This window comes from Atractosteus spatula, chromosome 7 (assembly GCF_055471065.1).
Source record: "Atractosteus spatula isolate fAtrSpa1 chromosome 7, fAtrSpa1.hap1, whole genome shotgun sequence".
In the NCBI taxonomy this organism is placed as follows: Eukaryota; Metazoa; Chordata; class Actinopteri; order Semionotiformes; family Lepisosteidae; genus Atractosteus; species Atractosteus spatula.
The window spans coordinates 58,313,679-58,377,339 of NC_142712.1; the positions used below are offsets into that span (position 1 = coordinate 58,313,679).

At 43.7% G+C, this 63,661-nt stretch overlaps 1 protein-coding gene, 1 long non-coding RNA gene and 2 other non-coding genes across 5 annotated transcripts; 3 read left to right on the forward strand and 1 right to left on the reverse strand.

Annotated features, from left to right (window-relative positions):
- The first annotated feature begins 2,525 nt into the window (after nt 1–2,525).
- On the forward strand, nt 2,526–24,142 carry LOC148831497 (uncharacterized). Its single transcript, XR_016091314.1, has 4 exons — nt 2,526–2,907; nt 11,960–12,029; nt 12,378–12,480; nt 24,054–24,142. It is a non-coding gene; the product is annotated as an uncharacterized LOC148831497 (long non-coding RNA).
- Nucleotides 24,143–30,848: 6,706 nt separating this feature from the next.
- Nucleotides 30,849–57,525, forward strand: kif7 (kinesin family member 7). Of its 2 annotated transcripts, none has more exons than XM_088921875.1 (19): nt 30,849–31,003; nt 33,255–33,662; nt 34,421–34,621; nt 35,234–35,621; nt 35,960–36,506; nt 36,774–36,917; nt 37,590–37,811; nt 39,528–39,691; nt 39,902–39,999; nt 41,002–41,184; nt 42,400–42,602; nt 44,770–44,967; nt 46,487–46,612; nt 48,029–48,205; nt 50,765–50,980; nt 51,777–51,983; nt 53,138–53,336; nt 54,511–54,672; nt 56,662–57,525. In XM_088921875.1, exons 2-19 carry the CDS (start codon nt 33,335–33,337, stop codon nt 56,976–56,978), a joined length of 4,080 nt encoding a protein of 1,359 aa, XP_088778001.1. In that variant the 5' UTR covers nt 30,849–31,003; nt 33,255–33,334; the 3' UTR covers nt 56,979–57,525. The 2 variants fall into 2 exon arrangements, with proteins under 2 accessions (XP_088778001.1, XP_088778002.1); XM_088921876.1 differs by lacking the exon at nt 56,662–57,525 and adding an exon at nt 56,129–56,280.
- A 1,035-nt stretch (nt 57,526–58,560) lies between these two features.
- Nucleotides 58,561–58,633, reverse strand: trnar-acg (transfer RNA arginine (anticodon ACG)). Its single transcript has one exon. It is a non-coding gene; the product is annotated as a tRNA-Arg (tRNA).
- Nucleotides 58,634–59,874: 1,241 nt separating this feature from the next.
- trnai-aau (transfer RNA isoleucine (anticodon AAU)) lies at nt 59,875–59,948 on the forward strand. Its single transcript has one exon. It is a non-coding gene; the product is annotated as a tRNA-Ile (tRNA).
- The last annotated feature ends 3,713 nt before the right edge of the window (nt 59,949–63,661 follow it).

Here is a 63,661-nt window from a genome sequence, read left to right on the forward strand (position 1 = left end):
AATAACCTGATAGTGTCAAAAACAGTATAATGAGTATGCATACATTAATCACAGTAATTGAAACTTTTTATTTAAATGCTATATTTACACACATTTACATGAAAATACAACCAAGTCTTTCTTATATAGACCTTAACCATTAGTTGAATGTTGACTTTGCAACATACATTCTTTACAATGAACATGTATACTTATTTTATTTTGATTTGCTTACTATGGTGTTTTGAATTATGTACTAACTGGTTTGGTTTTGTTTGTGTTGCTCTAAATTGTATATTTGAACTGCATATTTTGTCTAGTACACTTCATATTCTCAGTGTAATTCACGGGATAAGTGCTTCAGCTAAATTATAATATAGTTTTACACATTCTCACAATTATCCAGGAAATTTGATTTAAAAAATATACTGTACATCTACTACAGAAATCCTACTGTAAGTTCTCCTTACATTAACCTCATTCAGTAATAAAAGCACAATACAATACTTTCTGAAAGAACGATTGAGACTGATATCTTCACAGAATCTGAGTCCTTCCTTCCCCTCTTCTGGAGGGCAGTATGGTAGCCTGATATACTGAACTGCATTCCTTACAAATATCACATCCGTCGGCAGATACCACGAGCCAATGCCAGACACCCACAAGGTCAAAGACCTGTTTTCACCCTTTCCTCTTTAAGAAACTAAATTAGACATAAAATGAGACTATGCCATCTCCTGGAACATTTTAACAGTGTTCCAGGAATCTCACTTTCAATGGCACTTTACCAGTGCAGGGTGAATCCAGCTGCAGGGGTGAGGTGGGAAGGCGTGTCTCATCCATCTGAACATGACTGGCAGAGCTGTGGATTAAGGGCTGCATGTGCAGCTTCCAGCCCCCAGCTAAATTAATACACTGAAACAAATAAATCCTGGTTTGACCAGACCCCCACCCCCCACCACATGGGGGGACTGCTGGCTGTTCCTGACCTATTCAAGAAGATCACAAGGGTCGCTTAGAAAAGGTGTCAGCAGTTTCAGTAGCCCTAACGTATTAAATTAGCAACATTGTGTGTTTTCTTTTCTTTAAACCTAAGTCAAATTCAAACCAGCTGCAAAATGTGCACAGATTGGCCATTGAAAGAAAGCATTCTTTTCCTGTGTGCCTGTGCAGAGTATTTTAAGTATGGTCTGGCTAGACCCTTCCTGCCGTCTAACATAAATTTGCCATCATGGACAAAATCCAAGCAACAGTGCGCCGAAGGTTTGCTGCGGAGTGGGAACTCGAGAGAGTATGAGGCAGGAGGCAATGGTGCTCTGTGGATCCTTACAGCTGAGCTCACCTGCCTGCTTGCTAGAGCTTTATTTGTTGATGAAATCAGTCACTTCAAAAGGAGATTGTCTGGAAGCTTATTTTAAATGACACAACCCTGTTGGATGTTTTGATGTAAGTCATCCTCTGCTAAAAAAAATATGCTCTCCAAAGTCAGAAGAGTTTGATTACCAAATTAATACAATATTATTGCATTGCAAACAACAGCATGAATGTTTGTCATGTGTGGTGAGTAACCTTTTGTCTTCATCTGGCAATGCTAATGCGGAGCAGGGGATCCAATGTGTATGTTCTCACTCCTTGTGGTTGCTTTCCTGGGAAAATATCAATGGAAATCCATCCCCAGAAGCCAGTGGTCATGAATGGCAAGTTAAGGTTCTCAGCAATGACTTTCCCCAGGGTTTGGGTAATATTCAAACACAATAACCTCTTCCGCAGAGCACATCTGATATCCATACAGCTCTCACCAGACTGAAAACGAAAAACCCTCACCAAATCAGGTTATCTGGGGTCTACTTTTCCCCATAAAGCTACAAACAACAGGTGTGGCATCAGCCTTGAGCAAACCATTAACCTTTCATCTCGAGCCAGGTCACAGAACTCTATAATATTCCAGCTGCTGGGGGAGAATTTGGACCCACTGCAAGTATTACAGCACCGTGGGCGCAGAACCACAGCGACTTGCGCTTCTCTCCTTGTTTTATACGGGACTGGTAACAGAATACAATTGGGCGTAAAATTAATGTGACGAGACAGACTCGCCCATATTTTTCACTACTTTTGAATGTATATCGTAGTAGAACTGTAATTGCAAAAACAACAAATGCACTTGAAATCCACGCTTGTAGATAATGTATACATTACCAGCTGAGTAAATTGAGCTGTTTATAAGAAAACAGAGAGAAAAAAATAACACGCAGTGCTATCTTTTAACCCCTGAAGCTAATTGTAGTGTTGCTCTCCCAGGTTATGCGGATGGTTTGCCTTCTTTGCAGGAGCATCTGAGCTCTGTCTTGCTTAGCGCGCGTTGACATTTACAATCTGTTTCCATAATCCTCCTCCCCCTCCTCCGGGGACTTTTGTTATGAAAGTGAGATTTCGTCTTTTTCCTCCTCGTGGTGACGTCACGGGTGCCTGTGAAACTGACAGGCCACCTGTGGGACGATCTGGGCTTTAAAGAGGCAGGCTCTGGCTAAAATTGGAACCTTGGCTTTTGTTTCAGCGCAAGACATAAAGACGGGCTGTCATCTCCAGCACAGGTTTCTGGCTGGGAACGGCCGACAGGGATCACAGGAGCAAACAGCGGCGAGGTCTTCGGAAAGAGACGGAACCCTCCTGCATTTTTTTATACACAGGGAGTGAGAGTGAGGGGGGACACCGGGAAAGAGACAGGGAATGGGAGTGTGTGTGTGTGGGGGGGGAACAGACTGATGTGTCAACTTAACATCAGCTTCTTGCAAACCAGGCAGGACAAACCCGACATCATCGCATTTCATAAACAGCGCCGAAGAGAACAGCAGTTGCGGCGTTTGTAGGCTTTAGAACAAATACCATTTCGAACAGCAAACAAAAATGTAGAGCTTATCGTGCTGGAAGGTAAGTTAATATTTTCTATTCTTATCGTCACCAGCCTGTATGAATGTACCGACTGCATACTGGAATTTCACAGAACAGCACGGACAACGATGGTGTTAAATGATATTCTATGGTGTCTAATACAAATCCTTAAAAACACTATCGATGTTCTCTTTATAACAAAAGAAACAGCAGTTCCGAAAGAGCTGTTGGGCGTCCCGCAAGTTAAGCATAGCTAGGGTGCTGGTCAGAGCAACAGGTTGAAATCTGGTGTGGATTCAGCTTCCAAGAAGTCAAGCCATTTACTGAAAATTAGTGCAATTATAGACTACTATCGTCCGTTTCACTGTTCGTGTTGATTCAGTGGTATTATTAACGATATAACTGTATTTCGGATACTTACATTGAGATCTGTCTGTGTAGCAATGGTCAATGAGGGGTGAATTCAAGGTGATGTCCTGCATTCTGAAGTTTATTTTTAATTAGCTTCGCTATTGAGAGAGATTTCTCCGACTTCTGACCTTGTAAACTAACCCCCCACCCCCTCGAAACTCCCCATCTGCTTGCGCGCCTCCCATTAGACATACAGTAATCTCATTCATTCCGTGACAATGTGATCAATGTGATCAACTATTGATTATAAGAAAGGCGCCCCTCGACGAAACATCATTTTACTGGGGTTATGCTTGCAGAATGACAGTAATTTGATTTGAAAAGCATTTTATTATAGTTACCCCTGACAAATGCAATACTGCGCCAATCGGACGTATTCTAGTATGTCTTGAGACGTTAAGCACCCGTATGCAGTGTGCCTAGTGTTCTGTGTATTCACGCTGATACAGCCGGAACGCTTATCGAGACTGAATCGTGAGATGTGTGGCATATAGTATTTGTCGACACTATTGACTCTTACTCTATAATATGAATAGTATATTGTAACCAAAGGGCTCACACCTGTTTATATATGACGAAGATGGGCACCACGCACTTTTCCTGCCACCTTCAAAGGTTCTATATAGGGTCGGGTGTCTGCACGGATGAGGGAATTTTCATTTTCTGGGTCAGTTAGCGCTTGCATTGTTAAAGTTGTGAATAATTTAGAAGGTGGTTAGGTTTATCTTGTTCGTTTTCTTGACTATTTTAGGGCAGATTGAATAGTTACCACACGGTGTCAAGGCACAGCTTCTAAACCCAGCGCTCCGAGCAATGTCCAGCTGCCCGCCTCGCTCTGTTGGCTACCAATTTCATCCCGACACAGCGGTTCTTGGAATAAAATTCAAATAAGCATCTCGGCGCCCGGCCCTGGGCTATCAAATCAGGAAATTAATTTCTCCCGAATTGATAACCAACTGGGGGGGTGAGCGCAACTTGCCCTATTATCGTTTTTCAACTTTCCGCTATTTCTGCAATTAGACGAACTCCTCTGTACCCCCCACCGCTGTCCTTCAGCCGCTGCTGTGTAGAAAAGACCGATGTGTCGCGCCGCCCCAGTCCGACAGGTAATGAGTTAATTAGACGCCCTGTTGGAAGGACACCTCCCAGGGCCGTATTCTTTTTCTTTAGAGACTTCACGGTCATTTATGATTTATTCATTATCACATCTACATCTACATAATGAATTGGAATGGCGTTGTTATACAAAGTATCGATTTTTTTTCCTTCAGAACACTTTTGACATTGAATTAGATTTGTGTATGTTCCACTGGAGTTGGGATACTACTCTCATGTGGTACTCTGAACGGTTATTCTTAATAAGGACGGGAGCTGATCCTTCATTGAATTTCATACTTTGCGAATATTTTCTTGTTCGTTACAACATCTACAGTAACGACAACAAATCATTAAAAGTTACTAGCTAAAAGGCAACGTCTTCCGCGTACAATATTTTAATTTAACAAGGTTCATCTGCGGGAGGTGCGGTTTAACATCCATCTACGATACAACGCAGAACACACGAATTTAATCATTTTATCACTCTTCTTACAGTAACCAGGTCCAGAGAATCGCCTTTGTCGAATTGCCTGTCTCTGAGATCTCGGGCAGGTCTTGTCCAATTATCTTCCAGAGATTTCTTAAGAAGCAGCTTTCGAATCAGTGATCAGCACCGCCGCTGTGGACAGCTCCCGTGACGGCCGCAGGACGCGACCTCCAGCTTGCTGGTAACCACTTGCACCGCTAAATGGTTAATTTGCACCTGGATACCCCACCTACGCTGTTTTAAAATGGCACCGGCCCCCGCACACCACACGCACCCCTCCCACAGCCCTGAAATCGGACAGCCAGAATCAGGGGCTCCGTCGGTGTTTTATTTTTTTTAAGTCACTCACGTGCAGTACTTCTTGCGTTTTCGTCTCGTGGTCGAAGTGGCCGCTTGAAAATAAAATGTCGGGGTTTTTTTTTTACTTGTGGTTTTTAGCAAAACAATCTCGAAAAGTACTCGTGGAAAGTTTGGCAGGGATGGAAGTCCACTAGATTCGACATGAAACTGAAACGCAGCGCCAGCGCGGCGGCTGTAACACCTGCCTGTTCTGGCGATGAGCCTCACGGCCGTCTGGTTGCTGGGTTTGCCTCCGCAATGGAGCACTTTCTGCGTGAGGTTTGCACGCTCTCGCGTGGGTTTTGATTTTTTTTTTCCTTCCACCTTCCAGAGGTGCAGACTGAGTTAATTGTTCGCCTCCAAATTGTGTGCGTGTCCTGCGTCCAGTCTAGGGCGTAGCTCTGCCTTGAACACTGTGGCTTCGGCTTCGGGTTACTGTGATAATGTGTGGATGACTACGGCAAACGATTGTTTTTTTTCCAGAATTCCTAAGATTGAAATGCTAAAGCCGTTTCATACAGTACCTCTTGGCCCAGCTGCTGTATAGGAGGCAAGGGAACAAGTAATAGGTTTATTCTATGTTGAAAAGAGAAGACAAGAAACACAACGTTTCGGCTGTGGAGCCTTATTACTCGATCATATGCCGCCGCGTGTCCTGCAAGTGAGGGTGAAACAGTCACCAGATTCTTGCTTTGCACAATACACCTTGCCCCGAGTTGTGAAGCGACAAGTAATCAACTAATTCAGAGATCTTTATTACACGAAAACGTTCATTCTGTCATGAAGATCGCTGCTGAGAAAAATGTGCTGTGAGACATTTCTACGGGATCCGAACTATTTCCAGTGTTATATCATGTGCACTGTCAAGCTAAAATATACAATGTGACATTTTACAGTAAGGATCCATTGTCTGTCGGGTTCCCCATACGAAACGGGACACAAATCAATTATTTTGGTACATACTGATTAAAAAGGGGGCGTGTATCACCTGCAGGATGTCATTTGCAATTTCCTTTCACTGGGATCTCTAAAGGCCAACGTTTTGAAGAGCACCGCAGACCCCATGTGAGCCCCAGACAGAAACTAGGCTGCGCTCGACTGTATTAACGAGAGAGATGATCGCGAATATCGCTCTGGCAATACACGGTCTCCCAGCTTTACAGTTCTTACAATGTCGACCAGCTTATATAGCTTTATGTATCAATATGTTCCTTCACCTTCCGAAACACCTTTTCTACATTCATATGTACTTGTGTATGTATAATTTCGTTCAAACAGAAACAAAAAGGGATTTGAATTAAAATCTACTACAAGCTCTCTAATTATAACATACATTTCTGTTAATTTAATACACTGTAGCCCACTGTTCGTAGATTGTACCACATTTGTTCTGTCTAAGCACTAGTTGTGTTGTTTTATTTTTTTCTTTTTAAAATGACGTAATCTCATTTTTAATTTGTGGTTCATTTATGCGTTCTTAGGTTTATCTTTTCAAGCCTCGAAACGCCTAAACTATATTTTTGTGAATTTCGTGCTCAGCGGGCACGATTCTATGCTTTACCTAGTGTTTTCTGAGTGAGCAATAATCTTGGGCTATATAACGTTATTTCATGTGAACGAGTGCAGGAACACTGTACACAAACCTTCGTCAGTGAAACCAGCCCTAAATTTCGCGTGGAAAACCGGGAATGTGGGTTTTCTAAAAGTTGAAGATTAAGATTTTTAAGTGCTGACATAGACCCGACAAGCTAGGACTGTGCAGAAAAGGGAATGGAAATAACAGGTTTTTCTGCTGTGGCGATTTTACTGTTCCTGTTCCGTTACTGTTCGGAGGGAGTTGAAGGTGATCTGTTTTGCTAATGCTGGTTTCGAACCTGTTCCATGTGCACGAATTTCAAGACGATTTTAAGAAAAGCTGTGTATAGAAATCCTAAACACCTTCAAACAGTAATAAACTCTGTGCACCTTACATAAATTGAATTTATACTGTTCGTTTTTGTCAGCATGTTACATATTGATCCAAACTTCAAACTGATTACTGGAAGGCAGGAAATGAAGGGACTGGCGGAAGAAGAGAAGAGTTTAAGATTCGAATTTAGGGAAAACGTTGCCATATTTTGTAAAATCCTACAAAAAACACATCCCTTAACACCCTCTGCCACCGTCAGCAATATCCATACAGGTATGACCTAATAATTCGTCCCATTTCATCTAAATGAAAGTACCACAGCGGCCGATCTGAGATGCAAATACAACTCTCACTTCTCCAGAGGATCAGATCGCGAACTCCCTAATCGACAGACTGTGGTGTTCTCTGTTCTGTAATTTGCGTTAGTGGCGTTAGGAGGGAAAACCCACAATGCTTTTTTTAATATAACTACTGTATGTCCCTAATTTATTGAAATGACTTAATATGATTGTTTTGTTGTGCACGCACGTACAGTACGTACTGTATGCTTCCGCGCACTTCAGAGAACAAACTACGATGATATTATAGAAAACAGTATATCTTCACAGGAGAATACCTAGAATGAAAATTAGGGATATTTTAGAAAACCGACCTGTTCGGATTTGTAATCAAAACAGGAATGCACTTGCTTAACTAAAGTCCTCCGGCGTGTCAGTGAAATGCTTTTTTGAAAGATGATCGTGTTTCACAGGATGTCTCTGCTTTAGCGCCAGATTGTGAGAAACATTACACAGATTGTGAGCACCATATTACTTGGCATGAGAGAATCCTTATTTCAGCTCTTTCTGAGCTGGTTTCATGTATATGGCAGTGTCTATTAATAGGTAGAAGATAAGTGACGAAGTTTGATTAAAGCAGTGTCAGGGGAGATAGCGTAAGCAGGCACAAAACGCTCTCAATTATTATCCAGAAACAGCATTTGCTGATGGGAAATATTAAGATCAAGACCATGACTCTTGACTGGCTTGACATTTTCTGTTTTCATTTATTCGATACGGCAATGTATGAAAATTCAGTTTTTCTTCATAATTAAGTTTATTGGAGGACAGTAAGAGTGTGGATGTAGATAGAATCCTGGAAATGTATTCCATGTTTTAACTCATAGAAACATAGCAAAATGCAGCCAACATGAAGCACACATGGTCTGAAATTAGTTTTCAATAATAGACTTTAAAATAATTTAATACAATTGAAATGATTCTTACCAATAAGATGATGTGTCATGGTGATGTGTGTTCCCAGTGTGCAAAGAGACATGGTTCCCTTCTCCAGTCACACACACAAGCACTCTTGAACACTGTCAAGCCACTAAAGAGACAAAGCAGGTTGATTTCAAATTAAAGATGACAGGCTGTCCCTTTATGATAACATTTCTAGCAGAAAATGTTCCCTGAAATTTGCTTTTGCAGATTAGGAAGTACATGTGTTTTCCGGATCCTGCAGTAAGTCATTTGGAGCAGGTGTTCAAACAAGGAAATGTGTGCATGCATTAAACTGATGCATTAAATATAGTTTGGCTTGAGTTTGGGACCTACCTTGGCTGATGTCATAGAGGCTTGTGCTGCAAATAAGAAATGTTGACTTTCCTTTAGTTTCTGTCTAAAAAAAAGTCTGGTTTTGGCACACAAGTGTGCCAAGTTCAGTGTTATTAAATGCTGGGTCATTAACAAGGCAGTCTAGCCATTATTCAGATTAACTAATCATTTGGAACACTAAGATTTATTTTAATAACAAACATTGTCTGTTTATTCTCAAACACAGCAGCATTGTTTTACAATCCCAATTGCTCCCTGTATATTAGAGATATCAGAAGGTGGCTACACCTATCCCCTCATGTAATATTTGACCAGTAGCAGTTCTTTAACATCAGTGAATCCATTTCAGATGGGCATGCTAACCTGGGCATGACAGAAAGGAAACAGTCTGCCATCTTTCTTCCAGTCCTGCAATTTGATTTCAGCAGACTATATACAAAGAGAGGGGAAAAAAATAAGATTTTGTTGCATAACAACAAGCCCTGTTCAAGGTTTTCTGAGCTGCAGACTCTTATGTAAGCCAGTGCCAGGTGCTTGGTACTTTAAGATTGTCACCAAATTTTGAGTAAACTGGTGATAGATGGACATAGTAATTAAAACAACATTAAACACATAGCCTTCCTCTTTCTCTCGTACAACTTTAAGAGTTTTTAGCTCGCAAACCTGAAATGGATTTGCCTTCTGCACAAAGAAAGGTCTGAGCTGTTGCTCTCAGTATGAGTATGTGTGCGCACTGCTGAGGCTAGGAGCGTGCCAGGCAGCTTTCTCTCCCAGCCTGACCTTGAAAAGGGATGTCTGCTTTTGAACAAGAAGCAGGTCTTTTGAAAGCAGTGTATCACTGCAGGGCATTTAAAGGAACATCAAACATGTGACAGCGCTTGTGTGAAAAGGAGGCATTTGGAAGGAATGTTTGAAGGGCAGAGGCGGCCCACACCAGGGCCAGGGCCCGAGTTGCTAGGGCCCTTTCCCTGTAGAGCAATAGGGATTCAGCTGCTGCGTTTGATCTCTGCTTCTCTCCGGGCGCTGGGGGGAGGCTCTCGGCACCAGCGGCCCACGGACCCCTGCTGCGCCCCGGTCAAGCAAAGGCCACCAGCCAACGGACGTTTCCACAGCGAGGTCTGGAGAAAACAAAGAAAGCGGCAGCTTTACATTCATCTCCAAAGCAGTTTGTACCGCAATGAAAAATATCCGCCTTCGACCGCATCCCCGGCACCTCCCTCCCGAGCAGGGCTTTGCCCACCCAGGGCACTAGGCCCTAGCAGCAGCCTGACAGCCTCTCAAGTGGTCTGCATGTTGCAGTGCTAAAGAACAGGTCGATTCTGCCTTTTCTTATATCCTTGTATTTCTATCACTTGTTAGGGGCCTGAAACGCCTTTCAAGTTTTGCTAAATGCACTCCTAGAAGAGATATGAGCTCCCATCTCTCACAGTGGGAGACCAAGCAAGGTGATGAGTAGCCAGAGAGGCTGGCGTTGTACCCTCTATACATTGCAAAGAGAATGGAAGAGCATGTATCACAAACAAAGTATAGTAAGTGAAGCTGAATTGTTAATTAGGTTGTTTTATCTTAGGTTGAGAACTCCAGCGTCAGGTGACATGTTTAGGGTATGTGAGCCCAGTGTATTTGCAGTTGCACTATGTTATTCAGTTCTGTGTGATCAGTACTCATGCCACTCACTTGTTTTAAGTCAAACTGTGAACCAACGAGGATAGGTCTGGATTTAGGGAATATGAAAAGGCTGAGCTCCATCAGGTCAGAGCAATTACTGTACGATGTTGTAGCTAATGTGGGATCTTCTGAACATGATTATGTAAGCATGCAAAATTACAGGGTACAATTTAAAGAAATCTGTAGGGTATCTGTAGATTTCGGGAAACTCGATTTGTGAGTATGGAAAACTGCTAAAACCAACACATAATATTCCAAGATGCCTGGTATCACGGGCTTAGAATATGTTTTTGTCAAAACATATGAAGCTGGCAGTAATTTCATTGTTGTGCCTCTAGCACTAAAAGTTTAAGACAGCATATGAAGGAGTCAGGTATCCACACAGAGGAGTAAGACCTTGAGTAAAAAAATACAATATAAGTCAGTAAAGTAACCCTATCCCTTCATGCAAGGCAGTTAGTCCCAGAAGGAAATGGCAAGTTTTATGTCGTAATAGTAGCTCAGTTTTGTACCAGTGATTTTTTTTTGTGTTTTCCTTCTAAGCTGCAGTTACAGATGGCACAGCCAGTGTGTGTGGGTGTGTGTTTCTGAGAGCTTTGCACATGCGTGTTCAAGCTTGTGGTTTCTTGAGAGTGTTTGTGTGTCTGAGTGTGTGCGCATGATGGGGAGTACTTAGAGGAAAAGATGGTTTAGAGGGATAGATCTTCTTGCTAGCTAAAATATGCAGGTACCAGCCCAGTTTTACTCTGAAACAAAGACTGAGACAGTTAAAGGGGGCTAGAATTCTGACACGTGATGTTACAAACGATTATATTTTTCCAGGCTGTTGTTTTTTGTCATTCCTTTCCCTTTTACTGTGACTCCAATCTTGTTATTTGTACATTGAACTTCATGGTATTGGACTGGAAAGCAGCTCTTGCACCTGTCAGGTTACTCTGATTTTTACTCCGTATGAGGAGGGTTTATGGAGGCTCAAACCCTGCCAAGCTCTGGCTTTAAAGTGAATGAGACTTGAAGGAATTTTGCTGAAGTCCTAATATGTTTTTGAATCAAAGTCTATACAAGCCAGCAGCAAGAGAGGCTCCTTTCAACCACCAGCTCATCAGGCTGGTTTACACAGCAGATGAACAGCAGATTGCAGACTGTAGATAAAACTTTGCTTTCCTTTCCTTTCTTTCTTGATGTCACTGTGAATATCGTGGTGCAATTGCCTGAATCCCTTTCTGCAGGGTTTGAAAGCTAGAAGGTTAGAAAGCGGAACGAAACTAGGAGGGAAACGGTGACTTTTTATTTCACTTTTTAGGTAGAAACGTCAGTGCTCTCCTACAGTATGGGTTAATATTGCCTCTGCCTCTCTTGGAGAGCGACTGAGCATCTGTCCCAGGGGTGCCGCCATCCCTGTCTGTTTCCCTGCACATGCGTGAGGATCTGAGAGATTGTAAAATTGAATTAAATTGAATAAAATTGAATTCAGTTTTGGTGTTTGCAGATGGGGGGGGGGCAGAATGGGGGAGGAGGAGCGGGAGACTGAAAGGTCAGGGAAAGTGGTGCCTCGTCATCTGTTTTTTATTTTCTTTTTTTTAGCAGCACTTGTTGCTAAGGAGCTGAGCTGCAACTGCCAGAAGCTTTTTAGGCCTAATGGATTCAGCTGAAGGTAGATGCTCTTGTAGCAAACACACCTTTCAATTGACACAGCTTAACCAGCAGCCTAGAACAGCAGGAAAAGAGCCAGCTGCCTGTAAACACTTAAAGCTTCATTCGCTTCAGTTTTAATAGATTTTTAAGAAATACACAGTCAAGGAATAAATAGCTACAGGTGCACATTTTTCTGTACACATAATGCTAATGGATGTTTAATAGAATTAGCACTGACTCCCTTATGTTATTTGTGCTTCTTGCATGCTGTTACATAAGCAACATGTACATGATTCTTTCCTTCAACAGGCTGTTTGGGACTTTGTGTGTTATTTGTCATGTAATAGTGTCCACTTGTACACTTCAGGCTCTGTTCGGACTGTGATGTAGCATCTCCAAAGATTTCTCTGACGCCAGAGGTCCTCCTCCTGGGAGCAGCAGGAGTCCTGACTGAGATGCTGAATGCTGTCGTAAGTATATTTAACTCCAGTGTTGGAAATATAGCGCTTTTCAATGGGGAGGCTCATCACAACAAGCGTTGTGTACATTTTGAGTGACTCCAGCTGTCTCTGTAGTCTTGAGCAGAGGAGATTGTGTAACATATATACCCCTGCGTATAACAGGGATCTCAGCCACCCGGGCTGAGGGAGGTCTCCTTTAGCTCAGCTGGCAGGTTCCCTGTTGCGTGACGCCAGAGACCCGGGTTCGCGCCCAGGCAGTGAGAGATGAACTGGTAGGGCAGGAGTAGCAAGGGTGGAAACCCCCAGAACCATTACAATTGCAAATCAAACCAAGAGTCCAGCTAAAGAACAAGGAATCAACTGGAAATAGGAGGCACTTCTTTCGCAGTCATGGGTGTCTAGATCAACTAACTGCCTCTGCAGGATGCTTCAGGAAACCATTGACTGAAATAGTAGCAGGCAAATGAACAAGACTGACTCCATCATTTCCAGGCCTTTGTGTATTCTTCTGGCATTCACAGTGATGACACAGTCTGTGAGTATCATGCAAAAAAAGCTTCAAACCATGTACAAGAATCTACCTCACCATTAAACCACCTTCCTTGTTGTTACCCTGGTAACTTCAGACAGGGACGAGGCTCAAAGGGAAGAGTACAGTAACAGTAGCAGTACCCAGGGACTGTCCCCCACCACACTGCTCCTCTAGTCCACTGCTGCACGCAGCAGCTTCACAGGAAAGGAAAGTGTCAGACGGGCTGCACGTACTGTAGTGTCACCAATCCAGCCTGTCGATGAACACGGGGGGGCAGGCAGACAGATGACTTCACTGGGACCAGCAGAGGTCTGCCCAGTGAGGGGCCCGAGTCATTAGATCTTCCAGCTCTGTGGACATCAAGTCCAAGATCCCCCACCGTCTTCCTCCCACTGTGCAGCCTCCAGCGGCTATACACCGGGGCACTGTACCCCTCCAGCCGCTGAACCCCCACAGAGAGCCTTGCACAGGGAGTCTCAACACATTTTCACAGGAGCTCTCCGCAGCTGGTTGGTTCCTGTATATGGGAATTATGAAGAAATTAGAAAAGTATCCATGAGTATAAAGAATTGCTTTCACCAAATCCCATGAGCCCCTTCTCTGGCGAGGAGATTTATTTGTTATAACACCACTAGTCCAACCCACGCTGTTCTTCCTTATGTGAAAATGTTGTGAGTTTTTCCGCGTAGAGGTAACACCAGATGAAGATCCATGACTATGGATGTTAGGAAACACTGCAGCCCGTTAATCTGTTTTCTATTGATTCAGATGTGTTTGGTTCGATCCTGCTCAGTAATGGACAGAAAACGTGTACAGTCTAAATATTCTGCTGTTGTGATGTATTGAATTTACTGAAATGCCTGTCGGAGTGAATTAGATTATACTAAATGTGATAGGAGAGGGGAAGCATGCATTCCTGAAATATAAAATTATTTGCAGTATAACATCAAAATCATTCTAAAAGGGTAACAGCAAGAGTATATGTAAACCATGCACACACATTTGTGTGCATTTGCGTTTAGATACAAGCATTTTAGTCCTTTTCTTGATATTCAAGATGAGAGTTTTTTGTGCTGGGACAATGGAGAAAACTGGGGGAATTCCCTCTACCAGACGGAGAGCTCCCCCAGGCTCACGTTCACTAGGGTGCTTCTGAAAGTTTACCTTTCAGCGCTATGCCTGAGCCAGAGCCAGCTCTCAAAAGCACATGGCGCGTGGTGTAGTGTACCAGGCTGAGATGGAGAGGAACACTTACCGTGCTTCAGAAAGGATTTTTGTCACTTTGACAGGCGTGAAGAGAGACACAGGGAGGGGCGCAGGACAATTTTCCACCCCCACATCCCTCCAATTTCTGCTGTGATAAAATGAAAGTCAATTCCCCACAGGGCTCCCAGGAGAGAGCACGCTTAGGTAATTAAGTGTAGCTACACTGCAGCCCCAGTCAAGGCAATTAGTGCAAATCACACATTTTCACCAGCTCTAATTATTGAAAATATGACTGCTTTGTTGACTGACAGACAAATGCTTTGTATGTGTTGTGTGTGTGCCACTGTGTTTGTGTGTGACATTTTATTACAACACCCAGTTGCTTCTGTAGTTTTGATTGGCATTATGAAATCAAACCATTGTTAGTGTAGATCAAATGAATAATCAGCTCAGTTTATTGAACACTTTAATATGTTAGACCCTGCGATGAATTTAAAACAGCAAAGGGGTAGAAACACAAAGGCCCGGATGAGAATACGCCAGGATCATTCTGGAAGCTTGACTTTTGGACACTTTCTCACAAAATAAATTAAATTATAAATCAGCTTTAAGAATAGAGCGTTTCAGTTCATCCTCTGCTGTTTGGGCTGATGCTGATTAGGAATAATTTCACACTCAAAGAAGATAATGATCCTAAACCCTCTTTGACAGAGTTATTCTTTCTGGGTCTCAGACATCTTGAATGTGCAATAATTCATAAGTAGATTCTATAGTAAATGCATCCATTTTTATGAGCAATCTTAAGGTAGAAATTAGATCACTGCTCAATATATATATAAGAATGAATGTGTGCTACTTGTGGAGATGTCATCTCAGCATCTGACCTTCAGACACAAGAGGTCAAGCTGGAAAGATATTTTAATTTACTGTCAGATGTAACTTAGTAACCAGTTTGAGTGTTATTAAACAGCTGTACCGCTGTGAAGTGCACATCTGTGTGTGTCGTTAACGCTGCACTAGCCATTTCCAACTGTCTGGTAATATTTTTTTATTTAAGCATTCTTCTCGAACTAATTGAAGTCAATCACAATGCCCGAGTAATTCAGTATATGCCCCACACCGTGTGCTCCTCATGCAGAGCCAGTAGACTGTGATCTAACAAATGAACCAGGAGGACAGGGCATTAGCTGTGAGTGCCTGAGTTCACTCCACCCAGCCTGAACTCCCCTGTTGGTTCCTCTCAGCCTCCTGTCAGGGCTTTAATGCAAAATCAATGAAGGGCCAGGCCTAACTAGCAACCCCTTGTCTTGTTCAAGGAGAGAGAGGATGTGAGCAGTTACTTCTGTTTCTATAAGTCACAGTCTTAATCAGCTCTGGTTGGAGCCAGAGGAGAGACAAAAATAATGAATTGAAGGGTGAATGAACAGGCGTTTAAGGTATACGGGCCACCTTCCCCAAAGAACAGGCTCATTCAATGAGAAAAAATCTAGTTAGGAGGATAAAGCAGTTAGTTGCCTTTAACTGCCTTTAATGCCAGGACTAATCTCAGTACAAGCTATTGAATTAAAGCTACACGTATCCTCATCTGATTCACGTTGTGTAAACAGGCATATGAGTTTAAGAACTGATTGCTTTCATGACTTGTGTTACATTGACTTTTTTCTGCTTGGTAACTCAGTACTTGCAAACATTTACCAGCTGAAAAAGAACTGTAGGATTTTGTGTTGTTAATTGGTGAAATTGGTAGGGACGGTGTTCAGAAGCAAGCTTTGAAATCTGAGGATCAAGAATCATTTCCGTAAGTGCAATCAATGTAAGACTGGAGGAGTTTTAGGCTCATGGGGGTGGTAAGGCACACAGTGACGGTGGTGATGGCTGATAGAGTCTGGATTCTGCGTACTGGGTTTCTTTCCAAAACTGAGGCTTCTGACTTTTTCTGTAAAATTGCCAGCTGACACCTGGCACTTGTTCATTTAATATTTACTTCCAAAAGCTGCTAAAACACTATTGACTGCCTACATTTATCTTTCAAATCTATACGTGTCAATGTGATAGAAACTCAAGAAAAAAATAATAGGTGCTCTATTGTTCCCACTTTGCCCACAGCGATTCAGCTCAGCAAAGAGATGAAAACTCTGAATCAGAGTTACAGTTTTTAGACGTATTTCCCAAGACTCTCCAGCTCTCTAGGCAATATTACAAGCAATCCTGCTCACTGCGTTACAAAGGATTTGCCTAGTAGCGCTTTTTGCCATGGAAAATTGTTGGCAATAAATATCAGTTATAAACTGATCCCTATGGTGCAAGAAAATATTAATGGAGTGACCTGTGTCTGTAAATGGTCATTTTTATACAGGCAACATTGTTTAGCTAATCCATGCCTTTTCTACAGATAGAAAGGGATTTTATTTCATTTTTTTTTTCAGTGCTGGCTGTCCAATACCCTTACCAAGCAATGAAGAAAACAAAAGAGGTTTTGGGATTTAAATCCAATTGACGTTCTCAAACAGTAAAGTTCTAAGTTACAGAAATGTCCGCACAAACCTTTATTAAAGAAACAGGGACATATACACTGCTTGGTTCCACAGATTATATGGTTTAAAATTTATTTAAAATTCTATTAAATCATATTAAAAAATGTTTTAAAATAAAAATGAAAGTGACTGGTATTATGTAGTTAAGGTTGAATGGGGAACAGGAAAATAGAGGAGCTCATATTTTTCTCCAGCTGCATCTCTCTGTACCTTTGTCCAGTGTCACAGTGAAAACTAGGGACTGGGGTTTAGCAGTGGAGACAGATACAGCTGCATCTCCTCCCTCTCTGTAGTCCTGGGGAGGGTCTATAAAGGGGAATAATGATTATGCAAATGTTCACATGTATTTTTGACAGAACTGGGATTTGGTCTCATTAAAGCATGAGGTGGGGCCGTCACTTCAATTCTTCTAAATATTTGTGAATGCTAAAGTCCTTTTAGGTGTAGGGCTCTGTAAAGAGGCAGCACAGGAGGAAGAGGGAAAGACCCACTCTTTTTGGAGGCAAAGCGTGCCCTAATATTCCACTTCTCCCAGGTGAGGTGCTGTTCTATTATTCACACCATCACAGAACTCATACAAATCACCAGAGGTCAACTGGAAAAAGTGTTACCAGTTCATAATAGAATTCCTGCAGCATTGTGGAGGATAAATTTACATGTGAATAGAGACACACAAGACATAAACATGTAAGATCACTGCAAAAGTCCAGAGCTTGAGGCTGGGTAGCTTGTTCTAGACATCCATGACTTCTTGTGTTGTTTGGCAGTTACTAATTCCTCGTGTTTACTGATGTGACAAAGTGACCAAGATTTTCATTCCCTCTTCCACAGTCACACTAGTTTCTGGGCATCTCTCTGCAGTTTAACTTGTATTTTTTTGTCCATATATATGTAGAATTGAATTGTGAAGTGTATTTTTATGTTTTGTGCTATTAATCTAGTGGGCTAACAGGGGGCCCCTTCAAGTGAGCATTTTTCTTTATCAGCTTATTTACACTTTCGGAGTGTTGCAGAAACTGTGCTTCACACACCAGTGGGGTTGTGAGAATTATTTGCACTTTCTAATACTGACTTACTCAAAGGTTAATGTTAAAAGGGATAGTGTTGCACTTTCCTACTTGGGCTGTGCTGAAGATTAACCACAGTATAAAAGATCTAACAACTTATTTCACTTGGGATTAAATCTCAAGCTTATTTCCAGCTTTAGGATTTTCAACTAGTTCCACCAGCACAGCTCATTTGGAGCAGGGGTTGGGTCCTACAGTCCAGATGTTGCTCTCAGCACAGGCAGTGTCATTAATTGACTTGGATAGGTTTAATGGTCCAACTGATGCCATTCAGGTGGGGTGAGCCGCAGTCCTTGTATCATACAGTATTGATTGCAGCATGTCAAACTGCGACTGGCTTGACAAGTGGGCATGCTGATGGAGGGTGGGAACAGTCCTCACCCCCTGTGCTGGGGCAGGAGTCCTAAAAGCAAACTGAGTGGATTAGCAATTGGTGATGTCAAATTTCAAGGGCATAAAGGGAAATAAACTGTCAATTTCCAATTAAAGAGTAATAAAACTCTTGTTTCTAAAAATGAAAAGCAATTTACACCTATTCTTTGGTTCATCCAGACTGATATATACTTGGCAGGCATCGCTACAGTAGCAAGTACAGTATGTCAAGCCGTTATTGCTAACACACCCAGATTGCCTTGTGTAATAGTGTGACTTAGTGAGCAGGATTACCTGCAATACCACTGAGAAAGAGGGAGAGATTATTGATAATTATAGAAATGTGTGGTTAGAAAACTCTTAAACATCTCAGCATGGGATATCCACAAACTCATTTATTTTTATGTCATAAAACATAAATACCCTTGAAGCGTCCAGCAACAGCAAAAATAATATTTATGAATTTTATACAACACTTTTTAAAAGCAAAAGGCAATAATCTCAAATCACTTTATGGTTCAAGAAAAGCACATTACAAAATTATACACTTTGTAATACAAAAATATTTTATTTAATTTTGTATTAGAAAGCCAACAAAATAAAGCAGATACAGAAGATAAAAAAGCCCTTTTGAAAAAGTAGGTTTAAAGCCTAAACTTAAAAACACCCAACATAACCGAGTCACTGAATGGAGGAACAAGTAAAGATTAGAATAACTGCTCATAAGTAACGTGGAACAGAATAAACTGTCAGTCCAGAATTAAGTCAAAACCACCTTAACTGTTGTGCTTCAATGACGGACAAGAGTTTAGTCATATCAAACCTTCAAGTTTGCACTTGAACAAACGTAACCCTGACCAGTCCCTTGTATCATCACAGTCTGGAACTGTGGTTCTCAGTATGCCTGACTAATATAATTTCACCATCATTTATAAAAAGAGCTTCAATGTGGATCATTTCATAAGATGTCTACCTTTGCAGCTGGAGCCTCTTAAGTTAAAAGTCATTTTTTGAAAAAGAAAAGAGAATTCGGATGGTGGAATGACCCCCCTCATCACTGTTCATATTCAGATTTAAGTGTTTTGTTTTTTGTAGACATTAAGGGGTCTTTTTTATCAATTTATGTTAAATCATAAAAATGCATCCTTCTATTAGCTTCTTCGCTTTCTGTTGAAAGCTAAGATACTTTTTCCATCCATAATGATCCTTAGGTGAATGGTTCTGACACTAATTGAGTTCCCTTGTTAATCCAAACTGAACAAGGACAGAATTGAATTCTGCTCTTCTCTGCTATATAACACTCCTCTGCATGCTGGGTTTCGTCTCTCTAATTGTATAGAATGAAAGGCATTCACCCTAGCTGGAGAGCATAATTTAACTTGGTTTAATAATGTATTACTATTCAATGCTGTGCCTAATATTTTTACCAGGAGTCCGGTAGGAGGTAAAAGGACCTGTCTCATTCAAGCCCTTTTTTCTTTTTCTGGAATCTTAAGTAAATATATAAATGCATGCAGCGACAGGCTCTGCCATTTTAAAATTGTCCATGGTATTCATCTGAGCAGAGTACCCCATTATAGGTAATATATTTTTAATAGGAAAAAACATATTTGATCCAGGCTAATTTATCCTTCACAGCCTGACTTCTAAAGTAATACATTACCCTTGTATGAGTCAGTGGCAGTGAAGAGCAAGTTACTAATGACCCTTTCCTTCATAGCAAAGAATTGTGCTGTCACTCCCTTCACAATGCTGTCTATAGCACAATGCCACCCAATTGTTGCTTCCCTTTTGTGTGCGCTAACCCAAGCAGGGCCTTATACAAAATAAATGGGCCCTGTAACTTGAACTAGGGAAAGACACACCACCTGAGAGCACTTGTCAATTGTGCCATGGCATGGGGTAGGGGTGAGGCTGATTGGATATTTAAAGGTATTTCTGTGTACATGTATGAGATCCAGGCTGCTAGAAGCAGATTCATCCTGAATGTTTCTTTTCTCTCTAAAAGAATACCTGAAAGGACACACTGCCATATTAACTTTTTACTTTGGCAGATACTGCATAATACAATTAGGATGTTTGCAAGATATTTTTTTAGATCCAAAAATTATGGATTATGGAAATGGATTTGATGAATTGAAGAAATTGTTGTTTTTTTATAACAGGGTAATAGAAATGAAATACAAAAGACATCTTGTCTTTTTCAAAATCTTTTTCTGCAGGTGCAGATGCGCTTTACTTTTGTACACTCTACACAGACTCCAGCTGGTTATCCACAGTATTTAAAAGATCATTATTTCTGTAACCATTATATTTATTTCTATATTTGAACATTCAAACCTTTACATTCAGTTTTAGTAAATCAGACATCAAAATGAGTATAAGGTATTTTAACAAGCTCAAGGACAATAATGTTCTCTGAGAGCAGAATGTATGTCTGTGGTGTGGAAGTAGAGAGAAGCATTGAAGAGCAGAGATGTCTTTGTTATTCTGAAATCACAGAAAAAGAAAATTAAAATGGAAATACAACTGTGGAAACACAGTACAGCTATACTGTGGCCTCCAGAATTTTTCAAGAATTATAGAAAGAAATGATGAGGTTACATAATAATCATTCACCATAAGCCTGTCTGTTTTTAAATATATAAACTTTGTTTTCAAATAGTTTGAATTTTACTGATGAATACAAGCTAATCGATGACAAATTTGGAGCCCAAACTTAACAACCTCTCTAAATGTTACTAACTGGTGGGAAGAGAAAACAAACAAGATCTCACATGAGTATATAACTTTGGGCTCATCTGTCACGTAGTCTCACGTAGTCTTGTGCTTCGAAGCATGACTGTGTACAATGAAGTGGGCAGTTTACCCACAATTTCCCAATACATAAAGAAGAACAGCAGACTAGGTAAAGTATCCCAGCTAAAGTGTCTTTCCCATAAACAAGAGGTCACAATAATGAAAACAGGTACTGGAAATAATCTATGATTATTTAAAGGGAGAAGAATGTACTGTACCAGTGTACTGTATGTGTCACAGGTGCATGCTTAGCTGTTACTGCTAGACATAGATGGAGAACAAAGTGTCTTGTGCAATGTCTTGTGGCTATTACAACTTTACACATTATTGAGACAGTCAAAGAAACTTGAGATTTAATATGCATAGCGTGCTCTGGATCCATCATTTAAGCTTCTCATCTGTTTTCAGTTGAATCAGTAGGCTAAGTGGAAAAAAAACTTCAAACCCACTTCTTTTCCCAGTTCAGAAATCTCAAACTGCCATGAAATTGCTACAGCAATACTGCCAGCAATGAATTTATAACTGGGATTGGAGAGGGGAAAATGCTGGTAATTAATTGCTAGCAATTAGCGCAGGCAAGTACTGCCAGGAAGAACTGCCAAGTGTGAACCCGCCCTAAGTATTGAGCACAGGGAGATTTCTCAAGAGCTCTCACTTTGAAGGTGACAGCCCTGGAAAGCCAAGAAAGCTTCAGTACTTTTTTTAAAATAAAAAAAGTCCATGAGGAACAGGAAAGAGATCGTGTGTACAGAGTGTTGTGTTTTAAATGGCTTGCTGGAGTTGTGCTCTTAGATTTTAGCAGAGATTCAGAATTGATTCAGCTACAAGCCCCAGCAGGAACACAGGTAGCCGTTAGAACCGGCAGCAGAGAGTCTTGCTCTTTGTACGTTTTGTACAGAATAGTGTTGACCTCCATCACACAAAGTGCTTGTGAGGCTCTGACTGCTTTCCTCACATCGAAAAGGGAACTATTTGGAACACTTAAGAAGTCAGAAAATGAAACAAAACCAAAAATAAAAGATAGGATAAGATCACTTTATTAGCCAAATACAATTTCTTGCATTAGGAATTTGTCTTTTCTCATACCCCAGCTTGCTCTCCATGAGACACACAGGCACACAGACAGGGAGAGAGAACCCTGGGGTCAGAGTGCAGGGTCAGCCATTTATACGGTGCCCCTGGAGCAGCTGGGGTTAAGGGCCTTGCTCAGGGGCCCCTAGGAGTAGGATTCAGCGGAATGGCAACCTTCAAACTGGCAACCTTCCATCCACAGGCGCAGATCCTTAGCCACAGAGCCACCGCTCTGCCCCACACGAGCCTTTGTTTAACCTTTCAAACAGGCAATCAGCTGTTGCAGGCTGTGGGTTCAAGCTCTCGTTCTTGCCTGAGGAGTCTGTTGAGGGACAGGGCCTCGTGTAACTGTCCCTCTAACCGTGCCTTTTAGAGCTTTCCTCCACAAGTCTTCCCTGGCTGTGCTGCACCAGCCTACAGAGGGAAGGCGGGAGAGTCGGGCACGACTGATCCTTCACGCCAGGGGAGCTTCCCCGAGAGCAGGCATGGGAAGGTTAAAACATGGCCTCCCGTCCTGGCTGTGAGGCGATTCCCGGTCTCACACATTCTTGGAATCAGGATTACTCTTCTAAGTGGAGGCGTGGTTGTTTGTTTGCGTCCTTGTGAGGAACGCCTGGTGTGGATTGAAGTCCCCGTGTGAATGTGCGCATTCCCTGACTAGGCACTAGACCTCTGACTTTACAGCTGTCAGCGCTGAGGGAAGTGCTGGAAAGATGCATTTAATTGCGATTAACAATCCGCATTCCTTTCAATTCATCTTGCAGCTTCTGCTCAATTCCAAGACCTTGGAAGGTGGGAAGATTGTGATGAACTATTATGCTGTAATTTTCTTGTCTTTGGAGTGAATCCATAAAAAATGAATCAATCTATTGATCCCTTTTAACCCAACACTATTTTGTAGCTTTGAGCACCATCTTGGACCTCTATAAGGAATGTGCATGTGTTTTTTATTATGTTGAGTGGGCTTCTTTAGAAGTACTTGTTTTTTTTTAACCAGAAGGTGGAACCCTTCAAACATTGTTCAAACATTGTTGTCTTGAAACCAGTCCTGACAGAAGTTCTGCTTGAGCACTTGAAACTGATCAGCTAATTACAAAGAGTCAACATGGCCTTCTGTAGATACCCTGCTAGCAGCCATGAAAGCAGGGCACAATAACTAAAGTGTCTACGATGCATTACTGCTAGATGAGATGTCAGACGTGTAAGGGTTAAAACAAAGGAAAAGTGCAAATGTTAACATTCGTACAGAATGTGGTTTGGGTAAAAAAAGTGTATAGGAAAAGAAGTGTTGTCTTTCGGCAGCAGACCTGTTACGTGTCTGTTGGTGTGTCTTCAAGAGACCTGTGGTGCCGCTGTATATGAAAGAGAAATCACAAGATACCTTACTCAAACTATGGATAATCCAAAGAACTCCAGTACAGCTGGCAACTTTCATCATTTGCTTGGCTCACATCTGCTGAATACAGGAAAACAATGATGAAGGACAGGAAGGGGGAGACCTGTTGCCCCAGTCTCAACGTGTGGTTTACACATTGCAGGGTCTGAACTAGTCATGCAGAAGGCTGCTGAAATCTACATTTCCTCTGCCAGCCGGCCTCTTTGTCTTCTTCTTCTGGAAAGCAAGAGACATATCTGTTTTATAAGCACATCTCTCTGTTAAGCTGTTTTATTAAAGTGAAATCCCAGCTATTAAATCAACTGTATCTTCCAATTTTATAGGCCTGAGAGCGGTCAGACAAGCAGGGACACAGGTGATAGCCTTCAAAATTGAAAGCGGATGGGTTTTGGAAAAAGAAATATGTTTGCAGATCAGCTAGTGGAAAGGGCACTTGGGCTCCAGGTATTACTACATTAACTCCTCCAGAAACAGGATTTTTACAGGCAGACTTTTAAGATTCTTTTTAATATTGAAGAGCAGACATTGATTGCTTTCATGGCTGACTCCCTCCAGCTCATCAAACCCTGTATGCTTCCACCTACTTTTTGTGTCAATTGATACAGACAATGGATGTGTCCTTGTAAAATCCCTGCTAAATGAAGACACCTGCATATGAAAATGAAGACAATGGCTGAATCTGCAGTGGAGTCTGATTTGGTGAGCAACCAAGCAAACAATGTTTATTGATTGTATTTGTTTCTGCATTCTGAACAAACTAGGAATGTCTCATAAAATTAGATGCATCTGATCTCTGGTAAAGAGCACTTTCAACAAATATTATACATTTACTGAGGTACTCAAATTAACTCATTTAATGTTTTATTTAGTATTTCCATTATACTGTTTTTCTTTATTACTGACTAGGATAGAGGGAAGTAGCCTGCATGTTATAATGCAATATGCTTCTAAATACACTATGACTTTTATACTCACAACTGAGCTAAGTGTGATAATGTATTATTTTATAGGTACTTTACTCTTTCTGTAATTAACTGTTTCATGTCAAGACTATGGCCTGGAAAGAGAAAAACATTTTTTATAGTCCTGTTGATTTATGGGCCTTTGTTATCGTATCCTACCCACATCCCAGCCTAAGACAGCTTTTGAAATTTACAAGTGCAACATGACACTTGATACTGTAGTAGAGCATCAAACCTAAAAACTCTTTTGATCATAAAAATGTGTCTCTGAGTTAAACTCCATCATAAATCCTTTGGGATGCCATTCAGAATGCCTAAAGACTTTCCAGCAAACTGACTTATATTAATCTTTTCAATATAAAGAAAAAAAAAGAAGAAGAATTCCAGGTGAGCTCTTGGAAGATGATGTGGAATCCAGAGGCTTTGAACAAACATATATTACATTATTTTTTGCAGACGTGTATCCAATGGGGAAGAGACCTTGAAGAAGATTCAGCTTGTAAATACGTGTTTAAAAGACAATTGAATTGACCACAGGGTTCAGGACACCGTTATTACAGACTGCTCCAATTATGTGTCCTTTTTGTTGAAGTACAAAACTTTAGTAATATTGCACTATTGCTACATTGTAATATTGACATGAAGCCTCACAATTCCTAAAATTACTAATGTGTGTTAAAATCAGGTCTAATCATTTTTAATTTCCAGCCTTCATACGGTTTGGTACTGTGTTCTTTCTGCATCCCGACCTTAAAATAATCAAAACAGCTCCTGGTGACTAAGCAGCCCTTCCTCTTAATATCAGGGCCTTCGAATTTGCTGCACAAATTTGAAACGTTGTTCATAGATTCATTATATTAAACAGATGTGCTTTGGACAGCTTCACTTTGATGAGCTGAGTCGGTTCTGGGCTGGACTGAACCCCGGCCTTGTCCTGCTGGGGCTGTCCTGCCTCAGACTCCAGGCCCAGCCAGGAGCTCAAGGAGCAGACAGGCTCCACTCGGACAGTCTCTCAGCCCCAGCACACTGCACCCGCGGCTCCGAGACCGGCCCAGAGCCCACCACAACGGCCCTGTGCATTCAAACCCTTGAGTGTGAAGAGTTGTAGATGTTTGCAACCAAGTATGCAACAGAGCTGTGGAAGCTTATTTTCTAAGAACCCTTCAAGAAAAGGCTTCACATGAGCTTTTACGGCTAATAAGCTACTAACATTCAAACAGATGTCACGGACAGAATGCCCTTTTCTCATTTGCAACCTTTATGTTTCATTTCTTAAAATCCAATGCCTTCTGCTTCGAACACTCAGAACCTGTTCTCACCCAGCCAATCGATCAATAAGCCTTCATCCAGTTACAGACCTCTTTGCAACAGGGCACCATGGAGAGCTTCGCGTGGAGAGAGGGGGACTGACGTATAAAAAAAGAGAGTACACTCACAGCGGCAGCTCGCGTTATACACACACGTGAACATTTGCAAGTTCCCGTGCGCTTGTGAGGATTCTGAGCTCTTTGACTTCCTGATCTTGGCCGGTGTGGAAGACTAGTGATTTTGTTGTTGTAAATATGTGCTCTGACAACAAGTCACAGTCTACCTCACTGAGTAAGGTCCAGTTCACCACATGATGTCTCTCTGAACGCTGGCCAGTACAGCCCTACGCAAGCCTCTTTCAGGCCGCCCACGTTGCTGCTTCCTGTCTTTCTGGCTTTGCCCCAATGAAGCATCACTGGGCTGTGCCTGAAGACCCACACGCTTCTGGAGATCGACAGGGGAGCAGAAAGAACAGGGGAGAGGGGACATGCATCAATACTGCACCTTGTAATTCAGCAGGTTAGGAGTCAATAGATGGATTAGTAAAACTTTTATTCTTTTCTGCAGTACAAAACGACTGGTCTTAGAATTAAAATGTTGAACCTCCAATAACAACATTGTGTGAATACATGTAAGTGTGTCATTTAGCTTCATATTACCCGAGATGTCTTGATCCTACGGCGCGTTTTACTGAAAATGGGTTGCTCAGAGAAGTGAGCTGTGATTGCGCTCAGTATTGGTGTAAGAATTGACGGATGTCAAGATGGACGGATAGATACGTAAATTGCTAGATAAAAGAACATTTTTGCAATAGCTTTGCTGTGGGTATGAATATGCATTACAGAAACTGAACAATGGGAGTGGGTGTTACCTTCAACTCTCAGAGAATGGTGTAGGATGTTGCCATGGATACAGCCATGGCAACCTTTGCTGAATTGCCAGCCCCAGCCTAGTGCAAGTCACAGTGTGGGATAGCTCCCTATGATTCCACATAGCCTTGAGGGTCATTATATGTAGCACTCTGAACAGCCCTTTCATCAAGCACAACGCCAGTGCTCCACAGAACATTTACCTCAAATGAAGAACGCAGCAGTGAAAAAATAAGTCTGCTTTTCCCATAAATGAGACTCTGAAGACTATGGAACAATAATTAATATTGTTGTCATTGGAGCTGATGGTACAGTGGAGAAGTGGTCAGCATTACTGCCTCACAGCACTGGGGCCCTGGGTTCTAGTCCAAACCTGGGGTGCTGTCTGTGTGGAGTCTGTATGTTCTTCCTGTGTTCTGTTGGGCTTCCTCTGGGTGCTCTGGTTTCTTCCCTCACTCCAAAGACACACTGGTAGGTTAACTGGCCCAAGGTGTGAGTGTGTGTGTCTGTCTGCCCTGAGATGGACTGGTGCCCTATCTTGCGCCCATTGCTCCTGGGATAGGCTCCGGCTCCTGTGCGACTCAAAATTGGAAAAGTAGTTAGAAAACGGAATTGATGGATTATTGTAGCAGACACGTCTAAAATACAAAAAAATAATTTTTGAGTTTTCACATTGGCTGGTTTCCAAATCAACAATATTTTCCTTAAAGAAACTATTCAAAATTTAGAATAATGTATTCTGCTTGAACAACTGGTTGTTACATTTACAAACAGTATTGTCTGGAGGGTCAATATGGTCTTTACACTGTGTTCCCAGGAACACAGACTCACTGAGCCACTACCTTGGAATGGTACTATTACTATGACAATGACAATGACTATTGCTATTACCAATAATCAAAATGTATTTGCGTTTAAATTCTCTTCTTCTGCAGGCTCTCTTGTTCTTCCTAGTGTCCCCAGCTGTGTGGTCACTCCAGCTGGGCATGGTGGCAGGACTGACTGGGAGCTGTGAAGCGCCCAGGTTACTCTCTGTATGCGGGAAGTCCCTTTTCAAAAAAATGTAAAGAGTTACAGTCACTTATTACTTTGATAAAAAGTAACTTGTCACAGTTTCTTGGTACGGGTAGTAACATGTGCTTAACTACCACATGTGGAAGGCTGCCCCGTTGTGTGTGTGGGGCAGAGACTCACAACTGTTACCTCGCGGTGTTCAAACAGGTGAAGCGCGCTGTGGATTCTGCATAATGGATGGAGATGATTAAACTGTTGCTGTTGCTCAGCAAATCTGCTTAGTCTAAGACACGCAATTTATTTTTATAACACATTTCCTTGTCTGTAATTGCACATAGCTGTTCAACTTCAATTGTATTTTTTGTGATTTTATCTTGATTTGTAGTAAAATCTCTATTCAACTTGCTGTCTATGATTTTTTTTCAATCCTGGAACACGTGCTTTGTAAATACATAATAAACATAACAGATTGCTTTTCTCATCCCTCCTAAGCTACACTGCAGACTAAACAATGAAGGAGAGTTTAGTAAAACACACATAACTGTAATCTTCAAGGAATAAAAATGTCATTTTTGGAGCATTCACTTGAGAAATATTGATCGAGGAATACTTCCAAAATATCAAAAGCATTATTAATTGCTCTGGAAAAAATAAAATGCTAGATCTAAATATATCTACAATCTTAGTTATTAAGATAAGATAGCCTTGTTTTTTAATTAATTTCTTTATTGTTATATTTAAATGCTAAATCATAATCGTACAGTGTAAAATGAGAGCTACGTAACTGAAAAATGACATACTAACAATTGGAACATTGAACTCTAGTGAAATTTGAAAAGGTCAGTTTTTATTTTCAACAGTGTTAAGTAGGCCTATCATTTAAATACTTTAAAACAATATTTAAAAAAAAACATTAATAATGTTAACTACTTGGCAATTTATTTTTAATTTATTTTTAATTAATTCAACTCTCATACAGTAATTTAATTAGTTTAATTTCATTAAGCAGACTAAAGAAACATAAAGATAAATAAGAAAAGTTTCCAATAAGGCAAAATTGAAAAGAGAAAATTATGTTATTTTAATCTTGGTGGCAATTCATCACTAATAATAACAAAAAGAGATTGTTGTAATGCCACAGGGCTACATTTCTTTTGCTTTATGTTTCTAGAATACTAATAACTCAAGTAGCAATTTTAACTCACGCATATCGAATTGTTCAAAGCACGTGAGGCAGGAGTTTACTAATGCAAAATAAGTGAGTTCAATGTTAACGAAGACAGATGTGTATTTACTCCACCCTCTTGACAAAGTCAACAAGGTTATTGAAAAATAATCACTGTAGGCCTGCAGGTGACTTTTCAAATTTGATGTGCTTGTACTTTGAGGCTAACAGATTTTTTTTTAAGTTTATGTTTAACAGTCGCTTTTTTTGCCTTGTCCGTGTCACCCTGGAACTTGAATCACCCACAGCAGACCAGCTATTAAACCCACCTGTTTCTCCAAGTGCGTTTCTCTCAAGCTGATGTACTGTAGGATTTCAGCCCATCGTGTGACACGCTTGTAGCATAAATGCATGGTTTTCAAAGTAATGTACCTCCAGTTTCTGATTTATACTCGTCCTACTGAAAATTGAAAACGCAATGTAAAGTACTTCCATTTTTTTAAAAATCTATTTAATGCCAGCATTCAATTTCTTCACTGAACAAGGGACAGGTACAGTCACACGTTACTAAGGAACAGATGCTGAATTTTTGTGATCTTTTCCCCCCCAAGTAAAATACAAGAAGACATTCCTTTCATCCATCTGTCAAACCCCCAGAGGAACTTTCCTGCAGATTTTTACAAAATGTACTCTTACACAGTAACTCTTTATTCCCCAGAGCTGGTTTTACTCCCTTGTGCCTGTGAAGAGTCACTCCGAGAGCATATCTGTTGTTTCCGATTATGGTGAATTTTTCAATAAACTGTTAAATCAAATTCTATTTTAATTGATACTATTTGTAACACACCAAGGCTGGTCTGTTCTGTCTTGTTCCATTTCCATTGTCTAAGCTAGATTATGGTGGCTTGCAGTGATCCTGTAGAGCCATCTCTTCTTACCTCAGCTACTGAAGCTCAAATGGATAAGCTCTCTCGCTAACAGGCACTAGGAGAATAGGCCTGGGACACACTGTGCCATAGCTCTGTGGAATGGAAGCTCTGGCTGCTCACTAAGGCTCAACACGTTTTGCCAGAGTGCAGATGCTTCCGAACTGGGTAATTATGTGAGCCTGGAGGTGTGTTTGAAACATTATTCAGAAAGTACAGTATTTTACCACATTTTTAATAATCCCAAAGAAATGTATTTTTCAAGGACTGCCGAAATAGTTTTGTCCACTGTAGGCAGTGTAAAAAAACGAACCCCTCACATGCCAGTAATGGTACTGTAGGTGAAAATAAACTAATTCTGTTTTGTCTTGTACTAGATGAATGTGGAAATATTCATTTTAATATTTATATACTGTAAATATTATATCATGTTACACATACAACGCTGAATGCGAACCGTCTTTTGGATGGGGTTTTAAGGGGGAAAGTGGCTTGGTAGTTTTCCTAGGGCTTGGACTATTTTTTTTAATCTATTTTTTTACGTTTATTCCAGCCTTCCACTGAAATCCCATACTGTACAAAAACAAACTACTCCTGTGGCAGGCTAAAGTTATATAATCTAAATTAATGTGATAAACATGAAAACCTAAAACCTTTTCCCGAATGACTGAATTCAAAATTATAATATAAATCCAGTAGAAACCGAATTTATTCTTTTTTTTTATCTCGTGCCCATGTAAATGTTAACGTACATGTATACTGTACTTGGTCGGATTACTAAAATAGTTGTTTTTTAGAAGAAAATGAAAGCATTTGCAAACCGAAAATTTCAGAAAAAATAGTCTGCGTAGTCATAGATTATCTTTTCGAGATGCTATTGCGTGTTTTTAAGGTAGTTGAAATGGCCATCTTTATCAGGAACAATAGGTTTATTCCATGCTGAAAAAAAAGGTGCTCACACCTGAAGAAGGCTCCACAGCTGAAACGTTGTGTTTTCTTTCTTCTTTTTTACAGCATGGAATAAACTTATTACTTGTTCCTTTGCAGCATGCTGACGCAGCTCCCCACCCGAACTATCTTTATCAGGAGGCAACTATGAAGTCAGCCTTGTGACGTCACGAAAGCGCCCGCAGTCCCTGCAACCATGGTCCTTGTCTGGGTGACGTATTACGTCGCGCTAAAAAGCTGCAAAACTAAAAACACTAAGTTGCGAAAAACACCACAGAAAATATATACATATACACAAAAATGAAACTGGTACCGAGGCTTTGAACTGTGAAATATCTTTTTGTTGGTGTTTTCCTTTGAAAGGTAAGTATATTTTCTCAATAGAAAAAAGAACTTTTGATGTTTTGCTATTGTTCTTATGAAGTTGGGGAAACTCGTGAGAGTTGGAGACAGATATTTAAACATTTTCTTTTAACGTTTATCCTAACTGGGGTCGAGTAATTCATGCATTAAACGTGATATATGTATTTCTGACTTAGAAAAATAGTAATAGTAATATGAGGATTTGGTCAGAACGGGGTTATGTCGCATGAGAAAGTGATAAATAAACCGCACCGTCCATGTGTTTTCATTGAGAGTCTCAATCGTATAGCAGTGTACTCAGACATTTCTTCGTATAAAAAAAAACCCTCATACTATAGTTTTCTCGCAAACAGCATTTTAAATAAGAGCAATTAAAACGGTTGAATTGTAATAACCGGACCGATCATTTACAGTGTAGAAGCACAAAGGTTGTTGGTTTCAGTCCGTTTGGCTTTCCGGTAGTTAAACTGGAGTTCTGGTTCTGGAAAAAGTACGGATATTTACTACTAGCCTCTATGCAACTGCTACAGACATAACATGTACATGTGCAATTAAACTTCTAAACCCCTGAAGTCCTTACTTATCTAGTCCACTTACACCAGTGGCGCACTGCAGAGTCACAGTCCTTCGGGGTGTATAGGTGTTTTCAATCAGTGGCTAATTAAGACAATAATTAATCATTGTCCTCAGCCACCCAGTATATTGTTTTTTTTACATACACTGTCGCCTGGCAGAGACGTCGGTTTTAAACCTAATAGTTACAAGTTTTTCATAACCAGGAATTGATCCTGATCAAGGCTAAAAGGGAAAAGTGCGGTTTGAAGAAGCTGCCGGACATGCTCACGCGAACCAGAGGAGGCCTTGTGGCCCAGCCTGTCTGCTTGACTGCTGCTAGCATGTTGCTGCAGGCATTCTTCTCGCCAGAGCAGGAGGATGCACTGCAGCTGCTCTGAATTGCAGCATGTAATTGATAAGAACAGGTGAAGATTTAAATAAACAGTGGAAAACTGTAGTTGGGAAAGATGCTAGAAGGTACTGGAGGGGATTATGAATCGTGATGCAGAATATCTTCAATTGATTTTCAATCAGTTTTATTCTTATAAAGCGCCTTTCAATTTCAAGAGCATTTTCAAGGCACGTTACATAAATTATGCATGGAAATGTACAGTTAACAGAACATGCAGTAAATTGTAAATGTGAAATGAAAGGAGAGAAATGGGTTATGATTTAAAAGCCATCAAAATCATATGAGTTTTAAGCCAAGATTTGTAAACAACAAAGGGTTCAGCCCTCTAACATACAATGTGAAGGAGCCCAGAGGCTAGAAGGAGTGAACTAGGATGTGTGGGGATAGTGGCTCTTGAAGGTACTGAGGAGACATACCATTCAACACCTGGTAGGTCAGCAAGAGGATTTTATAGTCGCTTCAGTAGGAGTCTGGAAGCCACTGGAAGTTTTTCAGCACAGGAGACATGTGTTCAAATTGTTTAGGCTTGATCAGCACTCAGTGCTTGAACAGCACAGTTCTAAACGTACTGTGTTTCCTGAAGCAATTTCTTAGATGAACCAGCTAACTGGACATGCAGTCTCATCTTAAGGAGATGATGATGATGACAATAATATAATGCCGTAAATAATGCCATATAAAGCTTTTCTGGACACTTCATTAAAAGCATTTAACAGGTAATGGGGACTCCTCTCCACCATCACCAGTGTGCAGCCCCAAACTGGATGATGTGACAGCAGCCATTGTGCACCAGAACACTCACCACACACCAGCTATTAGTGGGGAAGAGAGCACAGTGATGGAGTCAGTTCAGAGATGGGGATTATTAGGACGCCATCATTGGTAAAGGCCAGGGGGAAATTTGGCCAGGACACCAGGCGTAATACCCCTATTCTTTTTGAGAAGCACCCTGGGGTTTGTAATGACCACAGAGAGTCAGAACTTTGGATTTATGTCTCATCTGAAGGACGGCACCTTTTACAGTATAGTGTCCCTGTCACTGTACTGGAGCATTAGGACCCACATAGACTGCAGGGTGAGCACCCCCTGCTGGCCCCACTAACACCTCTTCCAGCAGCAACCTTAGCTTTCTCAGGAGGTCTCCCATCCAGGTACTGACCAGGCTCACACCTGCTGAGCTCCAGTGGGCTGCCTGTTGTGAGTTGCAGGGTGTTATAGCTGCTAGCAGATAACTCCACCTTTAGGGCTGATTTGCCTGCTTTGTTTTCTCTGCTGTGTCACTAGGACCTCCAGTGGCCCTGCAGATGGCCCTAGCAGGGGCCCCGGCAGGCTGCTGTGCCAGTGGCTGCTGCTGAGCTACAGCCATGGCACCTAAAGGACCAGCACAGTACAGGGCCGAGGAGAGCCTGGTGCAGGTGGTGGTCCGAGTGCGCCCCCTGCTGCCCAAAGAGCTGCTGCACAGCCATGAGAGCTGCATCACGGTGGACCCTGTGCACAAGAGGGTGACCCTCGGCCATGACCGCCACTTCCAGTGTGACTTTGTTTTTGCGGAGAGCAGTGGCCAAGAGGAGGTGTACTCCACCTGTGTGCAGCCCCTCATCGAGGCTTTCTTCCTGGGCTTCAACGCAACAGTGTTCGCCTACGGACAGACGGGCTCGGGCAAAACCTACACCATTGGGGAGGCCAATATCTGTGAGTGTCCTGTTTCCGCGCCACTCTCTGCCAGTAGGGATCACCGTGGAGGTCTAAATGTTTCTCTAAATATTTTTGCTTACAGTTTTAGGAACCAGCATTGGATAGGGAACAAAGCTACTAATAAATAAAATTACATGTCTTTATTGTTATCATTGTTGTTGTATTATATGGTTTTTGTTCTGGTGAGTGATAACGAGAAACCACATTTTATAAGTTTGAATTGTCTTGATGTGTAAAAATACTTCTTCTGGTTGGTGTTTATTACATGCAAACTATATCTGTAATTCTTGTATTTATGTACTGTTAGAGTGCTTACATTAATAGCACATACTGTAATATTTTCAGAAAGGCAAGAAGTTAAATCTGTTTTAGATGTTACGTGTCTTTGTGGAAGTGTGCTGTTATACCTCTTACATTCTTAGTTAGGATATTTTGGTGAAACTGGTCATTCTCATCGAGATGTGCAGGTTTTACTGCTCAGTCTCCAGGCTGAGCCGTGTTGGAAACAAATAGTGACGATTTGATCAAAAAATGTCTCTCTGGTGAGGTGCTTCTGAGCTCCCAGGCTGCTAGCGAGGCGCTGAGACACAGGGAAGGGGGAGTGTTCACACCAAACCAAGCCAGACCCACTTCCTACAGTACAGCTGCTACAGCTTAAAAGCTGCAGCCTGACCAGCCCTGCTCACCATCTGACATGTGGTGGAGAGGAGACAGCGAGGCAGGTGTGATTAACACAGCGTGGCGCTGGCTTGCAGCCTCCTTCAGCGATGACGAGCAGGGCATCATCCCGCGAGCCGTGGCCGAGGTCTTCAAGCTGCTGGATGAGAACGACCTGAGCGACTTCTCCGTGCGGATCTCCTACCTGGAGGTGTACAAGGAGGAGTTCAGGGACCTGCTGGAGGTGGAGACGGCTAGTAAGGACATCCACATCCGGGAGGATGACAAGGGCAACATTGGTATGACTCCTCAGAGCTTCATTAGAGCCTTTCAGCCTCTGTACTATGGGCAAGTAGGAGTACATTGCACATATGTCGTGTTTAGACCTACCACTGAATCTTGCCTTGTCAACCTGAAAAAAATATTTGAAACAAATCTGTGATCAGTGCAGATCACATAATTGTATCCTTTTACTCCAGAAATACAGCATTATCTCCCTGCAAGAAAACGTCACGTGGAAGAATTCCATGTTCAGAGAGGTTCAGTTCTCCAAAATTCAAAATTTAATTAGCATCCTTTTGAATCCAGACACCACATGATGCCTTCCATGTGTTTCTTTTCTATATTTGTTACCTAATTTTAACAAGAGGCGATTCTGCAAACGAAAAAAAAACTCTTGGTTCTGAAACAAGAAGTATTACAAGTCACCATGTTTTGCTTAATGAATGACAAACCACTGCCTGTGATTTATTTTAGATATTGGTAGAGTTTTAAAAAGCTAATTACAGGTATCAAAACAGAAAGACGGGGCAGCGTAGAAAAACTGGCTGCCCTACCTTTGTGTCAGGCAGTGTGTCGGGGTGAGAGAGGGGAGCCGTCTGATGTTGTCACTGTGTCTCTGGCATCTGCAGTCCTCTGCGGGGTCAAGGAGTGTGAGGTGGAGGGGCTGGACGAGGTGCTGAGCCTGCTGGAGACGGGGAACGCAGCCAGGCACACGGGGGCCACGCAGATGAACCCCAGCTCCAGCCGTTCTCACACCATCTTCACCCTGGCCATGGAGCAGCGGCAGGGCGGGCCCCGGGCCCCCGGTGCCGCCGCACACGTCCTGGCCTCCAAGTTTCACTTCGTGGACTTGGCCGGCTCTGAGCGCGTCCTCAAGACCGGCAACACGGGCGAGCGGCTGAAGGAGAGCATCCAGATCAACAGCGGGCTGCTGGCGCTGGGCAACGTCATCGGGGCGCTCGGGGACCCCAAGAGAAGGGGCTCGCACATCCCCTATAGGGACTCCAAAATCACCAGGTACGAGGCCCTGTGATCCACTTGTGTCGCGTGCCTTGATGACCTCCGGCCCAGGCCAAAGGGGCTCTGACCGGGGAGCCCACCAGGCCCAGCAGCAAGCCGCGAGCTGTCCACCATCATCCGCATGAGGAGCTGGTCGAGACGGGTACAGCAGGTCATTGAGTAAAAGCAGGGGAGTAAATCATGTACTTGTGAGCTTATCAACAGCTGTGAAAAATGTCCAGTTCTGACATGTATTTTGAAGCACTAAGTCTCGAAGTGTGTGTAGGCAGGTATGTTGAATAGGACATTTTTTTTGGAGAGCAACCTTTGACAGCTTCTTATCTGTCTGCCCACAGGATCTTGAAGGACTCTCTGGGAGGGAATGCCAAGACCCTGATGATTGCATGCATCAGCCCCTCCTCCGCCGACTTCGACGAGAGCCTCAACACGCTGAACTACGCCAGACGGGCTCAGAACATTCAGAACCGGGCTGTAGTGAACTACCGGCGGGCAGAGCTGAACCGCACGGAGGGGCTAGAGCTGCAGATCAAAGCCTTGCGTCGCGCCTTGGAGAATCGGCAGAGGTCTGAGACCCGCACCATCGCCCGGCAGGACCCCGAGAGACGGGCCGGGGCGGGGGGCGGGGAGCTGGGCAGGCTGCAAGCAGAAAGCGCGCACTACAGGACTTGCACAGACGCTGCGTACAGGCTGCTGCTGGAGCTGCAGGGAGAGGGCGCGCTGAGCCCAGGCCAGCTGCTGCAGGTGAAGGAGTGGCTGTGCTCTGTGGAGGAGCAGCGCAGCGAGCTGAGCACGGCCTCAGGCCTGGACAGCGGAATCGAGAGCACGTCCACAGAGGAAGGAACCACAGAGCTGCAGAAGGGAAAGGGTGCTGCCACACACCAGGTATCTTCCAGGGCCTTCATTCTTTGCTGTAGAAGCAGATGATGAGCGTGTCGGAGATTTTATTTCAATTCAACTTATGCATGAGAAAAATTTGTCTAGCAGTAGCCGAGACACAGCTTTGTACTTAAACACCATAAATGCAAATGCAGATATTTTTGAGCTGTGAATAAAATATTGCTCATTACATCAGAGGGACACAGGAAATAATCAGTCTAATCTCTTAATAGTGAATTTCCATGATGGGTCTGTGTGGCATGTGTGTCCTAGGTTATTGAACAGGAGGCAGAGGAGTGTGAGAGGGACCGGGATGAGTACATCTCTCAGCTACAGGCTCGGATCCAGCAGCTGGAGAAGGAGAACACAGACTTCCTGGCTGCTCTGGAGGATGCCATGGAGCAGTACAAACAGCAGGTATGGGGATATGAATGTACTCACACTTTGCAGTTTTCAGAATACTCTTTTTTTACTTGAAGCTGTACTACATTGGAGCCTCCTCATATCCCAGTCTTTACTAAGTGCTGTGCCGATGACCAATAGCCCAAAACTGCAAACCAGACACACATTATGGTGACAGTGGAGCATTATTCTGTGGAACATGCTAGCTTTAAACAAATCCATTCTCAGTTTTGAGAATGTCAAAATGTAATGTTAGGGTTGTTAACTGTGAGGTCTTGGCAATAATCAGAAATAGGTTTTTAAATCTGGCCTTCCTTAAAAGTCAGAATACATTTACTGGTTTCACTGCAGCATCTTACACAGGTGATGTATAAAAAAAGATCTAACATAAGGTTAACTTTATATATGAACAACCTAGAGTTTTAAAGGGGTTTCTGTGTTATTACTGCAGTCCACCTTAGAGCAGGGACCTAAAAAAATAACATTTCTGAAACAACATATAGCAGTAGCTGCTGGAAATATGATACCTTTTGTGTTCAAATGCAGAGACTGCAGTGCTGTTTTTGCCACATAGTTTTTCAATTTTCCTGACAAGCTTTATTAATTGTTTCTTTGTGGCATCAGGCATGAAAAGTGGCACTCTCGAGTATCATAACTGTGCTTTTGTTCTCTGTTGTATTTCCTCAGAGTGACAAGCTTCAGGAGCAACAGGATGTAATTGCTGAGCTGCAGACATGCCTAGCCCAGCCTGGCTCCTCTGTGTCAGGTTTAGTGGTCGGTGTCCACCTGGTGCATCTCAAGCAGAGGCCTCACACGGCTCCTACAGATTCCACACGTCTCTGCACTTCGAATGCAGTGCAGTCCGCGCTTGTTTCCGACGGGGACAATAAAAGGATCAGTTCTAGAAAGGTAAATATCCTGAACAACCAATCACATCTGCCTTGATTTTAATAATTAATAATAATTGTTTACATTTATATAGTGCTTTTCTGGACACTCCACTCAAAGCGCTTTACAGGTAATGGGGACTCCCCTCCACCCCCACAAATGTGCAGCATCCACCTGGATGCTGGATTTTGCTTCTTGCAATATATTAACCCACTATGTTATTATGCAATGAAGAGATTATTCTTTCTCTGTAGTACTCCAAAGAAAATAACTGATCAGAGCTGCAATTTTCTTAATGAATATGGATCAAGCTCCTATGATTGTAGCCTTCATTATTAAAAATGAATTAACATTCATTCAGCAGAACAACACAAATCAGTGGACACAAGCAGAAACTTCGGGAAGTAGGCAGGTGCATTTAAAACAGAAAATTAGGATTTTTTCATAAAGGGTTGTATCACATCAATATATTCTTAAGTAGCTGATAGCAGTTTGCTGAATTAAACTAACTCTTATAAACCAAAAGCAAATATGTTAGATATTAAAATGTTCAAGAAATTTTCAAAGTTTTAGAGCACTCTCAAATACATGTAATTACGTTTCGAATTTAATATTGGTAGTAATGTAAACCTTTTATACTGATGCAGAAAACGGACACAATTCTCAGGTTTAATGGATTTAATAAATACATTTAAAATGTTAATAATGAAAAATTCCAATGTACTCTACTGTTATTGTATTGATCATGTTAAAGAACCATGGTGAGTGTTCAGTATGAAAGGGGTCACACTAACACACCTTCCTGAGCACGAAACCAGACCTGGAAGCACTGAGACACAGACGTCACACATCAATCTTTGGACAGACAGCAGTGGGATGTTCTGCAGCAAGATGATAAAGGCTGCCCAGGCAGATGTCTCTTGTTGATGATGGGGGCGAGTTGGTCCCACATATGTTATTCTTATGCTGACCAGGAAACTAAGCTGTCCACAGCAAGACCGATGGTGTTGATGGTGTGTTTTTTAATCTCTGCCATTGTAATTTTGTTCTTGCTGTGTCTTTCTGGAAAATAGACACTTCTAGATTAACTGACCTTTCGTAAAGGTCAGATGCAGAAATCTTAATTTCTTGCAGAGATTGGATAGGGTCATGGATAGTATGGTAAACTATTTGTGCTTGAACAAAATATGTGCATGAACTTGCCTGTGACCCTTTGTGTCTCCTTTACATGAAATGCAAAACTGTCGTATATGTCCTTAGACAAGGCTCATAGAGTCATATTGTTTATGGAACATACACAGAAAACCACACACGTTCTTATCAGAAACCATTCTTGTCCTTGAGAAGTGATATTTAGGTTTGACCACCAATGATCTCTACTTGCAGCTGTATTTATTGTTGCTGTTCTTATGTTTTAATTTTCTTATCTTTAATCACTGTTTTTATATTTTCAATTTTGCTCTTAACATATAATTTATAATAATACTGCTGTTATGCAACATTGCATACGGGATAGGATCTAACCCTACCTCTAAGCCAGAATGCTGTTGACCATATCATAGATATACAATAGATAGATCTGTTGTAAATTAAATAAACCTGTTATTTTATTTCGAGTGCATTTCTATCTCATTCTAGCCAGGGTGAGATTGAAACCTAACTGGATTTGGACCAGTCCTGTGATGTATTGCTCTTTTTGGTCTGTTGAACTTCGGTGGGTGCTGTGTTGCTCCTCAGGTGAGCCAGTCAGGTCCCGGCAGCTGTACGGGGAGGGAGGACTGTGTACCCTGCTGCCAGGAAGGAGAGGAATACCAGGTAGACTCCTTACAGGACCCTGACCTCCTTACCGCTGAAGAAGAAGGGCAAGACAGTCAGATCAAGATGAAGAGAGACAGAAGGAGGTGTGTAATAGACATTTGATCGTTTACTGTCTTAATTGCTGCTGTTTCAGAATCTCTGAGGTCCTGCAGGAGTGTGGCTCTTTGGGACCACAAATTGGTATCACTTTCTTCTCATTTGCAGTGGTAACATATTGCTTATTTTCTGTGTGTGATGTTTCAGGGGATAAGAATCTCATGTCAGCTTTGTAATGAGTGAACACTTTGTTGCAGACACCTGAACATGACCTGGACCAAGAGAGAAGTGCTGAGTACTGCATTGTCTGGCCAAGGGATGGGGTGTGCGTCCCCAGATCTGCTACTGCCGAAGCGTGGGTCCCCCCGCTCCTCTGCTTTCTAAAGTTTACTTTTCTCTCTCAGCTTCCTTTCTGCAGCAGAACACTTAAGAATTATTTTCTATAAACCTTTCTGAATTTAATTGAAACTCCAAAGTAAACAGAGTCACAGAAGTAAACAGAAGTAGTGTTCCTGTTTTAATGGATGTAGTATTGCAAGAGCAGGGAGAGTGTTTTTGCAGCTAGAACGATGATTGCAGAACAAGCTGACACACTGCTGCTTCACAAGCTATGCTGTGGACAAACAGCAGAATATTTCCTCACTCAGAAAGTTTCAGACTTACAGTCACCAGCCTTGTTATTTCAGTTAGTTGCTTCAGTTTCCAGCCTGGCTAGTTACATAGGTTCAAAGTTTCTTGATTCAGAAATATAGTATCTCCACGCATTCTGTGTTGTGACAAGTAAGGACTTGCAGTGTTGCTCAATCAAGTCTTTGTAGGAGTTTCAATCAATCAGCAACACCCACTCATTGCCCGCTTGTGGAAACACCTCTTTTGTCTGCAGCAGTGCTCACTTTTAGTTCAGAAACATTTGTATCCATATGTTGTTGTTAATGTGCATTTTACACCATTTAACCATGTTACATTTTTGTCTGGTTATGCTGTTGAATTTTTTATGCCACTTAGAAATCATATTTTTTCTAGAAAGACCAAGGAAAGATAATAAATTCCATCCATTTCAGACATCTGTTAAGATGCATGATGCAATCAAGGAATGATCCTCTATTTTGATATTTTTGTTAAAGGTACAGATCAGTAAGTGAAATTCACATACTCCTGAGGACAAATTCACTGCTTAATGCAGACAGGAAGGGACAGCAGCGCTTGGTGATACATGTTTGATGATACAAATGTAGTAAATAAGGAAAAAAATAATCTGCATCATAACTGTCTTTTATATGCAAAGCTCAGTAAGTGATAAATCAAAACACATAAACCCTTCTGCATTTTCACTGACTTTCAAAAACATTGTCTTTAGCAAACAGCAGTGGTGGGGGGTCAGGTCTGCGAGGGTCTATGGGAGACAGCTGCCCCCTGGTCACTTCTGGCCCAGGCCAGAGTGGCTCGGACTGGGGACTCCTGCAGGCCCAGCAGAAGATCCGCGAGCTGTCCATCAACATCCGCATGAAGGAGGAACTGATCAAGGAGCTGGTCAAGACAGGTACAGCTGAGGGGCGGCTTGGCAACTCCAGCACCAGAGTATCACTATCGTAGCAGAGCATGTGAATGTTGAAGATAACATTCAGTCTTGTTAGTACGGAATTGTTAGGCATATTGCAAAACAATTTCAGAATATTGTGAAATTACATAGAATGTTTTTTTGGTTAGAGCTCTGGATTGCTAACTGCGGTGCAGTGAGTTCAGGTCTTACTGGGATCACTGCTGCTGTACTCTTCAGCAAGCTGCTCCTGCCTGCCTGTTAATGGGAACTGGTATTAATGGGAGTGTCCGTCAAGGGTCACCCTAGAGGAGTACTGAACTCTTGAAATCCCATCCGCAGTTTCTGTAAAGTTAATCTTATGTGTAAAGAACAATGTAGAAGTTTTTTCTTTGTGTGTTCAAAAATAGTTTTTTTGTACTTTTAGTTAAATGTGCATCCGCCTCAGAAATAAAACAGCCTGGGAGGATCTCAGTGTCTTTGGCGATAAGCAGATGTGTATTTCTCACTAACTGAGGCCTTACAAACATAAATCACAGTATTGTACCACAGTTAGCCTCACCCTCTTTCTGTCTGGTTCAGACTGCAGCAAGACAACAGACTGCCAAGTACAGAGTAATTTGATCTAGTCTGTTTCTACTGATATGTGATAAATACATTCATCTATTAAAAAATATTCAAATTAATATGGGATGTTTTATTTTTACGTTTTTTTTTAAATTGATCTAAACATGAGAAGTAGTCTTTGCGGCGATATGGGAGTTGATGTTATTAAGTATATTTTTAAATTATAAACCCAATGAGAAAAGCAAATGCGCTTTATTATTAAAAACACCCACATGTTCCAGGATATATCCCAGTGATGGCAAACGTAGCCCAGTTGTGCAGCTTTTTTTTATTAACTTAGATGTACAATTAGTGAGCTTTGAGTACTGTGGGATTTCTCAGCAGTAAACTTCAATCCAGTGGGTTATGCTAAGAAGAATCGCCATTATAATTTAAAAAAATAGTTTAAAATTATGTTTATATACTGTTCTGTGAACATTTTCCCACTAAGACGTTTCAATAAATAAATGAAGGTCTAGAGAAGTTACTTAGTTCTCCAGCTGGCCTTTAGCAGTTTGCCGTGTGGTGCGTTAAGGATGCAGAGCGGGATCCGTTGCTGTGTGTGATGGGACCACACGAGGCTCCCTCATGCGGCCCACGCTGTGTCCGCAGGGAGGGACGCCCAGGCCATGAACAGGCAGTACAGCCGGAAGATCTCGGAGCTGGAGCGGCAGGCGGAGCGGGCGCGGGCCGAGCTGACGGAGGCGCAGAAGCAGCTGCAGGACCTGGAGGGCCACGAGCCCCGGGACCCGGCCGACCGGTCCAAAGCGCAGGAGTGCCGCAGGAAGATCGCCGCGGCACAGAGCAGAGTGCAGGTCAGACCGGCTTCACCGTTTCCAGTCTCTGTGACACCAGTCAAGGTGGAATCACCCTGTGATCGTCACTACAGCTTCATTGTCCTCAGCTTGTCGACAGAAACATGTTATTGTTATTTCAGTTTGATACCTTAATTCATCTCTGTGAAAGGATACAGGGTTTCCCATAGTGTTTATGAGGCACTACAATGCGTCACTTTGACACATTGGAAATAATGTCCAAAAAAATCTATGAATGAAACTCCCTGGTCTCCCTAAATAGACAGCTTTGCAATCAGATATTAACAATATTTATTTCTTCTTCAACATACCTTGTAAATGATCTTTTTTTAACATATCACTGCTTGAGAGCAGATGGTAATATTCGCATATGGCATTGGGGAAAAAAGCATGCTTCTTCCTGGACTGAACTAGTTGTATCAGTCTCACACAGGTTCAGGAGCTTGGCTCACACAGGAAATGCCAGAGCAGATGTTATTTGTGTATCAGATTTGGCTGCAGATCCTCTCCAGGGCTTTGTTTTTAGATGAGTGAGAAGGTGAGATTTCACAATGACTCCTACCAAAAAGTCCTACCATTCTCAGCCAGTGACACCTGATCAATATACAAACAAATACTAAGTGAAATTGCAGAAATATTCCCCTGGCCAAATTTATTATTTTAAATATTTTAAAAAATTCCCTTGGCTAATTTGGCAAACATTTAAAAAAATACCCTAAATGATCTACAACATGGAGAAGGGGGAATATACAGGTTGTGCTTGTGAGTTGTACACATGTACAGATGGAGGAGGAATAGAAAACAAAAGAACTGAATATAAAGGCTACAGGAACTGCAAACTTTAAAGTTTGGAAATGAAAAACAAAATATCCATTCCTGCCCAGACTTGCATGATTGCTAGTCTGGAAATTGAATATAAGTGTGCTGTTTGTAAGGTGAATTTCAGGTGCCTTGCTGGAATATCAAACACTGTGTCTTGCAGCCCAGATAACTGATGGAAATGACGTCAAACTTCATAAAAGCAACCGTGAAAATGTTCTTAATAAAGGTCAAGTCACTGAGTTGTCTGAATTGCAAGATAAACCAGCTTGCGTGTTTAATGCATAAGGCACGTGACAGCTGCTGTCACTAAGGCATCTCCTTTGGCTGACCTTGCAGTTTGGCGCTGACATGCTTTGCATTCAGAAAAATTACGCTTTTCTTTCCATTGCATAGCTGATGCTGCCTATCAAGAGAAAAAGTAGACAGAATTTTGTCCCTATCTAGGTAATGAATGCTGGAAATTCTCTGTAACAAACAGATATCAAAAGTGTCAAGAATCGCATCCATCCAACAACACATCCATGTAAAACATTTAGAGCATTTTGTTCCTGAAAGATGTGACATTAGAAATGGCATTCTACATTCTGTCAGAACTGTCTGCTGAAAACTTCTTGTGCTATAAAAGCTAACCTCAGTCTCTTTTGCTTCCTTGCCAGATTTAATGAATCATTATTTTGTAGCTGCTTTATTTGTCTGTTCTTGGAGGTAAATATTTTTATCCTCCTAAGAGGAATTTAATCACAGATTAACAAGGTCCAGGAATGAACTGTCTCCTGGAATATGCAGAGATTTCGAGAGTTTTAGATTCAGGTCTAACTGCAGGTGACTGAAACACGGGAGAAATGATTTGTGTAGGTGGGGTGTCACGATTTACCTGCGATCAGGATACTTGAGACTTGCAGCAACATCCCAAAGCAGGTGATCCTTCTGCATTGTGCAGGTGTCTCCCAGGTAATTATCAGTGATTCTCTGACATGATTGACAAAATCCAAATGTTAATTCCATCATGAAAATAAATGCCCTGGGATTCTAATGCTATTATATCCTCCAACATGACCCTTGTTCAAGAGATCATTGGTGTCTTTTGGTTTTCCTTTCAACTGCACGTTGTCGTGCTCTTTGCTCATTAGTGGTTTGAAACCGGTGTGTAAAGCCTGCGGGCCTGTGGCTGCTCAGGGTTCCTCCTGCTCCAGTCTAGCTGTTGTCAGCGCTGACGTGTGATGGCAGAGAATGCGAGCAGCAGGAGTGGAGCGACTGTGCCATGATCAGCTCAGATGAGGCACAGTGAGGCAGCGGCGGGCAGGGCCGGGGAGGAGTGTCTAGCCAGTGTGTGTGCTCCCGGCAGGTCCTGAAGCAGAAGCAGCGTGACACGGCACGGCTGGCCTCCCTGTCAGCCCAGAGCGAGCGGCGGGTCCGGGAGCTGGAGAGGAACGTGCAGAACATGCGGCAGCAGCAGGACCAGCTGCAGCGCCGCCTGCGCCAGGAGAGCCAGCAGAAGCGCCGGCTGGAGAGCGAGATGCAGAGGGGCAAGCATCGCGTCAAGGTACACCTGCCCGCTCCTCCCGCTCCTCCTGCTCCTCCCACTCGCTACTCCTGCACCTCCCACTCGCTCCTCCCGCTCCCTCCTCCTCCTGCTCCCTCCTCCTGCTCATACCTTCCACTCTTCCTGCTTGCACCTCCTGCACCTCCTGCACCTCCTGCTCCTCCCGCTCCTCCCGCACCTCCCGCTCCTCCCGCACCTCCCGCTCCCTCCTCCTCCTGCTCGCTCCTCCTGCTCATACCTCCCGCACCTCCTGCTCCTCCCGCTCGCTCCTCCCGCTCCTCCTGCACCTCCCGCTCCTCCTGCACCTCCCGCTCCTCCCGCTCCTCCCGCACCTCCCGCACCTCCCGCACCTCCCGCTCCCTCCTCCTCCTGCTCGCTCCTCCTGCTCATACCTCCCGCACCTCCTGCTCCTCCCGCTCGCACCTCCCGCTCCTCTCGCTCCTCCCGCTCCTCCCGCACCTCCTGCTCGCTCCTCCCGCTCCTCCCGCTCCTCCCGCACCTCCCGCACCTCCCGCTCCGCTCGCTCCTCCTGCTCCTCTCGCTCGCACCTCCTGCTCCTCCCACTCGCTCCTCCCGCTCCTCCCGCACCTCCCGCTCCTCCCGCACCTCCCGCACCACCTGCTCCTCCCACTCGCTCCTCCCCGACCTCCTGCTCGCTCCTCCCCGACCTCCTGCTCACTCCTCCCGCTCCTCCCGCACCTCCCGCTCCTCCCGCTCCCTCCTCCTCCTGCTCGCTCCTCCTGCTCATACCTTCTGCTCCTCCTGCTTGCACCTCCCGCTCCTCCCGCGCCTCCCACTTGCTCCTCCCGCTCCTCCCGCTCCTCCCGCACCTCCTGCTCCTCCTGCTCGCTCCTCCCGCACCTCCTGCTCCTCCCGCTCGCTCCTCCCGCACCTCCTGCTCGCTCCTCCCGCACCTCCTGCTCGCTTCTTCCGGACCTCCTGCTCACTCCTCCCGCACCTCCCTCTCCTCCCACACCTCCTGCTCCTCCCGCTCGCTCCTCCTGCACCTCCTGCACCTCCCGCTCACTCCTCCTGCTCCTCCCACACCACCTGCTCCTCCTGCTCGCTCCTCCCGCACCTCCCGCTCGCTCCTCCCGCACCTCCCGCTCGCTCCTCCCGCTCACTCCTCCCGCACCTCCCGCTCCTCCCGCACCTCCCTCTCCTCCCGCTCGCTCCTCCCGCACCTCCTGCACCTCCCGCTCGCTCCTCCCGCACCTCCTGCACCTCCCGCTCGCTCCTCCTGCTCCTCCTGCACCTCCCGCTCGCTCCTCCTGCACCTTCTGCTTGCTAAAGCTAAAAGCATGCACCAGTCCAACTTGCGTTTAAGTTCTCTGTTAATCTCATAGAAGGGTGGATATATATACTTTTTGTCTTTTGAATGAGGTGCATGCACGTGTTCATTTGGACTGAGGGTCGACCACCTGTGCTTTCTCAGCCACAGCAGGTAATGTGAGTTGAAAGCAAGGAGTGTGTTGCTGATTGCGGCGAAGCTTAGCTCTGCCTGAATCTTTCTGTCCAGGAGCTGGAGATAAAGAACGAGCAGCAGCAGAAGATCCTGAGGATCAAGACAGAGGAGATCGCGGCCTTCCAGAGGAAGAGGCGCAGCGGGAGCAACGGTTCTGTCATCTCGTTGGAGGAGCAGCAGGTCTGAGTTTAAAACTTTTAAGAGAAGCATGAAGGGCAGTGAAGGCTTCCTTACAAACAGGTGCAAATACTACACTCTGTTATTTTGAACTTACTCTGTACTTACCCCTGGTGCTGCACTACTCTTGATTGGATGCCACATTGGCGAACTGTAATCCAGTTGATTTGTTGGATAACTGAACAGTGCTGTCATCCAGATGTTATTTAAAAAAAACACTGAGGCAGCAGCACATAGACATGTCTGCCTTGAAGGGGATTTAATTTCTCACGTTACAGTTACAGCCTCTCGACATTGACACACACCCAGTGTCCCGATCATTCATTTTATTGAAAAATTAACATTTGGGACAAATGCGATGCATGAAAATGCTTTGGGTTTCCAAGTGCCTCTGCTTGATGACTCCAGATTCACATCCCACCCTTCAATAACGACTTCAGCAGTTTTAGGCCATTTAAACTAAAAGCCACATGCTTAACTGAAAGCAGCACAGTAGTTTATTTCGGCCCTAGCCCTTCACCAAGACAGAAAACTTCTTTGCCCTTCATTGAATTGCCAAATACATTGGTACCTTTGGTGAAATTCATCACCGGGTGGTGCCAGCAATCAAATCCCAGCTGGGAACAAGCTGTTCAGGCACCACCTATATAACTATATGTCATATAACCCAACAGACGTACCTATACACTGTTGTAGGATATCGCAGTATGCTGACATTCGTTGGAGAAGACAGTTTGATCACATTCTATCAGAGCCAATTGATAGCAATGCAACAGAGTAATAGTCTGGTGCATTAAGTCAGAAATACAGGCAGAGACATATTATTTGCTGTCCATTTTCAGCTTGTTTTGTTTTTCAACCAACATTAAAGGTTAAAATCAGCCAAATAAATCTTTCTTTCAGATGGCATTGTTTTGCAAATGCTTTACGTTAACCTGAAATCTTTAAATTGTCTACAATGTTAACATGAAGCTTCTTTTTGAAGTGAAGATGTTGAATAAAGTAGACACTTTCCAGCAGCAGGCACAGTGAATGTGGAGGGGATGGACACTAGCTGAACCACAGCCTTGTCGAGATCAGCACTGCCCAGGCCAGCGGGAATTGCACACTCCTGCCTCACCTGGCGCCTGCTGTCCTTGTTTCCAGCCTGGCGTCCTTGTCTGGCAGAAAAACACGTTCTGAGACTGTGACAAAACACAGCTATCAGCAAAGACCACGTCTCGGAGAAAAGAGAGAGGTCGATACAATTTTGTTTGTGTTTTGAACTCAGTTGTGAATTAATTTTTCTTCATTTTAAAAGCTGACTTCTCGAAGGGCAAACGCTGAGATATTCCTTGTAGTGTACGCGGCAGATATTGTTTAAAGAGCGGACTGTGCGAAGCCATCCAGCCCGCCCTGTTGTGTGTGCCTCTCGAGCAGAAGATAGAGGAGCAGAAGCGCTGGCTGGACGAGGAGATGGAGCATGTGCTGGGGCAGCGCCGGGGGCTGGAGGAGCTGGAGGGCGAGCTGACCAAGAGAGAGCAGATCCTGGCCAAGAAGGAGGCCCTGCTGCAGGAGCGCAGCGGCCTGGAGAGCAAGAGGCTGCGCTCCAGCCAGGTGGGGCCTTGCCCACTGCCTGCGGGGGCGGGGGCTGTGAGTGTTGGTCACGCGCGAGAGAAACAAGCTCACTTGTGAGGAAACAGCATCTGATCAGAGGTGCTTACAGCGAGCAAGGTGTATAAATGTTATAACATTTATAAAAGCCAGCAGCCATATCACTGTGCAAATCACAGCTGGCAGCCCACTGGATGGGAGACTCCTGGGAAAGCTGAGGTTGCTGCTGGAAGAGGTGTTAGTGGAGCCAGTGGGGGGGGCCTCACCCTGCAGTCCATGTGGGTCCTAATGCCCCAGTATAGTGACCGGGGACGCTTTACTGTAAAAAATGCGCCGTCCTTTGGTTGACACGTAGAACTGAGGTCCTGACTCTCTGTGGTCCTTAAAAATCCCAGGGCGTTTCTCGAAAAGAGTAGGGTGTTACCCTGATCTCCTGGCCAAATTTCCCCCCTGGCCTTTACCAATCATGGCCTCCTTATAATCCTCATCTCTGAACCGGCTTCATCACTCTGCTCTCCTACCCACTGATCACTGGTGTGTGGGGAGTGTACTGGTGCAATCTGGCTGCTGTCACATCTTCCAGGTGGGGCTGTACACTGGTGGTGGTGAGGAGTCCCCATTACTTTTAAAGTACTTTGAATGGAGAATTATTATTATTATTATTTGATATATCATAGTCTTCTCTGTAACATATTCTATGACAGTCTAAACTGTGATGCAGGAAAGAAAACAAAGCCATTTAAACACATTCACATCCATGTGCTCTCCTTTTCCTGGTAGGACCACTCGGAATTAGGGCTGCAGTGTAACATGCCTGTCACACACTGTATGTACACTATGCAAAAGTAAATTAATGACGACTACTGACTGTTTTAGAGTTAGCAAACAAGTCTGAACAAATCATCATTATCAGACACAGTCTGTATTCACTGTAATTAAAGGTTTGGGCTATTAACGCTCAAAGCCCTTCACACAGTGTTGCCAGTATTGCTGCCAGTTGTTGTTAAAGGTATTAAAAACACAGAAAAGTCAGTGTTTTTTTTTTCATTAATATAACAGCTTGCACAGAGGTTTATAGCCTTCAGAAAAAACAGTGCTTACACCAGATGTGTTGGAGACGGTTTGAATGCAGAGACCACTGCCTGCAGCAGGGGTGGTCAAGCCTTCACATGTAGAGCCCAGGGAACACTGACAGGTGTCAGCGGCAAGCCTGCATGTGTATTCAGTATTGATGTGTTTTTACTGTAAATACACCCACACATGCAACATACAGGATTATATGTTCAATATCCACATGAAAGTAAGTGTTTTCTCTTAGGTTCTTAATGGCGTGTTTTTAATTTAGGAACACAGCCTGAATTTTGACACTGTTTGCTTGCAGCATTGACCAGTCCTCTTTCAGTACAGATTTTAGTCCGTTTAATTTCCATTCCAAGAGAGAACATTAGGTGAACACATCTGTAAAAGAGTGTATAGATGTCATTTTTACAGTGTGCTTTGCCATGCTGAGGTCATGGATCGCCCCTCTGCATGGCATTAAGGTTGCAAGCAAACCCCATTACAGGAGAACACAGATGGATACTGAGCTGCTGTGGTCCTCCTGTGATCACCCTGATGTAGAAAAATATCTGCTGCCAAGCATGTCATACTTGCCAACCTCCCAAGCACAGCTTGTATCAGTCCTGCAGCTTATTACTCTGCAAACCATCCAGACTTTGGCAGGTAGGGAATTTCCAAAAGATTTAGAACTGCAGTTTTTAAAACTGAAGGCTGAAAAATCAATGAAGTAGAATTTACAAGTCTGCACTGGTTTTTCAAATAGTCCCAGTGCAACACCAGCTGCCTACCACATAAAATAAATTATGAGTAAAAACATTCGGAAGGATAGCTTGTGAAAATGTGCTGGCACTGTTATTTATATCTTGTCCTGAGAAAACTGGACAGAGTACAAATGAATTTGTAATTAACCAGAGGACATCTAATGGTGCTCTGCTCTCAAACTGTGACAGTTAAGCAATTAAACTGCTCATACCTGTTCTTTACTACGCATTTATTTCTCAGACCTGAAATGGAAATGACACTTTAACAGAAACTCACTTGCAAACAAGATCACTAATTGGGGATAGCAGGTAGCTCTTACCCATTGTTACTGAGTTTAATAGAGCATGGTAGTGCCTGCATAGCCTATCAAGGTAAACAAGGTGAACATACCCAAACATGGCTGTCAGGCTGGCAGACACCACTATGTATGCATCTGCTCTGTTTTGTGTGTTTGGATGTAGTCCCTGAGCCATACTCACTGTTAACACTTTAAAACACTTCAAATTAGTGACCCGATGCACAGTATTTCTCAAAGGGGAGAAAGATGTGATAATGTTCAAACTGAAATGTAACTCTTGTGAATTAGTCATTTTGAAAATTGTACCAGTTTGATTTTAAACATTAAAAAAAAAAATGAGGTGACCTGTCTTGCCTTCCCTGCATGCCTCTTGTAGCTCTTGAGAGCAGTACTGGTGCCTCCTGGGTGGCATACGTGTGTCTCATGTGTGCCCACTTCTGCAGGCCCTGAGTAAAGACCTCGTCCTCCTGTCCAGCCGCATCGAGTCCCTGGAGCGGGAGCTCTCCGAGAGGAACGGCCAGCTCCGCAGCAGCAGTGCCCAGGACTCCCAGCAGATCCGCCAGGAGATATCCAACCTGCGCCTGGAGAAGGACCAGCTCCTGAAGCAGCGAACCGAACTGGACGACAAACTCCGCCAGGGCAGCCTTCTCTCCCCCGAGGTAGCCGCTTCGTCCCTGACCCACAGAAACCTCTGTCAGCAAGCGGCTGGCAGGGGGATAAGAGCAGGCATTGACTGTTTGTGCTCCTGCTTGAAGGGAGTGTAATAAGATTGATTTCTGTGTTTCTTTTTACCAGTACAGCTGTTTCACTTATTAGATAAGGCTGAATGCATTCTGTAGTCATCTCATTGCCACCGAATCTTCAGGGCATTGAGTCCTTCGAACAGACAGCAGACAAGAAGGCGCACTGCTGTCGTGGGGGGAGCATCCTGCAGGGATGGCTGGAAGTGGTTTGGGTTTATCTGAACACGCCTGTATGCTCTGAATAATAGAGGTCTCACCCGGAAACAGATTAGTTACACAGAAGGTTGTTTTCACTGATTTTACAGTGTAGCCGTTTGGTTTTATTCATCAGTTGATTGATGTTTTTTATAGATCCATTTTCAGGAATCTTTCTTGGTTGATTTTTTCCCCAGCAGAGAACATGGTGAGCATACCAAGAATCAGCCAGATATACATTTTATTAGCCCAGAAGGAAAAGCACCATTTGTGCTCAAATGGACTTTGCTAGCCAGCCAGTGATTTTCACTTTAATGCTAACCATGTTCTTTATTGAGGTGAAACAGAGACGTTATGTCTTTGTTTTATAAAAGCAAACTGATATGCTCTTGGCAAAGTTCTTCAGAGTGTCTAGACCTGTGATTTGGTGCAAGTGACCATACTGAAATCCCAGGACAGGTGAGAGCTCTGACCCATCAGCTGTCCCTGGTCTTGCTCCCCTGCTCTGCCCCCACAGGAGGAGCGGACTCTGTTCCAGCTGGACGAGGCCATCGAGGCTTTGGATGCTGCCATCGAGTACAAGAATGAGGCCATCACCCAGCGGCAGAGGCTGCTCCGGGCCTCCGCCAGCATGCTGTCCCAGTGGGAGATGAACCTGATGGCCAAGCTCAGCTACCTGTCCGCCTCCGAGACACGAGCCCTCCTCTGCAAGTACTTCGACAAGGTGAGGTCCTCGCTCCGGGCGGTCTCCGGGCGGTCATGTTTTCCCTGCTCAGGGTGCACCAGCTGTGTGTGGCTCTAGGAAGCTGGGAATGAGAGTCTGAAACTTACAGGTCATTCTTTCAGGTGTTAGTATCTTCTCATCATTTAATTACAGCAGATGATTAAAGTCCATCTCCATGTGCAAAACATCTTTTCCAATGAGCTTTTGGTTTGGGCAAGTGACTACCCTCTTGGGTGTCCTTTTTTTGTTTTCAATGAATTGCATAAAAATAAGTAAATTCATCATATTCCATTACATTTCTGTTTCACTAGTCTTATGCATTAGGATTATCCTGCATTCTCTATTTTGTTAGAACACTGTTCTTAATATTAAACTTCATAGCCCCTAAGCTTGCCAAGTAATAGCATTGTAGTATTTGCATTGTGTTCTTTATTCTCAGTTACCTTGGTTAAAGGTGTCAGCCACCTTGCGTACCCTTGTTAGAAATACAGGAGCTGAGAGGAGGCCTGTGAGACTGAGAGATGTGGCACACTAAGAAAACTAATTCAAACTCTAGCAAGTCGGAAAAATCAAACACTGTGGGCTGTATTCACAGCAATTTTATTTTAGGTTAAGTCTGCCACTTCTTTTTTGAAAAAAAGTTCAACTTTTTTGCAAAGCAAACAACATTTCTACTTGATTAATTGTGACAGTTTGGATTATTTGCGCTGTTTAATAAAAAGCACAGGGTAACCCATCACTTCTTCAAGACCTTCAGGAAAACACCTCAGTTCTCTGCTGTCGCTGCACTGTGCTGCTGTGTGCTCCAGGCTGTGTGCATGTGTGAGTTCTCTGCTGTCTCTGACCCTGTGCTGCTGTGTGCTCCAGGCTGTGTGCATGTGTGAGTTCTCTGCTGTCACTGCACTGTGCTGCTGTGTGCTCCAGGCTGTGTGCATGTGTGAGTTCTCTGCTGTCTCTGACCCTGTGCTGCTGTGTGCTCCATGTGGTGTGTTTGTGTGAGTTCTCTGCTGTCTCTGACCCTGCGCTGCTGTGTGTCCAGGCTGTGTACATGTGTGAGTTCTCTGCTGTCTCTGACCCTGTGCTGATGTGTGCTCCAGGCAGTGTGTCTGTGTGAGTTCTCTGCTGTCTCTGACCCTGCGCTGCTGTGTGTCCAGGTGGTGTGTCTGCGCGAGGAGGAGCGCCGGCTGCAGCTGGCCCTGGCAGAGCTGGAAATGCGCGCTGAGGAGCAGCAGCAGCTGGTCCAGTGGCTGGAGGCGGCGCTGGAGAGGCAGCGGCTGGACACTGACCGCAGGCTGACCCAGCAGCAGAAGGAGCACGAGAGGAACGTCCAGCTGCTGCTGCAGCAGTGCAGAGGTGGGGGAGGCAGTCAGTGCTTTAGTTTTAGTCAAGTCCCTCCTTTAAATGGCAAACCTCGCCGCTAAACATGCACCAAGTGGATTTCTTTTACTTTCTGCAGTCCTTCTGGCTGTCAACCAGATGAGATTGCTCATTCATTTCTGATTTTACTGGAGTTTCAGAATAATCATTCAGACTAATTTGTCATCCAATTTCATGTTTTATTTCTTATTTTCCCTCCTGAAATTACGATGTGGGATCTGGGCAATAGTAGAAGTCCCATCAGTCAAAATTTCCACAATCTGTGGATAAAGAAGTTTTAAATTCAGATTGCACACGGTATTTTTCTTTTCTGAAGAACCCCAGTGGATGTCTTCAAAATGAGCAGTGAAACATGAACCAGAGGGCACCAGTGAAAAATATGTGGAAGACAATTTAAAACCAAGAACAGGAGGCACTTCTTTAAACAAAGAGTTGTGGGGGTGTGGAAGAAGCCGATAGCCTGGCTTCTTTCAGGAAACAGCTGGATGGGATCCTTGGATCAATGAACTACCAAACAGGCTAGAAGGGATGATTAGCCTCTGTCCTTTAGTAGTCTTACTTATTATTTTAAGACGGATGTGGTGGCCCAGGGAAGCACAGAGAGAGAAAGGAAGCCCTGACAGGTCTGGCCCTCAGGATCAGCAAGCGGTCTCTGTCACATGCTCCAGCCCCTCGTGTCCCCCAGAAACACTCTGCTGCTTTAGTCATGCATGCCAAGGAGGAGGTGAGCCCCACTGTAGCTGCAGCCACTTGTCTGGGAGAGATGTGGGTGTAGCAGTTGAGGAGAGAGACACACAGACGTGCCTATTCACACATGCACCCACATTCCGGAGGAAGGTGCAGCTGCTCACAGAGCAGTGCCAGGGCGGAAAAGCAAACAGCCTCCTTCTTACAGAAGATGAATACTGTCCATGTATGTTCTGTTCACAATGTAGTATCTGAGCCGAAGGCATCGTACCCATAAAGGCCTTTGTTTGTACAGTAAATGGTTCATGATTTAGGTCTGTGTAGCATTAGTAGTCCTTCTTAGCAGTTTTCTTTTTTATAATTGTTCACAGGCTTTTCCAATTAAATCTCTGCCTCATGTGTGCTGCTGATTGTAGTGGCCGGGCTGCAGAGATTAACCTGCTGCTCCTGCATGTCTTGACAGAGCAAATGGATGAAGGGCTGGCAGGGAGGCAGCGCCAGTACGAGGGCTGGATACACAACCTTGGCAAGGAGCTCAGCCACTGCAAGCTGGCCAACCAGGAGCTGAGCAATAAACTGAGGGAGCTGTGGGGGCAAACCGGTCAGCCTGCAGACCAGGCCAAAGGTAACAAACCGTTGAGTGGGAGGTGTTTTGTCCAGGGTAGCTGGAAGCCATTCTTTACTGCACTGATCCCTATCCTGTTTCTGTAGCCTCTTTCCGTTTCAGTTTTTTCTGTTCTGCTTTTTTTCTGCTCTGTTGTCCATGTTTTCTAAGCAATGCACACATCGTATCAGCCTTGCTTTGCGCTCTTTCCAGCTTTCCATGGGGCAGTGCACTACACTAACACAGAAACACTCTAGAGAGGAAGTGACAGGGATCCAGATAACTAGAGCTTTTTTTTACAAGACAGCTGTTTCAGTAATGTGTCTGTAATTTTGCTTTTCATTGTTCACATCCCGAAATGTTTTTAAGATAGTACAAATCTACCAAATTGTCTTTTGAGATATCAGCTCTGCATGTAACTCAGAGATGTCTCTTTGGGTTTTGTGTCTGCCTGAGACCATTCGCCGTGGCTGGGGAGCAGCAGGGGCTACGGTCTGTGTTAAAGCTGAGCACCAGTCTAGTCCACAGGTGTTCTTGTGTTAAAGGACTTTCCTCCTCACATCGTCTCACTTCCATTACCTCACCAGTTTGCTTGAACAACACAAAGGCACATCTGTCAGGGCCCAAACTGTGTTCGTTAATGAATATACAGTGCAATTGGACAGTGACACAATTTTTGTTGTTTTGGCTCTGTACTCCAGCACATTGGATTTAAAATGAAACGATGACTATGAAGGTAAAGTGCAGAATTTCAGCTTTAATTCAAGGGCCTTTACGTCTATATTGGGTGAACCATATAGGAATCACAGCCCTTTTTATACATAGTCCTCCTATTTTAGGGGACCAAAAGTAATTGGACACATTAACCTAATCTTAAAATTGTCATGTTTAGTACTTGGTTGCAGATTCTTTGACTACTTTGACTACAATGACTACTTGAAGTCTGAGACCCACAGACATCACCAGACGCTGGGTATCTTCCCTGGTGATGCTCTGCCATGACTGCACTGTAACACTCCACTACTCTCTCTGACACCACCATATCTGATATTCTCTGGCCATCTAAGTTCTTAATTTCTCTAAATTGTCAAATGTCTTAAGATGTCAGCCTCTAAGCATGCAGATAATTTCACAGCAGTCATTCTGCTGATATGCAGTTTGTTTATTCCTGGCAGTTCTCTGTAGCTCCTGCAGTTTGACAACTGCTACACTGATGGATCAGGCAGAGATGTAACTGTCCTGAGCCAGTGCAGTGATCCTCTGAGTCTCCTGGTTTCTCTTGACTAGTTTCCTGATTGTTTAAGCAAAACATCTTATTCTCTGGGCTCTGTAGACAAGTTGCCTTCAATCAGCAACGGCAACCAGGCAGTCTTCATTACTTATGAAGACATTACTTACTTACTCATTACTTCATTACTGAAAACCTGAAGAAGGCTCCATGGCCGAAATGTTGTTTTTTCTTTTTTCTTTTTTTCAGCATGGAATAAACCTATTACTTGTTCCATTGCAGCCTACGCATGCTGACGCAGCTACCCACCTTCATTACTTAGGCTGATCATAGTCTTATATATAATTCTTGACTAATTAAGGATTGTCTTTATGAATATATATTTCTACAAATTCATTTTAACTCAACTCGAATACCACCAAACACTGAGCTCTTAGTATTTTAATGAAATTTTGGTCACAGCAGTAAGTCATATATCTGCTTGCTGTACAACAAACCCATCTCCTTACTTACTCCTAACCTAAAACGTAAAAAACATTACGCAGGTTTGTGGCCAAAGCGCTAGAACCTGGACTTTTGCGTTTTCGTTGTGTATCAGCCTGTATAACGGCAAAGAGTGAGAGCTGACATGGCATGAAACTGAAGAGGAGACTGAGGAAGCGCACAGCTCTCTCTAGAAGTGACGCGTTAAAAAGAGCAGCTGTCAGGGCGTGAGCTTGGGCAGGGGCTCGTGTCGAGCGCCAGACTGTGAGGAGGTGTGTTCTCGGCTTGCGGTCCTGCAGGGACGGCCGGGGGCAGAGCGGAGGACAGCGGGGAGCCGGACAGAGGGCCCAGGCCCAGGGAGGAGGTCCGGGAGCTGGTGCGTGCGCCCCTGCCCCCCACGTGGCGCCGCTCGTCCCTTCCCAGCGAAGACCAGCCGGGCCTGGAGGAGCTGCGCCAGCGCCTGCCCGGCCTGGCCCTGGGGCCGTGGGGGGTCCCCCTGCCCCCGGCGCCCTCGGCCCTGGCCAGACCCCGGAGGGAGCTCCGCAGGTCCAGCCTGAGCACCGGGCCGCTGCTGACCAGCGCCGGCATCATCGACGTGCGGAGAAACCCGCTCTGAAGGCGGGATCGGCACCTGCTTCCTGTCTGCACCGGGAAACAGGAGGTCCTGATCGCTGCTGTCGTCTCGCGCGGTCCCACGCTGCCATGCCTGTGTGCACACACGCTTTCACCTGTAAACGCCTTTTGTCCCTATTTTTCTGTTGTCATTTTATTTCCATGCACTTTTGTGCTGTATTTCGGAATGTCACTATTGGGACAGAGACACGTGATGGTTAACATGCAGGCGTTTTGGGACGTTTTCCATTTCACATGGATCCGCAGACGCCATGAGAGAGCTCTGCAGTGGTGCGTGTGGACTGGTGTGAGATTTAGTACATTTCATTTGAAAAAACATGATTTTAGAAACAACTGCTACTGCATAGAGTCCACCTCATCTGCAGGAGACTGATTTATTTTACATGTGGGCTTTTCTGTTATTTCTGTTCCATTTTTTGTTTTGCATGCTTTTTATAGTTACATGGATCATGTAAATATAGCATAACGTTTACATTTTGTACATTTTTTATTTTCCCTTTTTGTTTTCTTAATTAAACATTTTTAGAATATGGTGTAGTTTGATTTTTTTTTTACAGTTTAGAAATAATAGATTTAGGTGAGACTTGAACACAAGGTGTAGGTAAAACATATCTGTGGAGGGATTCTACTTCAAACTGAGTAATGCTACAGTACTGTACATACAAAGATCTGAACCGGATGACATGCAAGATGAATATTTTATCCAGCCGATTGTAGGACATTGGTATTGTTTGGTGGACATCACAGTATTCTTGATATTCATAACAACTGAGTTAAAAAATTAAAGCACCAGAGCAAGGAGTTTTATTCAGTTCTGATAAATTTTCTATTGTACACGAGCACTTGTCTCAGATAAGTATTTTTACTTATCTAGCTAATTAAAAGTTTAAAATAGCTTGCTGAGTGCTGATCTAGGAGATACCAGCGAGAGAAGGCCATTGGCCTCTTGTAGGCTACGGGTGAATTGTATTATCAGGGAAACCTGTGCAACTTTGTGTCATTCTGATATGGAATTATTGGGTTTTTTAAGGGAACGGTACAGAACATCATAAAAATAGAAAAGATATGCTATCATTTTAAGAAAGGCTGTTCATCAATACCCTGTGTTGCGTCCTTTCGGGTTTTACCCGTGTTTTAAAAAAAAGTTCCTTCGACAACACTTTAAGGGAAGGGTTAAACCAGAATGCAGACGACTTTCAAGCGCATGAGTACAGCTAGCTGTACCCGGCCTTGTTCGTCCGCTGGCGAGGGGTACCCTTTCTGTCATGCCGGCGAGAAACCGAAAGCTAAGCGACCCCACCAGCAGACGACGAGTGAAACGGGTCTGAATCGACTTCGTGAGGCATCTTACTCACCTCGACTTCTACAGTATTCCCTCCTGACGGGGGCAGTGTCGGCTCGCCTTTTTATCCCCTCTGGATGGCGGTCATGGAGACGCGGCGTGGACTGCAATTAATTTTAAAAAAGGACGCACTGCTGCTTTTTCAGTACTGCTGTCGGAATCGGTTCGCTCATTCCCACCGACGCCGCCATCAGCCCTTGAAGTGGATTTTCCCCAAAAGAGACGAGCCAGCCAGGAGTCGAACCTAGAATCTTCTGATCCGTAGTCAGACGCGTTATCCATTGCGCCACTGGCCCGCATGCTGGTCTAGTTATACACGTCTCCCTAAGGGTCTCTCTAGCCTTCCTGCAGCGCCACACACGGGTTTTAACCTAGCTCGACCTTCAACATGTGGTGTTTGGAAGTCTTCTTATATCTCAGATTTATTTTTTCATGTTCTAATTGTGAAATCGTGCGGCGTGGAAGCAGAAAGCAGCTGAAAGCGCGCAAGGGTGCGGCACAGGCTGCTGGCTCTCGGGTCTCGGGTGGCTTTCCCACCCGAGTGCATTGCGCTCGCTTGCAGGAAATAACTGCTGTAAATAGCGAAACAAACATGTCAGAGTCTGCATTTAAGAAATGTTAATGACACAGCCTACCACGCATATGCAAAATGTTCAAACAGATCCAGAATAATGTAAGATATGAAAATACGTTTCATTTTCTGCGTTAACTGATTTTCATAATTCCTGCTTTATTACACAAAAAGGGCCTATAGGGTCTAAAGATCATTGCAGATTAACAGATGTGCCTAATATTACTGTAAAGGTATACTATAGTTTTTATTTTCTATAAATGTGGCGCTGATAAAGAAGACTTTGATCACCTCCGATCGCTTGGTGACCATGTCACCTTTCCCAAACCTAGTGCGTGTTCGCCCTCTAGCGACCACTCCCGACAGCGCAGCCAGGGACGAGCCTGTCAACAGCACGGCCGGGCCGAATGAGGCGCTGTGCTGTCATGCTGAGCTAGCCTGAACCTTTTCCCAAATTGAACCAACACAGAGCCCGTTTGAGATCATTCAGATGTGACTCCGTTCCCTAACATATCCCATAGAAGACTTATTAAATGTAATAATTTAATTTTAAATGCAGTAACGTTGTGTCAAACTGCGTTTGGGGTGGATTGTGACTTACAGGCGTTCAGTCGCAACTAATACTATCACGGATGGCAGCTTCGACCCCTTCGGCTCCTTAGCCGAGACTCGGGCTGTTAGTATTTACTCGATGACGGACACATGCCTTGATGAAGGTTTAGGGTTCTCGGGGAAGTTTTTAAGAAATTAAGCACTAACGCCGCTCGTTATCTTTAAATACAGCGCATAAATGAGAGAGTAAGCGCAGATCCTAAGACGCAAGATCACTGTTGAGAGCTGAACAGTGTATAAAGATCTCGCTAGCTGGTCTCGATCTATTCACAAGCCCGCCCTGGGGCACTTTCATGTATAGACCTACCGGGATGAAAGCTATGGAGTTTTCTGGGGGAGGGTTGTGTCCGAATTGGCCGGTTAGCTCAGTTGGTTAGAGCGTGGTGCTAATAACGCCAAGGTCGCGGGTTCGATCCCCGTACGGGCCAGTGTTTTTTTTTTTTTTAAAGCCAGCAGCCTCATCACCCTGCAACTCACAACTGGAAACCCACCGGAGCTCAGCAGGTGTGAGCCTAGCCAGTACCTGGATGGGAGACTCCTGGGAAAGCTAAGGTTCCTGCTTGAAGAAGTATTAAAGGGCCCAGTAGGGGGCGCTCACCCTGCAGTCAGTGTGGGTCCTAATGTCCCAGTATAGTGACGGGGACACTGCTGTAAAAAAGGCGCCGTCCTTCATAAAACTGAGGTCCTGACTCTCTGTGGTCATTAAATATCCCAGGATGTTTCTCGAAAAGAGTAGGGGTGTTACCCCGGCGAACTGGTCAAACTTCCCATTGGCCCTTACCAGTCATGGCCTCCTAATACTCCCCACCTCTGAACGCTTTACCACTCTGCTCTCCTCCCCACTGAGAGCTGGTGTGTGGGGAGTGTACTGGAGCACCTATGGCTGCTGTCACATCATCCAGGTGTTGCTGCACACTGGTGGAGGGGAGTCCCCATTACCTGTAAAGTGCTTTGAGTGGAGTATCCAAGAAAAGCGCTATATAAGTGTAAGGAATTATTAATTATTATTATCCTAACAAGCAGTGGATCAGTAGTAGAGACACTTTCTGCTTTCCCAAACCACAAATAATTTTTCTCCAGGAATGAACAGGACTGAGAGGACTCTTGAAAAGCAGAGTCAAAGTCCTGAACAAGGTTTCCGTTTGAAAAAAAATATATAAATTATAACAGGATAAGAGGAATCCTGTGGGACAGTTTTGGGGAAATGAAAATCCAGTGGCACATTTTTCCACGAACAATAATATGTTTATACAAGGACGTCTTGATCTAACATACTACATATATTTGAGCATGCAACTCTACATAGTATTGACGTGCGTCCTGTGACACGAGACGATCGAATTTGTCTAAAACCCAGGTTTAGCGTTTCAGACTAAAGGGACATTATGGATCCAGAAGAATATATTCAAAGCTAGGCCGCAAGAGGTCGCAATTGTAGCGTTAAAAACAAGGTTTTCTAATCCGACTCCTGTTACTGTACGTGTGCGATTCATTTTACCACTGGCGAGTGTCCGGGGTATCCGTGGACTTGTGGGTAACCTATTTAATGACAATGTGATATAATATTTATTTTGCAATAGAATCCTTTAAAATAAAATCCCGAAGTTCTTATTTGAGATTTCATTTTCCACTGGCTGGCTTCGGGAGGGACGTGCACAGATTTGAATATAAACTGGTGCGGCCACATCTCGAATGAAATCTTACAGAATCCACCAGACACGGGTTGGGAAGCAGGGTTATCCAAGCCAGCTCCTGGAGAGACCCACACCAGCTAATTTAGGGTGACCAACTGTACGACTCAAGCTGGACCAAGAGTCCCCAGGACCAAGACTGGAGACCCCTGTTACAGAGCGTGGGGTAGATCAAGTGTTTTCTCTCTCTCGGTCCTAGACACAACCAGAACACGATCAGAAAAGACAGAGCTCCCCGCCTCTTCTGACTGTGGTTCAAAATGAGATTTTATACAATGAGACTGATTTCCAGCTGAATGCTGAGGGTTTTTTTCTACAATGAAGAGGTTGGATTAATTATTGATTAGTGTAAACACCGAACCAATCTTCTCGTTGTTGAGGTGGTTGAGGCGCTCATAATTAGGAGTGTCTGCGCCATTCACACCCGGAACTGGACATCATTCGTCGGTCACCTATTCAAATTCCTAAAGACAGAAATACGGCGCCAGACATTTGATAAGCAAGTTAGGGAACAGAATAAACGGAGCTTGAATGTCTGCTGAATTTCCGCGCTGTAGCATTTCAGCACCAGAACATCTTAGAATCCAAAAAGAGTTAAAAGGGCCTGATCCAGCAAGAAGTTCAAATAAAGAGTTCAATTAGCCTCACTAATTAGTTGGAGCAAAAGGCAGAAGAGACAGGAGTCCTCCGGGTCCGAGGTGGAGGAACACTGCAGACTGCAGAGACAGGTGTCAATTGTAATCTGTTTCCGGATGCAGTAAATAACTTAGGTATTTCACTAACGTCTTCAATTGAATCATAACCTACCCCCAGCTAAGGTAAGGGAACCCCCTTACACGTGTGACTCGTCGCACTTAATTGTAGCTTGTCAAAGAGCTTGGAGCGCGGGTCTGTTACCAGAGCCACCCCGATACGCCTGACTTCCCTCACCCAAAGAAACGGTTCGGTGGAGATTTCAGGAAGAGCCTTCTGCCCAGCGGACTCAAACCTCCCATTACTGCAGCAACGAAATAAAACTGCGGATAGAGATAACAGGCTCTGAACCTAGCCGAGCAGAAAACAGACCCGGAATTTAAAAAAAACACAGACGTGCGAATGAAAGTGCATGACGATTAAACACTGTGAAGAATACGCGTCTGCTTTTTAACTGCCATTGGTTTTCCCATACTTTTTTATTGTTAATCGTCAGCATTTATAAATAATACACCGCTGACTCTTTCTGCTCCATTCCTGTGCGCAGCAGATGTGCGAGATCATCCACTGACGCATTTAACCCACCTACAGCTCTCCTGTACCAATCAGTTATCAGATAACAGAAACGCGATAATATGTATCTGTACTGCTGCCTTGCATGTGAGTAGGACTTACTTTTAAAGCCTTGATACGTGACTGTAGCCGTACTGTTAACACTGCTACTAACAGTGTAATTTAAATAATACTAATGGAAAATTGTAACCACCAGCTATCCCCCAGTGGAAGGTGGAAGGCTGTTTCACCTGAAGCACAGACTGCGAGGTGCTATTATCTGACAGCAGGCAGGACAGATACTGTACATTGCTTTAAAAGAGAGCGACAATAATGAGGAGATACACCTCTAGAGCTGTAGTTGTTTTAAAGGTGTCTACAGAGTTTCACTCCAGCTGGGCTCTTATCGACCTCAAACGCTCATTATTGGTATAGATTGGCCGCTGTACAGCTTCTCCAAGTCCTGGGGAGCTGTGTGTGTTTCATGTACACTGCCTGACCAGGCCGTGGCACAGAGCTGATGTTCTGGTCTGAGCTGCACTTGGGTACTTTAATACATCAGAGCTGTCCAGGAAGGACTCCTGCCTGTCCAGGTCCATGTTGTGCACCCAATGGTGAGGACTGAGCAGCCAGGGGGAATGAGCCCAGCTGAGTGCCTGGTCTCTGCCAGAGACTCCCGGGAAACCTGTACCCAGAAAGGGCAGTGCTCCCACCAAGCACTATTCCCATGGGTAAAGGAGATGTGAGCTTCCATGAGGAAAATGGCAAAAAGAAACAAAAGCACTCATACTTTTCTGTGTCCTCAGTAAAGACACTTATTTTCAAAACTAGAGAAGCTATTCATAAAAATTCTGACTCTGCATTTAAAGGTTTTATAAGATGCTTTATAATAAATTAACGGTGAATAATCTAAACAGCTGTGTTCCTTAAACAGATGCAAAGTTTTGTATCCTTTTTTATTTCGAAATAACACTCTTCAACATTGGTTGTGGTTATATGTGAGGAGACGCTCAGTTGGTGTTTAGGAGCCACAGGATGATTTGTGAATGAGTGTTGTGTAGGACGGTTGATGTTAATTATTGGCTACATGTTGTATATTTGCATTGTATGTCTTTAATAGTATGAAGCCACTGAATTAAACTCCATGTAAGTGGTTGTTATGGTAATAAAATATTGACGTTGATTGAAGTCCATTTACAAAAGAA

Excerpts from the sequence above, each read along its gene's own strand:
- kif7 (XM_088921875.1), top strand. The coding sequence starts at position 33,335 with ATGGCACCTAAAGGACCAGCACAGTACAGGGCCGAGGAGAGCCTGGTG. Across the intron at positions 37,812-39,527 it reads AAAGGATCAGTTCTAGAAAG|GTGAGCCAGTCAGGTCCCGG; the intron begins GTAAATATCCTG and ends GTTGCTCCTCAG. Across the intron at positions 40,000-41,001 it reads AGATCTGCTACTGCCGAAGC|CAAACAGCAGTGGTGGGGGG; the intron begins GTGGGTCCCCCC and ends CATTGTCTTTAG.